The sequence below is a fragment of the Zophobas morio genome, unplaced genomic scaffold (assembly GCF_036711695.1).
Source record: "Zophobas morio isolate AGI-343-1 ecotype UQ-CSIRO unplaced genomic scaffold, CSIRO_AGI_Zmor_V1 ptg000008l, whole genome shotgun sequence".
In the NCBI taxonomy this organism is placed as follows: domain Eukaryota; kingdom Metazoa; phylum Arthropoda; class Insecta; order Coleoptera; family Tenebrionidae; genus Zophobas; species Zophobas morio.
Window position 1 is genome coordinate 6,962,054 of NW_026972113.1, and position 72,089 is coordinate 7,034,142.

Sequence of the window (72,089 nt, forward strand, 5' to 3'; positions counted from 1 at the left end):
ACGGTGTATGGCTTCGAAAAAGATATTTCTGATTTCTGATGTGTAACGTATTAAATTTGCCTTTTTACAGAAGAATAGCAGGAAACTGTTTCACTCCTGACTGTTTTGAATATAGGGTGAATTAATTTATTTTTATTTAACCTGTTTAGTGTGCAAAAAATAAGATAAATTTTAAAAGCAAACTTTACTTACATCCAAAAATAAACAAAATAAAATCAAAAATACTACAAATATACACAAAAATAGAAAAAGTAACGTAATAAAAAAACTAAAATGAGTTTTAGGCAACGAAAAATTCGGAAAATTATGAAAATTTTTGAAAATTATTATTATATCAAAAATTGTAGGTTGTGTAAGGGGAAATAATACAAATCACACACATAGTGTTCTAGAATAAGTATTTTTAATTCAACGTTGTGATTTTGAATTGTCTATGTAATACTTTGTATACTCACTAGTTTCATAGTTTGAAGTTATCATAAGAGATTATAGTGGATCTATACGTTTCAGGATACTAACATGCACAAAATTTCTCAAAAAAAAAAAAACACAGTCATTGGAAAATAATTTAAGACGAACATAAAATGTTCAAAATATATGATACTATTAAATGACCAAAAAAAAACAAAAGAATGAATACAACTAAAAGAACGAAAAAAGAAAAATTTATTATCAGGCTAATAATAATTATATGACTTGATACAAATAACTAGCAGGAAATAAAAATTAATAAAAGGAAACCAAAGAAGTGGCTCAAGAAAATCAGTAAAGGAAGACAGAATTAAATAATAAAATCTCATAGAGCCCTATTTAGACTGATTGTGGCAAATTACATACCCTCTAAGAAAAGAGAGGTGGGGAGTACTCTTACTGTTTGCTCTTAAAACTAGAAAAAAAGCTAAATTTGGCTTACTTTAACAAGAAATGATCAAAATTTGGAAACATTACGAGCTTACTTTATATATAAAAAGGAAAATTTAATATCAGGGCAATAAGTATATCACTTAATAAAAATAACAAAAAAACATATATAAATTTCTAAAAAAAAAAAAGTACCTCAAGAAAATCAGTAAAGGAAGACAGAATTAAATAATAAATTCTCATAGAGGCCTATTTAGTGTGCAAAGTATGAAATCAATTCAGTTATATATCAACAAATTTCTTTAATATACAGAGTGTCAGAGTCAGATTTCATGAGAAATGAGGAAGAAAATACACAAGACATTGTAAAAGCATATTTGATGTATATTTGCCAAAGTCAGTGTTGTCTTAGCAAGTACTGGCCCCGCCCACCCACCCTGTCTTTTCGTAGTGGGTATCTCGCCTGCCAAAATCAGTCTTACCGTAGCAACTACTAGCCTTGCCCACCCACCGACCCGCTCTTTTTTTGAGGGTATTTCATTTGCCAGAATCAGTTTTATCTTAGCTAGTACTTGCTAAGATAAGACTGATTGTGGCAAATCACATACCTTCTAAGAAAATAGAGGGCGGGTGGGCGGGGCTAAAACTTGCTAAGATAGAACTGAACAATATTAAGAGTCGTCACTGGAATGATGAAGGGGTGGGTGGGCGTTGTTACTCTTTGCTCATAAAACTAGAGAAACTAAATTTGGCTTAATTTTACAAAAAATGATCGAAATTTGGAAATATTACAAGCAATACAATTATATGCAAAAAAGAAAAATTTAATATCAGGCCAATAATTATATCACTTACTGAAAATAACTAACAATAAATATAAATTTCTAAAAAGAAATAAAAAAGTACTTCAAGAAAATCAGTATAGGAAGACACAATTAAATAATAAAATCTCATAGAGGTTTATTTAGTGTATGAAATGAATTCATTTATATATATAAAGAAATTTCTTTAATATACAGGATGTCAGAGTCAGATTTCATAAGAAATCAGGAATCAAATACACAGGACATATTGTAAAAGCAAATTTGTTGTACACTTGCCAAAGTCAGTGTTATCTTAGCAGGTACTGGCCTCGCCCACCCACCCTGTCTTTTCGGAAAGGGTATCTCATTTGCGAAAATCAGTCTTATCATAGCAGCTACTAGCCCCGCCCACCCACCCTATCTTTTTTTGAGGGTATCCCATTTACCAAAATGAATTTTATCTTAGCTAGTACTTGCTAACAATATTAAGAGTAGTTACTGTAATGAAGAAGGGGTGGGTGGGCGGGGTTACTGTTTGCTCATGAAACTAGAAAAAACGCTAAATTTGGCTTACTTTTCCAAAAAATGATCAAAATTTGGACAGAAAACAGAATTAAATAATAAAATCTCATAGAGGCCTATTTGGTGTGCGAAGTATAAGATCAATTCATTTATGTATGTATCAAGAAATTTCTTTAATATACAGGGTGTCAGAGTTAGATTTCATAAGAAATCAGGAATCAAATACACAACACATATTGTAAAAAGCAAATTTGTTGTGCATTTGCCAAAGTCGGTGTTGTCTTAGCAGGCACTGGCTCCACCCACCCGCCCTGTCTCTTCGGAAAAGGTATCTCATTTGCCATAATCAGTCTTATCATAGGAACTACTAGCCCCGCCCACCCACCCTCTCTTTTTTTGAGGGTATCTCATTTGCCAAAATCAATTTTATCTTAGTTAGTACTTGCTACGATAAGACTGATTGTGGCAAATTACATACCTTCTAAGAAAACAGAGGGTGGGTGGGCGGGACTGAAACTTGCTAAGATAGAACTGAACAATGTTAAGAGTCGTCTCTCGAATGATGAAGGGGGGGCGGGCGGGTTTACTGTTTCCTCATAAAACTAGAATAAAGTTAAATTTGGCATACTTTTACAAAAAATTACCAAAATTTGGAAACATTACAAGCTTACTTATATGCAAAAAAGAAAAATTTAATATCAGGGCAATAATTATATCACTTAATAAAAATAACTAAAAATATATATAAATTTTCTAAAAAGAAGAAAAAAAGTGCCTCAAGAAAATCAGTAAAGGAAGACAGAATTAAATAATAAAATTTCATAGGGGCCTATTTAGTGTGCGAAGTATAAGATGAATTCATTTATGTATGTATCAAGAAATTTCTTCAATATACAGGGTGTCAGAGTTAGATTTCATAAGAAATCAGGAATCAAATACACAAGACATATTGTAAAAGCAAATTTGTTGTGCATTTGCCAAAATCTGTGTTATCTTAGCAGGCACTGGCTCCGCCTACCCGCCCTGTCTATTCGCAAAAGATATCTCATTTGCCAAAATCAGTTTTATCTTAGCTAGTACTTGCTAAGATAAGACTGACTGTGGCAAATCACATACCTTCTAAGAAAATAGAGGGTGGGTGGGCGGGGCTAAAACTTGCTAAGATAGAACTGAACAATATTAAGAGTCGTCTCTGGAATGATGAAGGGGTGGGTGGGTGTGGTTATTGTTTCCTCATAAAACTAGAAAAAAGTTAAATTTGGCTTACTTTTACAAAAAATGATCAAAATTTGGACAGAAGACAGAATTAAATAATAAAATCTCATAGAGGCCTATTTAGTGTGCGAAGTATAAGATGAATTCACTTATGCATGTGTCAAGAAATTTCTTTAATATACAGGGTGTCAGAGTTAGATTTCATAAGAAATCAGGAATCAAATACACAAGACATATTGTAAAAGCAAATTTGTTGTGCATTTGCCAAAATCAGTCTTATCTTAGCAGGCACTGGCTCCCCCCACCCAACCTGTCTCTTCGCAAAAGATATCTCATTTGCCAAAATCAGTCTTATCATAGCAGCTACGAGCCCCGCCCACCCACCCTCTCTTTTTTGAAGGTATTTTATTTGCCAAAATCAGTTTTATCTTAGCTAGTACTTGCTAAGATAAGACTGACTGTGGCAAATCACATACCTTCTAAGAACATAGAGGGAGGGTGGGCGGGGCTAAAACTTGCTAAGATAGAACTGAACAATATTAAGAGTCGTCACTGAAATGATGAAGGGGTGGGTGGGCGGGGTTACTGTTTACTCATAAAACTAGAAAAAACGCTAAATTTGGCTTACTTTAACAAAAAATAATCAAAATTTGGACAGAAAACAGAATTAAATAATAAAATCTCATGGGGGCCTATTTAGTGTGCGAAGTATAAGGTGAATTCATTTATGTATGTATCAAGAAATTTCTTTAATATACAGGGTGTCAGAGTTAGATTTCATAAGAAATCAGGAATCAAATACACAAGACATATTACAAAAGCAAATTTGTTGCGCATTTACCAAAATCTGTGTTATGTTAGCAGGCACTGGCTCCGCCCATCCGCCCTGTCTCTTCGTAAAAGATATCTCATTTCCCAGAATCAGTCTTATCATAGCAGCTAGTAGCCCCGCCCACCCACCCTTTCTTTTTTTTTGAGGGTATTTCATTTACCAAAATGAATTTTATCTTAGCTAGTACTTGCTACGATAAGACTGATTGTGGCAAACTACATACCTTCTAAGAAAACAGAGGGTGGGTGGGCGGGGCTAAAACTTGCTAAGATAGAAGTGAACAATGATAAGAGTCGTCTTTCGAATGATGAAGGGGTGGGCGGGCGGGGTTACTGTTTCCTCATAAAACTAGAAAAAAGTTAAGTTTGGCTTACTTTTACAAAAAATGATCAAAATTTGGACAGAACACAGAATTAAATAATAAAATCTCATAGAGGCCTATTTAGTGTGCGAGGTATAAAATGAATTCACTTATGCATGTATCAAGAAATTTCTTTAATATACAGGGTGTCAGAGCATGGCCGACTAGTATAAAGATTATGGCCTGTCCAAGAGGTACGATACGTGTTGCCATCTATTAATAATTACACTTAATAATTTAGCAAAATTTTAATTTGACTTGACATTATGGGACTTCAAAACGTGTAATGGTGGTTTGTTTCGGTATGAATGCCTTTGTGCCTTTCAAAAAGTGTTAATAATTCTTTTGTCGTTTTTGAATTATTAATAGATGGCAGCACGTATGGTACCTTTGGCATTCCTTTGGACAGGCCATAATCTTTATACTAGTCGGCCATGGTCAGAGTTAGATTTCATAAGAAATCAGGAATCAGATACACAAGACATATTGTAAAAGCAAATTTGTTGCGCATTTGCCAAAATCTGTGTTATCTAAGCAGGCACTGGCTCCGCCCACCCACCCTGTCTCTTCGTAAAAGGTATCTCATTTGCCAGAATCAGTCTTATCATAGCAGCTAGTAGGCCCGCCCACCCACCCTCTCTTTTTTTTGAGGGTATTTCATTTGCCAAAATCAGTTTTATCTTAGCTGGTATTTGTTAAGGTAAGACTGATTGTGGTAAATCACATTCCTTCCAAGAAAATAGAGGGCGGGTGGGCGGGGCTAAAACTTGCTAAGATAGAACTGAACAATGTTAAGAGTCGTCTCTTGAATGATGAAGGGGTGGGCGGGCGGTATTACTGTTTACTCATAAAACTAGAAAAAACGCTAAATTTGGCTTACTTTTACAAAAAATGATCGAAATTTGGACTGAAAACAGAATTAAATAATAAAATCTCATAGAGGCCTATTTAGTGTGCGAAGTATAAGATAAATTCATTTATGTATGTATCAAGAAATTTATTTAATATACAGGGTGTCAGAGTTAGATTTGATAAGAAATCAGGAATCAAATACACAAGACATATTGTAAAAGCAAATTTGTTGTGCATTTGCCAAAATCTGTGTTATTTTAGCAGGCACTGGCTCCGCCCACCCGCCCTGTCTCTTCGCAAAAGGTATCTCATTTGCCAAAATCAGTCTTATCATAGCAGCTACTAGCCCCGCCCACTCACCCTCTCTTTTTTGAAGGTATTTCATTTGCCAAAATCAGTTTTATCTTAGCTAGTACTTGCTAAGACAAAACTGATTGTGGCAAATCACATACCTTCTAAGAAAATGGGGGGCGGGGCCAAAACTTGCTAAGATAGAACTGAACAATATTAAGAGTCGTCACTGGAATGATGAAGGGGCGGGTGGGCGTTGTTACTCTTTGCTCATAAAACTAGAAAAAAAGCCAAATTTGGTTTACTTTCACAAAAAATGATCAAAATTTGGAAACATTAAATAAATGCAGAAAAGAAAGATTTAATATCAGGGCAATAATTATATCATTTAATGAAAATAACTAAAAATATATATAAATTTCTAAAAAGAAAAAAAAGTACCTCAAGAAAATCAGTAAAGGAAGACAGAATTAAATAATAAAATTTCATAGAGGCCTATTTAGTGTGCAAAGTATGAAATGAATTCATTTATATATCAAGAAATTTCTTTAATATTCAGAGTGTCAGAGTCAGATTTTATAAAAAATCAGAAAGAAAATACACAAGACATATTGTAAAAGCAAATTTGGTGTATATTTGCCAAAGTCAGTGTTATCTTAGCAGGTACTGGCCCAGCCCAACCACCCTGTCTTTTCGTGTAGGGTATCTGGTCTGCCAAAATCAGTCTTATCATCGCAGATACTAGCCCCGCCCACCCACCCTCTCTTTTTTTGAGGATATCTCATTTGCCAAAATCAATTTTATCTTAGCTAGTACTTACTAAGATAGGACCGATTGTGGCAAACTACAGACTTTTTAAGAAAATAGAGGGTGGGTGGAAGGGTCTGAAACTTGCTAAGATAGAAGTGAACAATATTACGAGTCTTCACTGGAAAAATGAAGGGGTGGGTGGGCGGGGTTACTGTTTGCTCATAAAACTGGGGAAAATCTTACTTTTGCAAAAAATGATCGAAATTTGGAAACATTACAAGCAATGCAATTATACGCAAAAAAGAAAAATTTATTATCAGGTCAATAATTATATCACTTTGAAAATAACACTAACAATAAATATAAATTTCTAAGACGAAACAAAAAAAGTACCTCAAGAAAATCTGTAAAAGAAGACAGAGTTAAATAATAAAATCTCATAGAGGCCTATATAGTGTGTGAAGTATGAAATGAATTCATTTATATATCAAGGAATTTCTTTAATATACAGAGTGTCAGAGTCAGATTTCATAAGAAATCAGGAATAAAACACACAAGACATGTTGCATTTGCCAAAGTCACCGTTATCTTAGAAGGTGCTGGCCCCGCCCACCCACCTTCTCTTTTTTTAGGGTATCTCATTAGCCAAAATCAGTTTTATCTTAGCTAGTACTTGTTAACATAAGAGTGATTGTGGCAAATTACTTACCATCTAAGAAAATAGAGGGGGGGGGCAGTACTTGTTAACGTATATAACATACTCTTTAAAAAATTAAGAGTGGGTGGGTGGCGCTAATTTTTGCTAAAAGAAGACTGATTGTGGCAAAATACATACCTTCTAAGAAAATAGAGGGTGGGTGGGCGGGCCTAAAACTTGCTAAGATAGAACTGAACAATATTAAGAGCCTTCACTGAAATGATGAAGGGGTGGGTGGGTGGGGTAACTCATAAAACTAGAAAAACAAAATTTGGCTTATTTTTACAAAAAATGGTCAAAATTTGGAAACATTACGAGCTTACTTATATGCATAATGCAGGAATTTTAAACATCTTCTCTAGTGTTTACTTGGTTATGCTTTAATGCTAAAACAACTTTAATTCTAGTTTGCTCTTCTTTTAAATTCCACGGGCTTTTGATTGTTGACGTTTCGTTGAAATTTAAATAGATGCAAAAATATACAAAATAACACAGAAAATATACACAGAATTAGAGAAAGCAACATAAAATCTGAAAACGACTTTTACAAAAATATCGTATCATAAGTTGTGGGTTGTTTAAGAGAAGGTAAAACACATATATCTAGAGACTCAGAAAATTTATAGAAAAAAATCCTGATATTTATTTGTTTTTGTGCCGCTTTGTATAATTACATATAATTTGATAATGTGACGTCATAACTCTTGATGCAACACTGTTTTTTCAAAATAACGTAATTTATTTTTTGTTTGTTAGTCCGTTTGTCCAAATTAGTTTTACGGACTCACGTGTGTACCCACAACTATATCAAAATGTCTATTTTGCTGCGGCATTCGTCGAAATTTACGAGTAACATCAAATTAAATTAAGGTAACACTAACAGACTGTTGGAATTGCGTTATCCAAACATCTTTACCTGAGATTCTACAAATAATTTATAATAATGAAGTTTACTTACCTCAGCTTGGTTCTTATTTGAACGCTTTGTTTGGAGATTGTTGCAGAATTAAATCACTGAAATTAAACAGAGCAGACGTCTCGAGAAAACGAAAGCACACTTTAAAACGTCGAGAAAAAGAAATGTTAAACAAGTATTTAGTAAGAAAGCGAGAGGTTTCGTGTTTTTTATTTTTGCGCTCATATCTCTCGATATTAGCTACTTATGGACTTACCTTTTCCCGGCTCCAACTTCGCAAACGAACTTATTCTCGATAATCCGTCGTGGCGAGTTTTCTTAACCCAGCAAAGAAACTTGTGTTTCAGGTAAAAAGTGTATGTCATTGTTAAAAGGAAAGAGAAATTAGGACCAGCAACTCCATTATTGCCGGTCGAACCCTCGTCCTTTTGTTTCATTGAATAGTAATGGCGTTAATTGTGGTAGGAAAAGGATAATGGCTGTCGTAATCCGATTTCTAGTGAAATTTTCAAATAAACCGTTCAACCCTCAAGATGTCTAATGGACAGTAAAACAGAACGAAAGATAACCAAGTTTCATTTCCTGTGTCGAGGATGAGTGGAACCTATAAACATTGATATTGTGAAAACACATTTGTCTGTTTTTGTAGCTATCTAAAAATAAACCAACGATAAAATCGAAACGAAACGAAAATAAGGGGTGGATACCGGCCAGGGATAACAAGTGAAAGAGGTTGTGTAAACATAACGATTTTATTATATCATTATATCACAGATAACACTTTCCAATTGTCAACTGAAAACGGACGTACAGTGGGTACAGCGGAAATTCTTCACGAAGTGGATTGTCCGTTCCAAGTGTCTAGCATTTCGTGAAAATTTACAGATTTGGTTGTATAAAAGTACATAAAACTTACACTAGGGTTGTGTTGCTGGTGTCATAAATCCCACTGCTTTACAACAAAGGAGGTTTAAAGCCTCTGCACGGCAATCGACGGATGTGTTTGACATTCATTTATTGGAAAAAGCAACAGATATACATGTAGTGGTGCGATAATTACGACGACGGATAGAGATCGGATGTATTTTGGTTTGTCCGTTTAATGCCAAAATTTGGTTCGTTTTACGAGTAGTTGCGTCGTTCAAAAACAGTTTAAAGCGGTTACGTGAAAAGCTAGTTGAACCAAATCGCTGAGCATTCAAGTTTAATAGTAGATTAAAAAACCAGACAGGCTAATGCCTGATTGAAAAATAGTTACTAGAATAATAGTTGTCGTGTTGCAACATGATTGTGTCGTTGGACGAAAACAGACGGAAATTTATTATTTCATGAGATCAGTCTGACGCTCGTATTGTTATCAGCTTTATTTTAATCACAATGAATTTTGCAATATTTTGCCATGTAAAACAGAAACGAAAATTATGTACGCCCTTGAATAATTTAGCAAATTAAATTATAAACCCCGAAGTGACTTTCGTTGTTTTACCAGAAAACATTTTTAGTGATTCTTACGCAAAATATTTTCTTAAATTTGGTGTAGAGACGCTTGTTTGATCATTCGATTAACGTAACGTGAGTTTCCACAGTGTGATCATCCCTCATATCTGTTAACCGCAAGAACAACTTATGGACTACAAAAAGCTAATTTTTGCTCTTTTTGTTCTGAAAATGTAAATTCAAAACAAAAAGGAGACGTCTAATTTGACCTATCCACTTGGTGGCACTCTCTTCAATAAACCTACTTAATGGCGTTTTATTTTTAGTCAGTTTTATTTCGGACCGATTGCCAATTTGATCCCACCGCTGCCACCAGAATATGATGAACCTCGGCACAACTGAATAAAAGACGGCAACCCGTATTTGTCACCCTTGCCTGATTTCAAAATAAAAAAAAATAAATTTGGGTTGCTTGAGCATTTTTTGTGCGTGATACGTTATTTTTGTCGCGAAGAAGCTAAGAAAATTGTCCTAGGCCAAGAGTATATAATTTACATTATTTACAGTTTACAGTAAAAAATCATAAAACATACACATATCAAACTTGATTTGACTTGACTTGAACGACCTGAGTTGACCTGAGTTGACCTGACTTGACCTGATTTGACCTGACCTGACCTGACCTAACCTGTACTAACAGGATTTGCAGAACTGAGCTTTATACTTTACGAAAACCACCTCATTTTCAACCTGATCGAATCAGTAGCCGGAGAAGTTAATCTGCGTCGAATCGCGCTACTATTAAACGTAATGACGTAATTAACTAACTGACGTCATAATGTCACCAGGGAGCTACATCTATTTGATGGATAGATTTTAGTCCATAGTTATTCTCGCTAAATAATATGAGAGAAGAGATTAACAGTTAATTAAATCAATTTGAACTCCATTGAAGTCCGAAATTAATCTCGATAATATGAAATTATTTTAAAAATGTTTTAGAATTCAAATAGTGAATTAAAATAGAGTAATAAAATCTCTCCACACGAACTTTTACTCATCAAATAATTATTTGGGTATCTTTAACACAAACAAGACTCGGAGAAAAAAAGTAATAGCTTCGGAGATAACCGTCGAGATTTAACAGATCCTCAGAAACTCATTTGAGGATCTAGGAGAATAAAATACGATAGAGGTTTTGTTTAATTAAAAAACAAACAAGATTTATTTTCCTTCCATTCTGTCTCTCATGAACAAACAAGTGTCACCCTGCCTCACATTCCGTTAACGTCAAAGATGAAACCGCAGAAAATCAGAGCAAAATTTTCATCCCGAAGCAAGAAATTCCGCTCAAACCGACAAGGCACAGTATTAATTATTACATTAAAACCCCGAAAAATAATCCACTTCCCGTAATTGAGTTATTCTCAACTGAGACACCGGCCGACAGTGATTGACAAGCCAAATTTCAGCCCGATAACGTCAGAATCCCCCGGGTTCCACGACATGACACCAGCAACCACCAAAATTACGCTTTGCCTAAAACCGGCCGATAAAAAACAGCGCTCCGACCAGCAGGCCCGGCTGGCAGAATGTGGCTGGGGCAGAATCGAGGGCGCTCACTGGAACCGCGCAAATGAATGCACATTTGTGGAAAAAATCGGATGGACTGACCTTTTTCGGGGACGGGGTTGCGGGCGCTGGTTAGCTCGAGGACGGCCTCTTCGTGGTAAACGTCGAGGATCTGGGCCACACACCGCAGGACGAGCTTGCCACGGTTGAAGTGGTGTTCCTGCAAGAGAAGCTCGAGGGGGAGGTCGCTCCAGCGGGTCTCCTGGGACGAGCGGGGAGAGAAATCTTCGGAAAAGGCCACCTGCAGAGAACGGAGTGATGTGAGGAATTTGATTATTGGGCGATGGGTCTGGCTTGGTGAAGCGATTTTGTGGCAGCGTAATGTATTTACTGGTGGCCGACAGGGCCGGGCTTACGCGGTATGGGGCTTATTACAAGCATGTGTGGTATTAAAGGTTTTAACTGTTTATTATAACAACATCATCTGCTGTGAATATTTTTTAGGCGAGTTATACAAAAATATTTAAATGAATCATTAAATAATTACAGACCTTGATAGTTTATCATCACAGGTAAAAAAAAAAAATCGGGAAATTAAGGAATTTCAGTCGCATAAGATTAAATATTAAAATAATATTTAGATTACGAGCGCAGCGAGCATGTTCAGTTAATACTAAAAATGATTCCTTGGTGCCATCGAGAAGCTAAATTAAAAATATGATTGTAATTTATAAAAGTGAGTTTAAAAAACGTTTGTGAACACAAATGTCTGTGGAACTTAAACAAACTGAAGATGCTCGCTGCGCTCGCATTTTAGTGTTTGGTTTGTTTTTTTAAGTAATTTAGTGTTACAAGGCCATCTTGTGATTTATTACTGAAATAAAACCTCTAAAATGAGTATCAGTGACGATTAAATTGTAAACATTTTCATGAAACTAAATTATTTAAAATGGAAATAATCAGAATGCGAGCACAGCGAGTACGTTCAGGTGTTATTGAAAATTAGCCATCAGTGTCCCTAAGAAGTTGAATTATTATCTATACAAGAATTAAATCTGTTGGTTATTACTAGAGCTAACTATTAGTTCCTAGTGCCACTCTACAAAAGAACATATAATTAACCCCGCCCACCCACCCCGCCTTCATTTCAGTGACTCATTTCATTTAACCAGAATGAAAAGTCAATCTCATAGTCAAAGAAATAAAATCGTTAGGCGGAGCTAGTCTTGCTAAAATAAGACTGATTGTGGCAAATTACATACACTCTAATAAAAGACAGGGTGGGTGGGCGGGGCTAATATTTCTCAACATAAGTCTGATTTTGGTAAATGGCTAAGCAATATTAAGAGTAATCACTGGAATGAAGAGTGGGTGGATCGGCGGAGCTATTGCTTACCTACTTATAAAAAACTCTATAAGAAAAAGTTAAACTTAGCCCCACCCACCCACCCGTCTTCTGATTTTTTTTCTGAAATAAAAAATAAATCTTATAGCAAATAGAATAACAAAAAAAATTACGATTGCCGCTTCTTTTTAGCAGCCTACGTTCTATTAGCTTCCATTGCCATTCTATAAAAGAACATATAATTAACCCTGCCCACGCACCCAGCCTTTATTTCAATGATTCATTTCGTTTAACCAGAATGAAAAATGAATCTCATACTCAACAGAAATAAAATCGTTAGGCGGAGCTAATCTTACTACGATAAGACTGAGTGTGGCAAATCACATACACTTTAAGAAAAGGTTGGGCGGGTGGGCGGGGCTAGTATTTGTTAAGATAAAACTGATTTTGGTAAATGGCTGAGTAATGTTAAGAGTAATCACTGGAATGAAGAGTGGGTGGGTGGGCGGAGCTATTGCTTACCTACTTATAAAAAACTATATAAGAAAAAGTTAAACTTAGCCCCACCCACCCACCCGTCTTCTGATTTTTTTCTGAAATAAAAAATAAACTTTATAGCAAATAGCATAACAAAAAAAATTACAATTGCCGCTTCTTTTTATCAGCCTACGTTCTATTAGTTTCCATTGCCATTCTACAAAAGAACATAAAATTAACCCCGCCCATGCACCCAGCCTTTATTTCAATGATTCATTTTGTTTAACCACAATGAAAAATGAATCTCATACTCAACAGAAATAAAATCGTTAGGCGGAGATAATCTCCCTACGATAAGACTGACTGTGTCAAATCACATACACCTTAAGAAAAGATAGGGCGGGTGGGGGATGCTAGTATTTATTAAGATAAGACTGATTTTGGTAAATGGCTGAGTAATGTTAAGAGTAATCACTGGAATGAAGAGTGGGTGGATAGGCGGAGCTATTGCTTACCTACTTATAAAAAACTCTATAAGAAAAAGTTAAACTTAGCCCCACCCACCCAGCCGTCTTCTGATTTTTTTTCTGAAATAAAAAATAAATCTTATAGCAAACAGCATAACAAAAAAAAAATACGATTGCCGCTTCGTTTTAGCAGCCTACGTTCTATTAGTTTCCATTGCCATTCTACAAAGGAACATATAATTAACCCCGCGTACCCACCCAGCCTTTATTTCAATGATTCATTTTGTTTAACCAGAATGAAAAGTCAATCTCATACTCAACAGAAATAAAATCGTTAGGCAGAGCTAATGTTACTAAGATAAGACTGACTGTGGCAAATCACATACACTCTAAGAAAAGTTAGGGCGGGTGGGCGGGGCTAGTATTAGTTAAGATAAGAGTGATTTTGGTAAATGGCTGAGCAATATTAAGAGTAATCACTGGAATGAAGAGGGGGTGGATGGGCGGAGATAATGCTTGCTTATAAGACTGTAAGAAAAAGTAAACTTAGCCCCACCCACCCACCCGTTTTCTCTCATTTTTAGTGTTCTAAAATAAAAAATAAATCTTATAGCAAATATTATAACAAAAAATACGATTACCGCTATTTTTTCTTTTTTTAGCAGACTACGTTCTATTAGTTCCCATTGCCACTCTACAAAAGAACATATAATTGACCCCGCCCACCCACCCCGCCTTCATTTCAGTGATTCATTTTATCTAACCAGTATGAAAAATGAATCTCATACTCAACAGAAATAAAATCGTTAGGCGGAGCTAATCTTACTACGAAAAGACTGACTGTGGCAAATCACATACACTATAAGAAAAGGTAGGGCGGTTGGGCGGGGCTAGTATTTGTTAAGATAAGACTGATTTTGGTAAATGGCTGAGCAATATTAAGAATAATCACTGGAATGAAGAGGGGGTGGATGGGCGGAGATAATGCTTGCTTATAAGACTCCGTAAGAAAAAAGTAAACTTAGCCCCACCCACCCACCCGTTTTCTCATTTTTAGTTTTCTAAAATAAAAAATAAATTTTATAGTAAATAATAAAAAAAAATAACGATTACCGTTTTTTTAAGCACACTACGTTCTACTACACTCTACAAAAAAACATATAATTAACCCCGCCCACCCACCCCGCCTTCATTTCAGTGACTGATTTAATGTAGCCTGAATGAAAGGTGGACCTTACAAACTCAACAGAAATAAAATCGTCATATAAAAAACAGTGCGGGTTGGGCGGAGCTAGTACTTGGTAAGATAAGACTGTGGCAAATTACATACACTCTGTGAAAGAGAGGGCGGGTGGACGGGGCTAGTATTTGTTAAGGTAAGACTGATTTTGGTAAATGGCTGAGCAATATTAAGAGTAATCACTGGAAAGGAGAGGGGGTGGATGGGCGGAGCTATTGCTTATTTATAAAAGTCTCTGTAAGAAAAAGTTAAACTTAGCCCCACCCACCCACCCGTTTTCTGATTTTTTTTTTTGAAATAAAAAATAAATCTTATAGCAAATAGAATAACAAAAAAAAAAACGACTACCGCTTCTTTTTAGCAGCCTACGTTCTATTAGTTTCCACTGCCATTCTACAAAAGAACACATAATTAACCCCGCCCACCCACCCAGCTTTTATTTCAATGATTCATTTTGTTTAACCAGAATGAAAAATGAATCTCATACTCAACAGAAATAAAATCGTTAGGCAGAGCTAATGTTACTAAGATAAGACTGACTGTGGCAAATCACATACACTCTAAGAAAAGTTAGGGCGGGTGGGCGGGGCTAGTATTTGTTAAGATAAGACTGATTTTGGTAAATGGCTGAGTAATATTAAGAGTAATCACTGGAATGAAGAGGGGGTGGATGGACGGAGATAATGCTTGCTTATAAGACTCCGTAAGAAAAAAGTAAACTTAGCCCCACCCACCCACCCGTTTTCTCATTTTTAGTCTTCTAAAATAAAAAATAAATTTTATAGTAAATTAAAAAAAGAATACCGTTTTTTTAGCACACTATGTTCTACTACACTCTAGAAAAGAACATCTAATTAACCCCGCCCACCCACCCCGCCTTCATTTCAGTGATTCATTTCATTTAACCAGAATGAAAAGTCAATCTCATACTCAACAGAAATAAAATCGTTAGGCGGAGCTAATCTTACTACGAAAAGACTGACTGTGGCAAATCACATACACTATAAGAAAAGGTAGGGCGGGTGGGCGGAGCTAGTATTTGTTAAGATAAGACTGATTTTGGTAAATGGCTGAGCAATATGAAGAGTAATCACTGGAATGAAGAGGGGGTGGATGGGCGGAGCTATTGCTTACCTATTTATAAAAAACTCTATAAGAAAAAGTTAAACTTAGCCCCACCCACCCACCCGTCTTCTAATTTTTTTTCTGAAATAAAAAATAAATCTTATAGCAAATAGCGTAACAAAAAAAAAATACGATTGACGCTTATTTTTAGAAACCTACGTTCTATTAGTTCCCAATGCCATTCTACAAAAGAATATATAATTAACCCCGCCCACTCACCCCGCCTTCATTTGAGTGATTCATTTTATCTAGCCAGTATAAAAGGTGAATCTCATACTCAACAGAAATAAAGTCGTTAGGCAGAGCTAATCTTACTACGATAAGACTGACTGTGGCAAATCACATACACTATAAGAAACGATAGGGTGGGTGGGCGGGGCTAGTATTTGTTAAGATAAGACTGATTTTGGTAAATGGCTGAGCAATATTAAGAATAATCACTGGAATGAGGAGGGGGAGGATGGGCCGAGATAATGCTTGCTTATAAGACTCCGTAAAAAAAAACTAAACTTAGCCCCACCCACCCACCCGTTTTCTCATTTTTAGTCTTCTAAAATAAAAAATTAATTTTATAGTAAATAATAAAAAAAAAAACGATTACCGTTTTTTTAGCACACCACGTTCTACTACACTCTACAAAAGAACATATAATTAACAACGCCCACCAACCCCGCCTTCATTTCAGTGACTGATTTTATGTAGCCTGAATGAAAGGTGGACCTTGTACTGAACAGAAATAAAATCGTCAGAATGAAAACAGTGCGGGTTGGGCTGATTGTGGCAAATTACATACACTCTATGAAAGAGAGGGCGGGTGGGCGGGGCTACTATTTGTTAAGCTAAGACTGATTTTGGTAAATGGTTGAACTATATTGACAGCAATCATTGGAGCGAAGAGGGAATTGATGGGTGGAGCTATTGCTTCCTTATAAAAGACTGTAAGAAAAATTTAAACTTAGCTCGCTGCGCTCGCTAACATCGAGAGATTTCTAATTATAATAAAATCTAAAGCTTGATTGAGATTACTTCCTAAACACTTTGATGAGACTAAACACCAACAATAATATGGAATGCGAGCGCAGCGAGCACGTTCAGTTAGTATTAAAAATGTTTCATCGGTGCCACTGAGAAGCTAAATCAGCAACAAAAATTTGATTGTGTTTTATAAAAGTGAGTTTAAATAATATTTGTGATCACTAAAGTCTGTGGAACTCAAACAAACCAAACGTACTCGTTACGCTTGAGTTTTATTGGTTGTTTTATTTATTTATTTATTTATTTATTTTAATAATTTAGGTTCACAATGACATAGGGGAACTTATTGTTGATATGAAAATTGAAGACTTTGGATGTCGGTTGATTTCTAAATAATTTTGTAACACAAAATAAAAAAAAATCGCAAAATATTCTTCGTGTTCCTAAGAAGCTAAATTACTAATTAATTTTTTTTATGTTATTTTAAAAAGTAAACTTTAAACACGTTCGCTTAAATGTAAACGTGCTTCCTGCGCTCGCATTGTATATGTAGTAATATGGACGGTTAAATTCTCACAAATATAATTGGATAATGCAAACAAAAAGTTTCAAAATCGAAAACAGAATTCTGTAGGGAAATATCAGCAACTTTGTATAAAAATTGGTCTAAAATTATGTAGATAGAACTTCCCTCGCCCGTTATTGTAGGCGAACAAATACTTAGGAGTCATGAAACGTCGAGAAAACACCAAAATAGACACCAACTAAAAGTTAAATTTTGGTTGTGATCTGACCTGACTTGAGCTGACCTGACGATATTTCGAAATTTCTTTAAACATGAAAATTAATTCTATCTAAGCGTTAAAAAGATCTTTCTATCTAGTCACCACTTCTTTATATTAGTATTTTGAATATAGCGTTACATTACTCAAATTAGTACCATAATAACTGCATTACGCTACACAATTAAGGCAGATATTTACACTGTAAAGTTTACTTTAATACACGAGAAAATGAAAGCTGCTGATGCCAATATTTGAACTTCAAACCAGTAAATAAATTAGTGCAGATAATCAACTTCCCTGTAAATCGGATTTTTTGTTTTAATTAAAAATTTCGTTTGTTTGTTTGTTGTCAGTTTGCTTCCAAATAAAAAACGTTAACAATTTTTTTCTTGTTAATTACTTATTTCGCAGACAACACTAACAATGTTGGAAAATCACTTCAAACAAACGAAATTAGAGCTGGATTTCGTATTAAAATTCTATTTCATACACATTTTCCACATCAGACTTTTCAAAAAAATTGCTTTGGTTATAAATGTTCGCATGAATTTTTAAGGGCTGAATTGATTGTTTGGGTTAATTTTCTCCCAAAACTGCTATCTCTTGAATTATTGAGTGCCGAAAATCGAGTTTGCGTCCAAATTGATCTATTTTAGCGGCTACTTTTCAACATTTGTTTATATAAATTTTGTTTCTAGAACAAGAAATATAATATAAGTATCTCTACTTAATAAAGTAATTACTAAAATATTGTTTAAATAATTTAAAACTTTGTTTATTTTGTTCCATCTTTAAAATTCCATTTACATTAGTACATTAATAGTCAAGGAGTTAATTTTCTCATCAATGTTGTAGTTAAATTTTAAATTTGCAAACGAAACGAAGTTATTACTTTAAAACTTCATGACCTGACGAATATTTAATTCAAATGCAAATCTCTTCAACCGACTCCTCCCAAAATCACTTGATTACTTTCAAACGAAGTTTATGAGCGAATTGTTCCCTTAATCGTTAATTGTTCTTTTTTCACATGCTCGCTTTCGCCGAAAGTTCCAATTAATGAAGAGAATTTAATTCTGTACTACTTTTCCAGTTTAGTTAAAACATAACGACCTAAGTTTTTTGTTACATTTAAAAACATATAAAGGATTGGCTTAATATTTATTTGAAAGCGTTATTCTGTTACTTTTTTTGTAAAGAAATACATAAAAATATTCTTTAATATGAATTTTTTGTGCACGCTTTTAGCTTGAAATTGAAGCTCACATGTCCAAGATAAAAAACTGCTTTAAATACAAAATTCTTACGCAGTCGGTTTTATATTTTCAGGTGTTTATTTATACATCCGTTTAGAGAGACTTTGACTTGTAACAAGTTTATCTTCAATTTAAAGTCACTTTTGAATCTTAAATTAGTACATGCAGAGCAAACTTCAAACCTGAAAATATTTACCGAACTATTTCATCCAGCTGAAATGAAAATCACATTCAAAATATTCCTACCAGATGAATATTTTTGTTAATGAACCGCTGAAAATGCAAATTTGGAATAGTGTTTGTAGGTAATAACAATGAAACATGAATAAAACTTGCACAATAGTCCTGATTTAAACACTTTATTTTTTAATAGTTATCCGGACAAATGCAGCGGTATTTATGACCGAAAAATAGCTATTTTGCATCACAAAGCCGAATATAATTCTTTATTTTAGACAATTTAAAAAAATGATGACGTCAAACATTTCGGGGAAACCCCAGTACATCTATTCGATAAATTTCCACCGCGAAAGTGGATTTGCGTCAAGGTGAAAAGGCGCTAAAGAAAAAAATAATTGAAATATTTATTCGTACCGGTAACTCGTTTAGGATAAACTTGAGCCTGGCGGCAGGTCGTGAGGGCGGCGAGGAGCAATTTGCACGCAGGGTGTCTCCGTAGTCTAGGGGTTCACGCCCTACGCTTATTGTCGGGGGAGATTCGGGCAGCTCTGTATTCAAAATAAAGATTTATGACATGGGGTGCTTACACGATGTGGACATGGAAGAATTCATTCGACTGTTTTAAAAGCTTCCTAGCTTTTGCTTTTAATTAAATAGCACTTTAAATGGAGACAAAATTAGATTTGATTGGACTGTGCTTTGTAATGTGACTCGAATTTTACAACAAAATTAGCTTCCGCATTAAAAATAAAACGAACAGGCGTTTAGCTTTTGTCCGTAATCGAATTAAAGCTTGTTTCAGGTCAAATATTTCGTTAATTTGATTGTGATCACATTCGAACCACTGCTGTTGCGCATGCGCTGGCGAGCGTCGTGCGGGAGCCGCGGGTAAAGTGCAGTTAGTGATTAATCAAAACAGCAAAATGTTGTGAGTCAGCTCTTTAATGAAGCCAAAAGTCAGCGAATAAACAAAGTTCGCCGATAAAAAATTTTAATAACGTCGTTTAAGCGTAACACGGAAACTCTTTTTAAGAGAATGATTGATGGTGTTGCAGATTTCCAACAACCTCGAAAGTTTATCTTTCCATCTTGTAAAACTGACACAAAAATTGTAAAAATAGACCAATGATGCGCTTAAGTGGTTATCGATAGGAGATGTCACATCTGGCGGCAACTTTCAAGGACCTCTAGAGCTTTTTCATGTCGCGGAATCAATGAATTAAAAAATTTAGCGCCCGGATTTTTACCGGATTGGGTTTCTGGGGAGTATTTCCCGACCGGATCGACTCCGGGTGTCGATACATGTACTACGTAATCATGTTTGGATGCAGCTTGCATGGATAAGTCGCTTGGAACAAGACACTCGAGACTTGAAAGTACGTCCGTATGAAAGTAATCATGATTTTCACGTTCGGAAAGTCTGTTTCAATTGATATTGAAAAGGAAGCAGCGTAGAAAAAGTACATCGATAGTGCGAGATTTCTCGTCTATTTTTGTTCTTTCTTTGACATATTTCGGCTAGAAATTGAAATCGAACGGTGCAATCCATCTTTCGGATTGTCTAGACTAAGCAAATTCGGAAAGCGTTGTAGTGGGTGTTCGCAAGGCCCCGTACTGCTGCTTTTCGCCAATTACGTGAATGATCTCCGACGATGAAATCCACTATAGCCAGTGTCACAAAATTTTAATCACCAGTTAGTGACTCGAACTGCACTTAAGACAAATTAAATTAGTGCCCGAAGTTCCTCTATCGATTTCTTCCGGTTAAATATAGCCACGAATTTCTCGTATTTGCCTAAACATTCCATTCGAGCTACTGTGATTATTTTCGGCCAGCATCCGACCTCTTCCAATTTGTTTATTCCGTGAAGAAGTCTGTTAATTTATGCTCCGTTTTGTCGAAGTTGACTCCAACTTAAACTGCTTGTTTAGCATTCAAACGATCTCTCGTCGACTTAGTGTCCTCAATTTAGATTGATATAAAGTGCATGTCGTTTAAACACAGCAAAATTTAAATCCTTCACGTCAAACACGATGCTTTAGAAGTATCGATTCACACTGACAGAAGTTTTCATGTTCGAGTGAACTGTTTATTGCTTGTTATGTGAGTATTCGAGTCCGGGCTTGTTATTACGGGCTACAAGATGTTTCAATTCTTGATAATAAAGCACATATGTAAGGGTAGCTTGATACACAATTGCTTTTGACATATGTTTCAAACATTTCTATGTCACTTTCGCCGATTTATTGAAACCGATAAGAAAAAATTTCGATGTGTTGAAAACTGAACCGTATCGCTAAATATTTACGGTGCATTCAAACGAAAATAAATTTCATGTTGCGAAGTTATTCAACCTCGGATAACAATTTTCCATTATTCCAAAGCTGGTTGTTACAAAATTAACCAATATCGCGAACATTATGAAAACAACCGAATAAAAATCAAAAACAACAACTTAATTGCGAGTTAACTGCGAAATCTAGCAAGTTTAATTGAATATTGTATCACATAACTCGCAACTTTATTTAATCCAATTTTCGATTTATCAAATTATTCCATGTCCACTCTAATTAATCGTAGATAGTAAAATAGCAATTTAAAAAAGCACTCACGTACGACTACCATGTTCTGTACAGCCGTTTCAGTGGAAACTGGTTCGTCTGCAGTCGTTACTTCACAACTGAAGTTTCCTGAAAGTTGGAACTCTATATCGGTAAGAACAACTTGAGTGCTGTTGGAGCGGTCCACCTGAAAAACAGTTTAGAACTTCTTGACAATACAATTGATCATTTGATAAAATCTTTTAAAAGTGTTTTTATTTATTTATTTCGTTTTTATCGCCGTGCCATTACTTACTTTGTAAGCAAGGCCGAGAAATCCGATTTGTTGCGTTGCTGGGTATCTAAGCGATTTGTTTGTAAGATAATGAATACTGATTTTGGAAACACAAGGGTGGAAAGTGGCGTGATTGCCGATATTTTGGTGCTTATATGTGTCTTCGCGAACGACTGTCATACGTAAATTTAATCTGTGTTGGAAAATCGGGTCATAGAGTGAAAATTAGTACCCGAAATGGCAGCGTTTACGCGCGTTCTTACGGACAAATTGTGTTTAAGCACGCACGATATACAAAGGTTAGGTTTATAGGATACTGGGTTTTGAGGTAAGTGTTGCCGTTTTTAGTTCTAATGGTAAGTTAAGATCAAGTCAAGTCAGGTCAAAGTGGGCTAGAATCCCCATGATATAACTAGTCGTGTGACAAAAACATTATCAATTGTCTTCAGGACGCGTTACCCGCTTTAGTTTACTTTCTGCCGACACTAGGGGTCTGGTGGCTTGGCCTATAACTATCCATCCGAGAAAAGTAATGCCGATTCTAGACCGGGTCAACTGAGATCAAAGTGGACAAAAACCCCATCATATAACTACAAGTGTGAAAGTTAGAAATTACCATGTAAAACATATTTTTGAACATGGCGTTGTATCTTTTGGTTTTCTTTTTTACTTAAAACATATAGTTGGCTTTAAACAACACGATTACGCACAAACATAATTCATACAGCAATTTCTCGTCGAAATATAAGGATTTTGTAATTAAGCTCCGCCCCTTTGACTCAAAACGAATACAAAAATCGTAACATTTGAGATAGGGCGGGTGGGCGGGGCTTATATATTTTGCTATTTTTCCTTAAAATACGTAGTCTTGTGTTCACAACAAGAAACTTAAAACATGTTTGAAAAGGTAAATTTTTGTAGGGAAATATGGATTTTGTAATATGTAATTACGCTCCGCCCCTCGGTTTGACAACGAATGACAACTTCATCACTATTGAGGTTCGGGAAGGTATGGGTAGGGCGTAATCTGGTGATGAATTTGTCATTCGTCGCCAGACCAAGGAGCGAAGCGTAGTTGCAAAATTCGTATTTACCTACAAATTTTACCATTTTAAACATATTTTGAGTCCTTGATGATTGTGTGTATTAAAAAAAAAGGCAAAATATAAGCCCCGCCCACCCACCCTATCTCAATTGTGATGATTTTTTTTATTCATCGTGAGCCAAGAGAGCGGAGCTTAATTGGAAAATCCTTATTTCTCTACAAAAAATTACCATGCAAGACACGTTTTTAAGTATCGTGTTGTTCAAAGAATACTATGTATACTAAGTAAAAATTAAAGCCAGGTTAAGATCGGGACGGATAGGAGGAGCTTATCTTTCGTTTTTTTTTTTACTTAAAATATACAGTTGTTTTGAATAACACGACTGCTGAAGAACATGTTTCACATAGCAATTTCTCGTAGAAAAATAAGGATTTTGCAAGTAAGCTCAGCCCCTCGGCTTACAACGGATAAAAATAGTCATAACGATTGAGATAGGGGGGTGGGCGGGGCTTATATTTTGCTATTTTTCTTAAAATATTTAGTCATCTTTCCATAACAGGAAACTTTAAACATGTTTAAAATGGTAAATTTTTGTAGAGAGATACGGATTTTATATACACGCTCCGCCCCTCGGTTTGACAACGAATGAAAACTTCATCACCATTAAGGTCAGGACAGGTATCGGTGGGCTTAATTTCGTGATGAATTTTTCATTCGTTTTCAGACGGAGGGGCAAGGCATAACTGCAAAATTCGTATTTCCCTACAAAAATTTTCCAATTTAAACATGTTTTAAGTTTTTGACGATGACTACATATATTAACAATAAAAGGCAAAATATAAGCCCCGCCCACCCACCCTGTCTCAATTGTGATGATTTTACTTTATTCATCGTCAGCCAAGAGGGCGGAGCTTAACTGCAAAATCCTTATTTCTCTACAAGGTATTACCATGTAGGATATGTTTTTGAAAATTGTATTGTTCAAAGAATACAATGTATATTATGTAAAATTTAGAGCCAGATTGAGGTCGAGATTGAGATCGAGATGGATGGGTGGGGCTTATCTTTTGGCTGCCTTTCTTACTTAAAACATAGTTTTCTTCGAACAACACAATTGCTCAAGAACATGTTTCAGATACCAATTTCTCCCAGAAAAATTAGGATTTTACAAGTAAGCTCCGCCCTCTTGGCGCAAGACGAATAAAAAAAATCATCACCTTTGGGATAGGGCGGGTGGGCGGAGTTTATATTTTGCCGCCTTTTCTTAATCTACGTAGTCATCTTTTCAGAACAAGAAGCTTAAAACATGTTTGCAATGGTAAATTTTTGTAGGGAAATATAGATTTTGCAATTACGCTCCGCCCCTTGATCTGACAACGACTGACAACTTCATCACCATGAAGGTCAGGGCAGGTATCGGTGGGCTTAATTTCGTAATGAATTTTTCATTGGTTTTCCTACCGAAGGGGAAGGGCGCAACTGCAAAATTCGTATTTCCCTAGAAAGATTTTCCAATTTAAACATGTTTTAAGTTTTTGATGATGACTACATATATTAAGAAGGAAAAGCAAAATATAAGCCCCGCCCACCCACCCTGTCTCAACTGTGATGATTTTATTTTTTTCGTCGTCAGCCAAGAGGGCGGAGCTTAACTGCAAAATCCTTAGTTCTCTACAAGGGATTGCCATGTAGGATATGTTTTTGAGTATTGTATTGTTCAAAGAATACAATGTATATTATGTAAAATTTAGAGTCAGATTGAAATCGAGATTGAGATCGAGATGGATGGCTGGGACTTATCTTTTGGTTTCCTTTCTTACTTAAAACATATAGTTCTCTTCGAACAACACAATTACGCAAGAACATGTTTCACATAGCAATTTCTCGCAAAGAAATAAGGATTTTGCAATTAAGCTCCGCCCTCTTGGCTCAAGACGAATAAAAAAAATCATCACGTTTGGGATAGGGCGGGTGGGCAGGGATTATATTTTGCCGCCTTTTCTTAATCTACGTAGTCATCTTTTCAGAACAAGAAGCTTAAAACATGTTTGCAATGGTAAATTTTTGTAGGGAAATATAGATTTTGCAATTACGCTCCACCCCTTGATCTGACAACGAATGAAAACTTCATCACCATCAAGGTCAGGGCAGGTATCGGTGGGCTTAATTTCGTAATGAATTTTTCATTGGTTTTCCGACCGGAGGGGAAGGGCGCAACTGCAAAATTCGTAGTTCCCTAGAAAGATTTTCCAATTTAAACATGTTTTTAAGTTTTTAATGATGACTACGTGTATTAAGAAAGAAAGGCTGAATATAAGCCCCGCCCACCCTCCCTGTCTCAATTGTAATGATTTTATTTTATTCGTCGTCAGACAAGAGGGCGGAGCTTAACTGCAAAATCCCTGTTTCTCTACAAGGTATTACCATGTAGGATATGTTTTTGAAAATTGTATTATTCAAAGAATACAATGTATATTATGTAAAATTTAGAGCCACACTGAGATCGAGATTGAGATCGAGATGAATGGGTGGGGCTTATCTTTTGGCTTCCTTTCTTACTTAAAACATATAGTTTTCTTCGAACAGCACAATAACGCAAGACCATGTTTCACATAGCAATTTCTCGCAGAGAAATAAGGATTTTGCAATTAAGCTCCGCCCTCTTGGCTTAAGACAAATAAAAAAAATCATCACGTTTAGGTTAGGGCGGGTGGGCGGGGTTTATATTTTGCCGCCTTTTCTTAATCTACGTAGTCATCTTCTCAAACAAGAAATTTAAAACATGTTTACAACGATAAATTTCTGCAGGGAAATATAGATTTTGCAATTACGCTCCGCCCTTTGATCTGACAACGAATGAAAACTTCATCACCATTAAGGTCAGGGCAGGTATCGGTGAGCTTAATCTCGCGATGAATTTTTCATTCGTTTTCCGACCGAGGGGCAAGGGCGCAACTGCAAAATTCGTATTTCCCTAGAAAAAATTTCCAATTTAAACATGTTTTTAAGTTTTTAATGATGACTACGTATATTAAGAAGGAAAGGCTGAATATAAGCCCCGCCCACCCTCCCTGTCTCAATTGCAATGATTTTATTTTATTCGTCGTCAGACAAGAGGGCGGAGCTTAACTGCAAAATCCCTGTTTCTCTACAAGATATTACCATGTAGGATATGTTTTTGAAAATTGTATTATTCAAAGAATACATTGTAAAATTTAGACCCAGATTGAGATCGAGATGGATAGGTGGGGCTTATCTCTTGGCTTCCTTTCTTACTTTAAACATTTTGGTTACTCAAGAACATGTTTCACATCAATTTCTGATAGAAAAATAAGGATTTTGCAATTAATCTCCGCCCTCTTGGCTCAAGACGAATAAAAAAATCATCACATTTGAGACAGGGCGGGTGGGCGGGGCTTATATTTTGCCTCCTTTTCTTAAAATATGTAGTCATCTTTTCACAAGAAACTTACAACATGGTAAATTTTTGTAGACAAAGATAGATTTTGCAATTACGTATAATTAAAAGAAGAAAAAATCGAGGATAGGTAGAAAGCGTATTATTTTACACATTTTGAATTTAAATTACACACCAAAAGCACAAATAACGTTATCAAATTTTGGCAGAGAAAACAGAAAAAATTACAAAAAAATGGATCTATGGACTTACTGATACTATTGTGGGAGAAAATGAGGGTATTGTAAAATTATAAAATCCCAATTCCCTGAAAGCTTTTTTTTATAGAGAAATTTGTTACTCTGAGTGTACAAGATTTTTTCAACTAGCACTATATTTAGATTAATCCTTGTTTGTGGTCACCAAATGCACTAGCAAAACATTTGGAAAACGTATGAGTAGTTAGATGATGGGGGTTCTAGCTCATTTTAGTTTTTATCGACACTTGGGGTCTGGTGACTTGGTCTACAACCGGCGCTTAGCCATCGGGGAAAAGTGATGCCGATTCTGGTCCAGATCAAATGAGATCAAAGTGAGCTAGAGCGGGCATCGCGGTTATAAACCAGGTCAATTGAAGTTAAAATGGACTAGAACCTCCATCATATAACTATTCGTTTGAAAACTAGAAATCGTACAATTGTGACTAAAATTTTCCATTTTTGCTAATCTTAGAATTCTTCTAAATATTTGGCCATAAGGTGGCGCTACCAATGTCTGGAAGGGCTTAGCTTGTGTTTTAGATGTAACTAACTTGATCTGACCTGACCTTATAAGGAAATAGTAGCGAAAATATCCAGACGCGAGTCCGCGTTTCTATACCAAAAATCTTAGTTGCTTCTGTGGCCTTTTTATGTTTCAAATAATGTAACTAGGGGAGAACAAATTTTGAGATATTTAATGTAATATATAGTAACGGTTATAATTTGCTATTAGGAAAATTGCCTTAACCTAAAATTCTCCTGCGCCTCATATATGTATCTACAGAGTGTTCAGAGTTATTCATGCTATTACTTACATTAACATTGATCCCTCCCAGCGGGAAGAGCTTCGTCTTTGTCTTCTCGCTCGGCGTGTATCTATAAAATTCGTATTTCCCCCTGTACCACTTGACGTAGTACAAGCTCGCCCCTTCCAGATCGTAGGAGCACATCAGGGTGGCATAACCCGACCTCTCCACTATCTGTGGCCTGATAGTTAAAACGACGTCCTTCAGAGCGAAGACATCTGCAACAGTGTCCAAATTGGGGTGATCTGAGTAGCTGATTACGACGTCAATGACCACCAACAATAGCAAGAGTAAAAACGGGGTTAGAAGGACAAGATAAGTCGAAGGGTGTAACAACAAGTGCTTTGTGTGTTCTCGAGTGAGCTTGGTAATGATGTAAAAACTCTTGTAGTTTCATCAGCAAGAATGCGAAACAGTTTTATGCCTCCGGGAGCGCGATCCTGCTCTGAATGGGGTTGTTAGTGGACACGTACTTTAGTAAGACGTTCGAGGGGTAATAAAGAATACAACGCGACACTTTCATTCATTAGGGGCGAATTCGGCGAACCTGGTTGCAGGAAGGGGTTGCTGCTTATTACAAGGAATAAAATGACGAATTTCCGCTCGGCGTTTTCGGGATCGGGGATCCTCATCGGTTTGTACAAATTTAATCGATTGAAAAGTGCGCCTGCAACGGTTCATTGTGGAAACTTCCTGTTCGCCGAAATTAACACATCGACGACAATACGTATTGTAACATGTCGACAAAATTCGTAATACGTTTAATTGAACAAGTTTGGATCGGCAGTTGCAGGATGGGAATTATCCTAGTTGTAAAGTCAGGCTTTACAACACCAACTTTATCGAGTTGTTGTACCATTAAACCTTTATAGGGTTACCTAATTTTATATATTAAAGTTTGGTATTGCGAGGATGTAACGAAGTTATTACTTGTTATTGTGTTAAGTGCAAAATTCCATAGTGTAGTTCCGCAGAGAGGTGTCGGAAAGTGAGAAGTGCTGGGATAATTGCATTATTTTTTACGAAAAGTTGAGGGCGATGTGCAGCTGATTTAATTGTTTCGTTTCGTTAGAAAATTTTGTATAGACGCTTTCAGAGTAAAGTCAAGTTCTCGACATGGTAATCGACACATCTTCACGTATGTGCAGTTTTAGCTATTTATCCATTGTTAGGCCTGAATGCGTGTTTCTGCATCATGAACGCAGAATAAATGACAATGTTTCCATTTGATTAGTTTTAAGTGAGAGCAATTGAGCGATTGTGCCAACAGGAAGTGATAAATTACAAAAAATTGGAACAAAATTATGTATTCGACTAGATAGGATAAGAGCATATTCTTTACAAAATGCACTGCGGTTTATCATTTTAAAGTGTTGGGTGCTAAATTCAAGGCAAATATTGCTTGCACTTGCACTTTACACTTTGGAAACACTTCGAAAAAATATTATCTAGCAACGAAAACTTCGATTTTTAAGAAATATAAAAAGCTGTAAAGTTAGAAAGATCCTAGATTAAGCAAACTAAAGAGAATATCAGCGAACTAAGTTCACAAATTTTCGAAAATAAGAATCTGTGTAATTTTGATAATGTGGAGTAACTATTAGACAAATATGACTCTAAAAATTTTCCAAGAAATTCTAGAGCTTTTAAACAACTTGATGCTTGAGAAGAATTCTAAGTTCTACGAGAAGTCTATTTGGAAAAAGAAGAAAAAAATTCCTAGAAAGGATATCAGCGAAATATCCAGATTTTTTCGAAAAGAAATCCGCTCTAGGAAATTTCTAGAGCATTTAAACAAATTGGTATTTCAGAAGAATTTTTAGTTTAAGATGGAATCTGTTTGCCTTGGGAAATTTTGAAACTATAGAAAAGATTCACGATCATACTAAATGCTCTAGAATTTTTTCGAAAGTTTTTCTAGTCATTATCGAAAAGATTCGCGCAAAAATATATTTAATCAAGATCATCGAATTTTTGGGAAATCCATTTTTTGTTCTTTTGAAAAACGTTTGTCTTATGGAATTTTGATAGTACAGAGAAGATTCATTATTATTGTAAATGTCTAGAATTTTTTTGAAAATCTTTATGATCATCACTTTTGATCTTTTTGAGAATATCCACTATAAAAAATAATTACAACGCTTTTCAAAAAAATTCTAGAGCGTTTACAAAATCAGTATGTGAGAAAAATTTTAAGCTCCACTAGAAATCTACTTGAAAACGAAAAAGAAAATTCCGCTCCAGAAAATTTGGTGGTGTCGAGCAACCACTAGGTAAACCTGATCTTAAAGATTATTCTAGAAATTCTAGAGCATTTGATCAAATTGGTAATTGAGAAGAATTCTGAGTTTTGGAAGAAATATATTTGGAAACAAATAGGAAAATCATTTTTTGAAAGAAGATCATCGAATTATTTGTAGGTCTATTATTTTTTTAATTTGAAGGACATTCGTCTTAGGAAATTTTGATAGTATAGAGAAGTTCCACTATCATTGTAAATGCTCTAGAATTCCTTAAAAAATATTCGTGGTCGTCTATGTCGATATTTTAGAGAATATCCACTATAACAAAAATGATTACAGAGATTTTGGAAAAAATGCTAGAGCATTTATTTACACGATCAGTAATTGGGAACAATTTTTATTTATACCTTAAATTCACTTGAAAACGAAAAAAAAACATTTCTAAATTGAATATGAGTGAAATACCTTGAAGTTCATCCAAGAGTTCCTTCGAAAATAAGTCCGCTCTATGATCCTAAAAAATATCCAAAAAATTCGAGAGCATTTAATAAAATTGTAATTTTTTTGATAGTACATATAGAGAAGATTCACTAACGTTAAAAATGCTCTAAATTTTTTTGAAAATGTTCATGATTACAATTTAAAAAAAAATCTAGAGCATTTACAAAATCATGATTTGAGAAAAAATTAAGCTCTATTAGACATGTACTTGGAGGAGAAAAAGAAAGGTCTACTCTAGGAAATTTTGCTCGCAACTACTAGGCAAACCTGATCCTAAAGATTTCTAGAGAATTCTAGAGCATTTGATCAAATTGGTAATTGAGAAGAGTTCTGAGTTGTGGAAGAAATCTATTTGGAAACAAATGAGAAAATCATTTCTTAAAAGATCAGCGAATCATTTGCAGGTATATTATTTTTTTTAATTTGAAGGACATTTGTCTTAGGAAATTTTGATAGTATAGAGAAGATCCACTATCATTGTAAATGCTCTAGAATTTCTTAAAAAATCTTTGTGGTCGTCTATTTCGATATTTTAGAGAAGATTCACTATAAAAAAATGATTACAAAGATTTCCGAAAAAATTCTAGAGCATTTATTTACACGATCAGTATTTGAGAACATTTTTTATTTATACTAAAAATCTACTTGAAAACGAAAAAGAAAACATTTCTAAATTGAATAGCAGTGAAATATCTTGAAGTTCAATCAGGATTTCCTTCAAAAAGAAGTGCGCTCTATGATCCTAAAAAATATCCAAAAAATTCCAGAGCATTAAATCAAATTGTTATTTTTTTGATAGTACATATGTATAGAGAAGATTCACTGTCGTAAATGTTCTAATTTTTTTTTAATGTTCGTGATTACAATTAAAAAAAAATTCTAGAGCATTTACACAATCAGTATTTGAGAAAAAATTAAGCTCTACTAGACATCTATTTGAAGGAGAAAAAGAAAAGTCTACTCTAGGAAATTTTGATAGTGTCGAGCAACTACTAGGCAAACCTGATCCTAATGATTATCGAAGAAATTCTAGAGCATTTGATCTACTTGGTAATTGAGAAGAATTCTGAGTTTTGGAAGAAGTCTATTTGGAGACAAATAGGAAACAAATAGGAAAATCATTTCTTGAAACAAGATCATCGAATTATAGAGAAGATCCACTATCATTGTAAATGCTCTAGAATTACTTAAATAATCTTTGTGGTCATCTATGTCGATATTTTAGAGAAGATCCACTATAAAACAAATGGTTACAAAGATTTTGGAAACAATTCTAGAGCATTTATTTACACTATCAGTATTTGAGAAAAATTTGTATTTATACCAAAAATTAACTTGAAAACGAAAAAAAAACATTTCTAAACAGAATATCAGTGAAATATCTTGAAGTTCATCCAAGACTTCTTTCGAAAAGAAGTCCGCTCTATGATCCTAAAAAATATCCAAAAAATTCCAGAGCATTTAATGAAATTGTTATTTTTTTGATAGTACATATAGAGAAGATTTACTATCGTTGTAAATGCTCTAGAATTTTTTTGAAAATCTTCATGATTACCATTTAAAAAGAATTCTAGAACATTTATACAGTCAGTATTTCAGAGAAAAAAAAAGCTATACTAGACATCTACTTGCAAACGAAAAAGAAAAGTCCGCTCTAGGAAATTTTGATAGTGCCGAGAAACTACTAGGCAAACCTGATTCTAAAGATTATCGAAGAAATTCTAGAGTATTTGATCAAATTGGTAATTGACAAGAATTCTGAGTTTTGGAAGAAGTCTATTTGGAAACAAATAGGAAAGTTATTTCTTTAAACAAGATCCTCGAATTATAGATAAGTTTCACTATCATTGTAAATGCTCTAGAATTTCTTAAAAAATCTTTGCGGTCGTCGATGTCGATATTTTAGAGAAGATCCACTATAAAACAAATGGTTACAAAGATTTTGGAAAAAATTCTAGAGCATTTATTTACACGATCAGTATTTGAGAAAAATTTTTATTGATACCAAAAATCCACTTCAAAACGAAAAAAAACATTTCTAAACAGAATATCAGTGAAATATCTTGAAGTTCATCCAAGATTTCTTTCGAAAAGAGGTCCGCTCTATGACCCTAAAATATATCCAAAAAATTTCAGAGCATTTAATCAAATTGTTATTTTTTTGATAATACATATAGAGAAGATTTACTATCGTTGTAAATGCTCTAGAATTTTTTTGAAAATCTTCATGATTACCATTTAAAAAGAATTCTAGAGCATTTATACAGTCAGTATTTAAGAAAAAAAAAAGCTATATTAGACATCTACTTGGAAACGAAAAAGAAAATTCCGCTCTAGGAAATTTTGATAGTGTCGAGCAACCACTAGGCAAACTTGATCCTAAAGATTATCCAAGAAATTATAGAGCATTTAATCAACTTGGTAATTGAGAAGAATTCTGAGTTTTGGAAGAAATCTATTTGGAAACAAATAGGAAAATCATTTCTTGAAAAATCATCGAATTGTTTGCAGGTATATTATTTTTTTTAATTTGAAGGACATTTGTCTTAGGAAATTTTGATAGTATAGAGAAGATCCACTATCATTGTAAATGCTCTAGAATTCCTTAAAAAATCTTTGTGGTCGTCTATTTCGATATTTTAGAGAAGATCCACTATAAAAAAATAATTACAAAGATTTTGGAAAAAATTTTAGAGTATTTATTTACACGATCAGTATTTCAGAAAAATTTTTATTTATACTAATAATCTACCTGGAAACGAAAAAGAAAACATTTCTAAAGAGAATATCAATTAAATATGTTGAAGTTCATCCAAGATTTCTTTGAAAAGAGGTTCGCTCCATGATCTTAAAGATTATCCAAAAAATTCTAGAGCATTTAATCAAATTAAATTTTTTTGATAGAAGATCCACTATCATTGTAAAATGCTCTAGAATTTCTTAAAAATCTTTGTGGTTGTCTATTTCGATATTTTAGAAAATATCCTCTATAAAAAAAAGGTAAAGCGAACATTAGGCCGATGTTATTAGTAGAATGTGTTAAGGATTAGATTTATATTTTAATTTTAACCGATAAACTAAATAATATGTTCTAAAAATTTGTTATTGTAACTAAAACCCAATAATAAATGTTTAAATGCATTTGTATGTTTTTAGTCGCCTTAGTAATCATTGATTCTCTTGACTACATTTAAAGATGGAGATTATGTCAACATTTACAGAAGCCTCGTTTCTGATTGATCAGTTCAAAGCCAACTTTGAGCTCACGCTGGTCACAATATGTTGCGGTCTGCAGAAACAACGCTGCATCCGTGAAATTTAGTACTTTTCACGCAAGATATAGGAATTCCACAAATTCAAAGTTACATAAAATAATTTCCACTAAAATCCCGAACTTTCATGCATAACAAAATCCGGCCGTGTTTACTTAGCGTCCATAGCCACATATTGATCAAAATCGACGCACATATTCTAGGAAATCGCGCGCCAACCGCGGCTCGAACGTTTTTCTTTCATCCGGCCCTTTGTTCTTGGAAATCGGTAGGCTCTATCTCGCAGCTTTCACTGCAAGAAATTAATTTCCATCGCAGCTATCTTCCGTAATTGGCGTTAGCGTGGATAGGTGCGAAATTTGATTTCAGCCATATCGGAACGAATATCGAGCTAATTGCTTTCGATGTACGTAACGAAGCGCCCCGAAATTTATCGCAGCCACTTACATAGAAGCCGATACGAAATTTCTGCCATAATTTATGACGCGAGCAATTTTGCCCCACAACAAAAACCGAAAAAGGCCCTTTAACTGCAAATCACGCTCGTAATTCGGGAAACCGGAATTATGTCTTTGCGCTAAATAAGGGCTTCATCTTGGATTTAATGTACACTTGACCCAATCTTGCTCAATGAAAACGGAGCGAGGGATTGTATTGCTTCCATTATTAGGTTTATTTCTTCTCCAGATCGTCAGCTAATAGGGATTTATTCAAGGTTTATTGTTGTTGCCTAAACCCAGCAGCATTACAGATTTAAAAGCGAATTACAATGTGTGTATTGTTTGGCGCGTAATTAGTTTAATTGGAGGCAAATTCGAAACGGCTCGTATCTCCAGCAGTAAAAATTATGTTTTAATTAAAGTATCATCCTACATAGGCCACACTGTCTTAAAGACAAAATTACGGGAGGGCCATAAAAGATAACTTTATTAAGCCGAAGAGAACACTTCACCTAACTTTAACACGTATCCTGCTGGAATCATGGGAGCTCCGCTAATCTCACAAACTTTGTTTGAGGAATTCTTACACAAATAATTGTTTTAAATTGAGTGGTATGCTCGGTGTAAATACTTTCGAATAAATACGCTCTGGTGAACGGGTGAGAGGATTTATAGACCGATGTCTGGAAAACGTGGATTTAAATAATCAACTTAAGCAAAAACAGTCTTGAATCTTTTGATAACGACTAAATAAATAAAGTCAAACAGTGTAGCCTCGTTAAATTCCTGCGCCCTGACCAATCAGCCAGCGCTTTCACTCAAATCTCATTTAGAGCTTCGGTTTTACAAGGGTGATTTCAAACAACGCACTTTTTTCACACAATTTTACACTGCATTAGCAAAACATTCCAAAAAATACATCTTCATTTTAAATATAAAGAACATATTATAATAAAACAGCAACTTCTTAATAGAAAAAAACTCTAGACAATTTAACATAAATTTTACACTCGTGTGCCTTGTTCTGTTGCATTTGTAAACTACTAATGAGTTGCTCGATAATGTATAATAACAGAGTTGGACAAAATGTAAAATAGGGAGATATCGCAAACAGCCAATCAGATTTAGGAATTTAATTCGTTATTATGGAAATTAGCCATTTTACACCTATTAAAATTAATAAATTTGAACAAAACTAATAGAGACAAAATCAGTCTTATCTTAGCAAGCACTAGCCCCGCCCACCCACCCTCTCTTTTCTTTGAGGATATGTTATTTGCCAAAATAAGTCTTATCTTAGCAAGTACTAACCCCGCCCACCCGCCCCCTATTTTCTCAAAGGATGTCATTTGCCAAAATTAGTTTCATCTTAGCAAGTACTAGCCCCGCCCACCCACCCCCTCTTTTCTTTGAAGATATGTCATTTGCCAAAATAAGTCTTATCTAAGCAAGTACTAAAGCCGCCCACCCGCCCCCTATTTTTTCAGAGGGTATGTTATTTGCCAAAATCAGTCTCATCTTAGCAAGTACTAGTACTGCCAACCCGCCCTTTATTTGCTTAGAGGGTATGTCATTTGCCAAAAATCAGTCTTCTCTTAATTAGCCCAGTCCATTCGCCCCTATTTTCTCATAGGATATGTCATTTGTCAAAATAAGTCTTATCTTAATAAGTAATAGAATCCAACCAAATTCCGAGAGAATCGGATAGAATCCGGAAGAACCCTAAATAACCCGAAAATTCGGGCAAACTCCGAGAGGGTAGGCGAAACTACGGAATAATCTAAAAAAGTCCCCGGACTTTACGTAAGAATCCGGCTCAATTTCAAGAGAATACGAAAGGATCTGAGTGAATTCCGAGAGATTCAAAGAGGATCAGGAAAAAACCGAAAAACTCGAGAGGATAGGACAGAATCCGGAAGAATCTGAAGGAAACCGAGTAAATCCGAATCATAAAGAGTAAGCAAAAAGTCCAAAAGAATACCACATAATCCGAAAAAAATCTAAATCCGAAAATCTCGGAAAGAATACGTAAAGAATCCCAAAGGAATACGAGAGAATATGAGAGAATCCAACCAAATTCGTAGAAAATCTGGAAGAATCCGAAATAATCCGAGATAATACGCGAGAAACTGGGCAAATTCCGGGAGAATAGGAGATAATCCGGGAGAATGCGAGAGAGTCTGAGAGAATCCGAGAGAATTCGGCCAAATATCTAGAGAATAGGAGAATACCGAAGAATCCGGACGAATTCATGTATAATGCGAGACAGCCCGAGAGAATCCAACAAAAACAAAAGAGATAGCAAAGATTCCGAAAGAATACAATTCCGAAAAAACAGGAAAGAATCGGGAAGAATACAAAAGAAATCTAGACAATCCGAGAGAATTTGGAAGAATCCAGGAGAACGTGAAAGAACTCCGGGAGGATAGGAGAGACCACGGTAGGATCTGAAAAAATCCCACAGAATACGAAAGAATCCGAGTGACTTCTAAAAGAATCGCATAGAGAGAATCTGAAAAAATCCGGGGGAATTCAAGAGAATCCAGTCAAATCCCTACAGGATAGGAGAGAATCCGGAAGAATCTGAAAGAAACGGGGGGAATCCGAAAATAATTCCGGAGGGTCATATAGAATCGAAATAATACGCAAGGAACCGAATATATTTCGAAAGAAACTGAGAAAACTCGAGAAAATTCAAGAGAAATCGAGACGGTCAGTGAGAATCCGAAAGAATACGTAAGGATATGGGAGAACCCTACGAAATTTCAGGAGAAACGCAGAGAATTTGGAAGAATACGAGAGAATACGAGATAATCCGAGAGAATGTGGTAGTATCCAAAAGAATCCTAGAGAATTTGGGAGAATTCGGACTTTTTTACACTTTTGAACTTTACGCAAACTCAACAAGAAACTAATTGACATAGGAAATGATCAAGAAAGAAATTTGTAGGACAGAAAACAATCGGAAAGAATCCAAATCTAAATTACCATAGTTCAGCACCCTGGAGAATTCAAACTAATTCAAGAGAATCCAACAGAATCATAAAGAATAAGCATAAAGTCCAAAAGGATACCACATAATCTGAAAATATCTAAATCCGAAAATCTCGGAAAGAATACGTAAAGAATCCCAAAAGAATACGAGAGAATATAAGAGAATCCAATCAAATTCGTAGAAAATCTGGAAGAATCCGAAATAATCCGAGATAATACGCGAGAATCTGGGTAAATTCCGGGAGAATAGGAGATAATACCGAAGAATCCGGACGAATTCATGTATAATGCTAGACAGCCCGAGAGAATCCAAAAACTAAATCGCTATATTCAATTCAAAGACAATTCTAGGGAATCCAACAAAATCCTAAAAATAAGCAAAGATTCCGAAATAATACAATTCCGACAAAACAGGAAAGAATCTGGAAGAATGCAAAAGAAATCTAGACAACCCGAGAGAATTTGGAAAAATCCAGGAGGACGTGAAAGAATCAGAAAGAATACGAGGGACTATTACAGAATTTAACCAAATTGCGAGAGGAGAATACGGGAGATTCTGACCAAACTCCGGGGGGATAGGAGAGACCACGGTAGAATCTGAAAAAATCCCACAGAATGCGAAAGGATCCGGCTAAATTCTCGAGGATACGAAAGAATCCGAATGACTTCCGAAAGAATCCGAATGACTTCCGAAAGAATCGCATAGAGAATCTGAAAAAATCCGGGGGAATTCAAGAGAATCCAGTCAAATCCCTACAGGATAGGAGAAATTCCGGAAAAATCTGAAAGAAACGGGGGGAATCCGGAAATAATTCCGGAGATCGAGAGGGTCAGTGTGAATCCGAAAGAATACGAGAAGATATGGGAGAACCTTAAGAAACTCCAGAAGGAAGGCAGAGAATTTGAGGGAATCCGGATGAATTTGAAAGAATCCATGAAAGTCGAAAAGAATCCGAAAATATTAGAGAAAATTTCACACAATTTAAAAGAATCCGAGGGAATCCGAAATTTGTTTTAAACTTTTTTACACTTTTCAAATTTATTTCACGAAAACTCAACACGAACTAATTGACATAGAAAATGATCTCGAAAGAAATTTGTAGGAGTTGGTGTATTTAACAACAATCAAATATCATAGTTCAGCACCCTGGAGAATTCGAACTAATTCAAAAGAATCCAACAGAATCATAAAGAATCAGCAAAAAGTCCAAAAGAATACCACATAATCCGAAAAAAGTCTAAATCCGAAAATCTCAGAAAGAATACGTAAAGAATCCCAAAGAAATCCGAAATAATCCGAGATAATACGCGAGAATCTGGGCAAATTCCGGGAGAATAGGAGATAATCCGGGAGAATACGAAAGAGTCCGAGAGAATAGGAGAGAATACCGAAGAATCCGGACGAATTCATGTATAATGCGAGACAGCCCGAGAGAATCCAACAAAAACCTAACATTAAGCAAAGATTCCGAAAGAATACAATTCCGACAAAACAGGAAAGAATCGGGAAGAATACAAAAGAAAAATAGACAATCCGAGCGAATTTGGAAGAATCCAGGAGAACGAGAAAAAATCAGAAAGAATACGAGGGATTATTACAGAATCTAACCAAACTGCAAGAGGAGAATACGAGAGAATCTGACCAAACTCCGGGAGGATAGGAGAGACCACGGTAGGATCTGAAAAAAATCCCACAGAATACGAAAGAATCCGGCTAAATTCTCGAGGATACGAAAGAATCCGAGTGACTTCCGAAAGAATCGCATAGAGAATCTGAAAAAATCCGGGAGAATTCAAGAGAATCAAGTCAAATCCCTATAGGATAGGAGAGATTCCGGAAAAATCTTAAAGAAACGAGAGGAATCCAAAAGGATTCTAGAGAATTAGGGAGAATTCCGATGAATTTGAAACAATTTTTAAAACATTTTACACTTTTTACCTTAATTAATTGATTCAGGAAAAGAGCTCGAAAAGAAAGTTCAGATTTTAGACAACAAAATAGACAGAAAAAGAGTAAAAGAGGTCGAAAGAATGCAAAAAAGGCATTCATGATAAACAAATAGGCAAAAACAAGTAGGGCTCAAATAAAAGCATTGTTTCAGAAACGCATTTATATACAACTTTCATGTAGAATCCGCTTTTTAATTATCACAGGCGAGCGAAGCGAGCCCCTAGACCACTCTCACCGGTAAACTAATCCCTCATCAGCGCCGAAACACCCGTAACAAATAAATAACCACCAGAAAGCATGAACTTTACCCCTGCACTTTTAACAAAACTCGTCCGAGAATTATCTCATTTCTCTCAACCTCGCAAAAACCGTGGAACGGAAGAGCAAAATCGTAAACACGGCGATCACAACTCGGAATCCGGGAACTCGGAAGGCAAAGGAAACTACTTTGAGTAGACTTTCGAAGCGTAGAAGAGAGACAAAGGATGAAAATAGTTAAGGACAAAAATTTTCTTGTTAATCCTTTGTTTAAAGGAAAGCTCGCCGGAAAAATTTCATCTGATTGAATTGTAAATTTTTAACGTGTGCCGGCAACCTTGCCCTCGTCCACGATGATAACAAGCACGTGGGCTAAATTTAGAGAATAATCTGGTGTGTTTTTCCGCTTGCAACATTTCTGATAGAGCAACTAAGTTACAACTAATTCTCTCCGTCAATAGAAATCGACCCCGCCGCTTCATATACGAAAAGGTTACAGTTTATTACAAATAAAACCAGTCTGTGCAGACATTCTATTGCATTCTGTTGCATTCGTCTGAAAATATCTTCGCATGAATTTCGCCCGAAACACAAAAGTCTGTAGTAATCTCTTAACGGGTGATTCCACCCAAATCGTGTGGACATATGTTTGCATCCTGCTACTTTTACATTGTTTACGTTAATTTATGTAAGAGCGAGTCAAAACAAACTGTAAAAATAAGCAATAAAAGACGGATTGTAGGTAAATTAATTACAGCTACAAATTTAATGGCACTAGAACGAATGGCTGGAATTAATTAATCGTTATCGTGGTTGCTGCAGGTAAATGTAGTTGGTTACTGACCCGTAGACATCAATAGTTATTTTGTTTAAACCAAAATCAATCTTTTTAATGTTTTATTTTTGTACTACAAACTAATAATTCGCAGCTCTTTAATCTTGATCCTTGTCGATGTTAAAGAGCTGTGATAAAAAATTCTGTAAACTTATCCAGCGAATTGTTGACTAACGAGCAAAGTTTCAGAGCTGCAAAATAATAAGAAAATGACTACAATCTAAGCACAAGTTCGATTATTTTAAAAATTTTTAGTTATATTGGAGACTTGGAGTGGTTTATGAACCCGTTATAGACAATAATAAACAATACAGGATCTATGTTGCGGAAAACCTATCCACAACTAACTAAAAACCCGCCGGTCTGAAAAATTCGCCCCAAAGCACTAATCTGAAAATATGGCAGCAGAAAAACCTTTATGGCACCTGTTTGTCAAACCTGCACATAATGTTCCCTTCCCACCTAAAATAGATTTACTCCTCGCATTTTTCTTTAATTCCTGCAGAACCTCCTCTAAAGCGCGCCATATTTTCCGCAATAAACGTTATGAAAATCGCGGCTAGGCCATTAAAGTTGTTTCGTTTTAGTGCCGAGAAGGCGTTTTATTAAACGTTATATCCAAAAGTCAGTGTGTATTTATAGAGCGTGAAAAGAATTAATGTACCGAAGTGCGTACAATATTTTTAGAGCCAGCGTTGTCTCGTGTGAACATCTGGAAAGATATAAATTACTTTCGAGTACTCTCTGGAAATACACGAGGAATTGCATTAACACCTGCAACTTGAGACGTGCTTGAAAATTTTCAACAGACGCAGCTGCGACTACTTTTTTTGGTTTTGGCGCGAAAATCACAAAACGCAGCTAAGACTTCTATAAATGTAGACCGCATAAAAAATAATACGTCAAATTTTGTCCGAACAAAAATTCTCTCGTATCGGGCTGCAAATTGGGCCACTTCTCCCAATCCGCACCCAATTAACAATAAAATAAAATTTTTACTCAGCTACTTAACGATAATTTTGTCGAAATGAGCCAAAAGGAAGCTGCGATAATGCCGCAATTTAAAAATGTTGATTATAATTGGTGGTCTAACCTGGGCCCGACCTAAATAATTTTGTTTCATGCTCGAAAAAACAGAAGTGTTATATCCGTGCCTATTCTCGCTTTATGGTCACGAATTTTTCGATGAGAATAACTTCATTTGGAGCTGTCCGGGGGCGGAGAGCCGAGGCCATTTGATGAAAATTTTCGAATTATGGCGGTGTGTTGGAATGGATTGAAATGAGAGTTATTCGAAACGGATTAATTTTTACTGTTACACTTGATGAATGAAACCGTCGTCTAAAATCAAATTTGATATAAAAGCCACGTTTAAATACATATTGATAAATAATTTTTGCAGATAAACATAGCCCGAAATGCACGTATGCGGTAGTGTCGTTATTTCTAATCCAACAAAAGCATATATACATCACATTAGTAATCCAAACCAGCAACGATTCATCCAACACGCTGCAATTTGAATATAAATTACACCAAATTACACAAATAATACCTAATCAATAAAAAATATACGCCAAAGTACATATCATTTAAACCGAATTAAAACAATTAATTGACAATTATCTTTTGTTTTGTACTGAAATATTTATGACGCTGCGCACACGTGACCCATGACGTAGGTACTGTTATTAGTATTACTATTATTATTATTATTATTATTATTTTATTGGAAATAATTCAATTCAGCCAACTTGATTTTTTTTTTGTAAATGATGACCAATAAAATTAAATGAACTGTGAATGTATACAAATTAGATATTAAAAATTTTAAGGAAAATTCACCCATAGCTCGCGATCTCGTCCTTCCGCCTCCGCGTCGAACTAAACCTACCCACTGTACCTTTAAGCAGCAGCCCGAATAAAACCAGCCACTGGTAAACAGTCATCTTGCACATCTCTTCACATCACTAATCACCAACGAAAAATTTTGCCAGACCGTGCGAAGTCATGTGCTGCGTACGTTTATAGGTTAAATCTCGCGATGCGACACGCTGATGGGTTTTGAGTGCGCGTTCCACAGACCGTGAATCAGAAATAAAAGAACATCCCTCCGGCTGTAGACGGCTCCAGGGTGCGCAAGCGTTACTCAACATGCTGTCGGAGTTATGTTTATTCGAAGGAAAATCGGTGAAAATTTTCATTTACATATTTTAACTGCAGGCCTGATGCCAAGTCGGCGGCGCGGAGATACTTTCGGGGAGAGTGCGCGAAGTGAAAGATTGGGGGTGGGTTTATTAGGGGTTGTTTTGAGTTCGGCTGTAAAAGAGATGATTGTGATTTAGATAAAATTGGTTTTTGGAGCGATGCGAGCGGACGGGGCGGGCTGCGGTTCGGTTTGTATTAATGGCTAGATTTGCGTGTTAATTGCTTGGTTTGGATTGGGTTGGGTTAAGTTGGGAAGTTTTCTAATACTTATTGGGCTGGGGATGGATGGAGGTAATTTTGGAGTTTAGGTGCGCATAAAGATTGTGACAGCGTTGACGGTGGCTGAAACGGCTGGAACGAAATTACCGCATTCGGCTATAAATTTTTTAATTTTAAATAATAATAACTATGAATTTTTCAGTTGATTTTGTCATTTTTAGTTTTTATAATTTTTAAAATATCTAATTAGACGTTTTAGAGGGGTAGTATAAATTTTGCCTTTTCCTGAAAATTCTACATGTCTAAAATAAAAAATAACAATTTGTTAAACAAACAAATTCGGCTGAGTCAGCTCAATTTTTTTTTGTGATACCTAATTTAACTTATTGGTGTTCATAAGTAGCTAAATTATTAAAAACAATTTTGTTGTTATTTAAAAACGCGAGTTCAAAGACTGAAAACTTGAATAAATCGCATGGTGAAAATCCAAATTTTCAACAAGTAGTGCCAGACGCGGACTCAGGGGGTAAAGTTGGCCTAGAAGCCGAATTTCAAACAAATTGAAAAATGCTTATTTTTTGACAAAACTTTTCTATAGTCAATCTGTGGCCAAAATATTCGGATTTAGGTCATATCAAGCTATCTGGTCCAAACGTATCCCTAATTGTCTGAAAATTCTCCCTTTTCTAATTCGAACCTCTTAAACTAGAATATCGTCTAAAAAAAATGCAGGACGGCTTCTGATTTTTTTTTAATTTTTTAATATTCGAGTCTTCAGAACATGTAGGGTGTCATTTTTTAATTTAATTAAATTAAATAAAAAAATTATCGTGGGTTGTCATTTTTTAATTTAATTAAATTAAATAAAAAAATTACACCCTACGATAAATATGAGCGTCGATTCTAAATGGAGATGAAGCCCGAGTTGAAAGTTCACCCAGTTATCTAGAAAACTTGAAGAAATCGACTAGTGCAAACCCAAATATGCGATATTTGTCCGTTCAGAAGTTATGGACCTGAAAACTGAAAATTTGGTTTTTGAGTTTTGGGTTAAAGAAAAGTTTCATTTAAAACGGTAAAAATTTTCAACAACTAATGCCAGGAACGGACTTAACGGGGCAAAATTAGTCTAGAAACCAATTTGTAGATCTTTAATAATTACAGATTTTTACTTAACAAAGTACAAGGTATTAAAGGAGATGTTTTTAAAATTTTTAGATTAAATGAATAAAATTGATCAAGATATCGAAAACTATGTAGACAAGTACGGAATTTGCAGTTCGCTCCGCCCTCTTGGCTCACGACGAATAAAAAAAATCATCAGAAGCGAGACAGGGTGGGTGGGCGGGGCTTATATTTTGATTTTTTTTTTTTCTTAATATGCGTAGCCATCTTTTCACAAGAAACTTAAATCATGGTTAAATGGTACATTTTTGCAAGGAAATACGGATTTTACAATTATGGGGCAGAGCCTAATGGCAAAATCGATATTTCCTGATACAAATTTTTTATTTCAAACATGTTTTAAGTTTAATGTTGTGAAAAGTAGTTGACACATATTAAAACAAAAAGGCAAAAAGTAAGCCCGCCCACCCGCCCTATCTCGATTCTGATGATTTATTCTTTTATAATATAAGATTTTCTAGAATAAAAAGGAAAAAAAATCGACGTTGTTTTGCTTTGAACTTCTTCTAAGATCAAATATGAATAGATCTTGAACAGGTGAAAAATTATCCGTAGGAAGGAATTTCAGCATATTTTTGAATTTACAAGTAAAAAGATCAAAAGAATTAAAAAAGAATACTAAACGTTTAAAAATTGCGAACTTTCTAACAACTCATCAAATTCTGAACCAAGATAGATAAAACTGGCTCAAATGTGAAAATTACCTAAATATCGGTAAGACTGACTTTATGCAACAGTTTACAAACAACAAAAATTTTCAAAATCGTACCTCAAATGTTTCTTTTTTTAACTTTTACATTCTGCAAGTTCTAAAATTGCCAAAACTTGCAAAAACTAAAAACTATGACGTATTTTGAGTACTTGAGATTTAATTATTTATCTATTATTTACACAAACAATTTGTAGATCTTTAATAATTATAAATTTTTACTTAACAAGATAGAGGGAATTAAAGGAGATATCTAAGTAATAAAAATTTTTAAATTAGCTAGAAATTTTGAAAATATGATACAAAATCAATAAAACTGATCAAGATATCGAAAACTATGTAGAGAAATGAGGAATTTGCAGTTGAGCTCCACCCTCTTGGCTGACGACGAATAAAAAAAATCATCAGAATCGAGACAGGGTGGGTGGGCGGGGCTTATATTTTGACTCGTTTTTCTTAATATGCGTAGCCATCTTTTCACAAGAAACTTAAATCATGGTTAAATGGAAAATTTTGCAAGGAAATATGGATTTTGAAATTATGGGGCAACATTATTTTCGGATTTAGATCAAATCAATCTATCTCATTTAAACGCACACCGATTTGTCCGAAAATTGCTCCCTTCCCTAATTCAAAGTTTTTGAACAAGAATTTCGTTGTTATAAAAATTGCAGAGCACCGCCGGATTTTTTTTTATTTTTTTTAATTCGAGTTTTTGGAAAATGACACCGTCCGATAAATGTATTCGTAGATTCTAAACTGAGATGGACACCAAGTTCAAAGTTCATTCAGATGATTATAAAACTCAAAGAAATCGAGTGGTGGAAACCCAAATACGCTGTCTTTGTCAGTTTACTAGTTATGGACAGTCAAACTCAAAATTTGGGTTTTGAGAATGGATTAAAGAAGGATCTTGTTTAAAATGGTGATAATTTTCAACAACTGATGCCAGAAGTGGATTTAGCGGGACAAAATTTGTCTAGAAACGGAATTTCAAGCCGACGAAAAATGCTTATTTGTTAACCTAATTTTTCTGAAGTAACTCTATGGCCAAAATTTTTGAATTTATCGCAATGAAGCTATCTCGCTTAAACAAACTCCGTTTTGTCTGAAAATTGCTCCCTTCCCTAATTGGAACCTCTTCAACAAGAGTTTGTTGTCAAAAAAATTGCTGAAGAGAGCCTGATTTTTTTTTAATTTTTTCATATTCGAGTCTACGAAAAATTACACCGCCCGATGTATCTGCTTGTAGATTCTGAACACAGCTATGCACTGAGTTGAAAGTTCAGTCATATACCTAGACGACTTGAAGAAATCGACTGGCGAAAACCCCAACAAGCGATATTTCTCCGTTCAAAAGTTATGAACCTGTGAACTCAAAATTTGGTTTTTGAGTTTTGGGTTAAAGAAAGGTCTCGTTTAAAACGGTAAAAATGTTCAACAGCTAATGCCAGGAACGGACTTAACGCGTCAAAATTAGTCTAGAAACCAAATTTCAGGCAAATTGGAAGAAGTTAATTTTCGACAAAATTTTTCCTCAATGGCAATTTTTTTGGATTTAGACCAAATTAAATTTATGTCGTTTAGACGGGTCTGGATTTGCCTCAAAATTGCTCTGTTCTCTGATTCAAACTTCCTGAACCAAAATTTCGTTTTAAAAAAATTCCAGATGGCCGCTCGAGTTTTTTTTTTATTTATATAGTTCGAGTCTTCAGAAAATGACTGTCCGATAAATTTCTGCATAGACTGTAAATACAGCTATACACCAAGTTGAAAGTTCACCCTGATGGCTATAAGACTTGAAGAAATCGATTGGTGCAAACCCAAATATGTGATATTTGTCCGTCCAAAAGTTGTGGAAATTCAAAATTTGGTTTTTGAGTTTAGGGTTAACGCAAAATTTTGTTTAAAATTGTAAAAGTTTTCAGCAACTGACGACACCGAGTTGAAAGTTCACCCAAATATCTAGAAAACTTGACGAAATCGAATGGTAAAAACCCAAATACGCGATCTTTGTTCGTTCAGGAGTTATGGACCGTCAAAGTCAAAATTTGGGTTTTGAGTATGGGTTTGGAGGAGAATTTCGCCTAAAATAGTGACAATTTTCAACAATTGATGCCAGAAACTGGTTAAATGGGTCAAAATTAGTCTAGAAACCGAATTTCGGACTGATTGGAAAATGAGTACTTGAGATTTAATTATTTATCTATTATTAATATAAAAAAATTGTAGATCTTTAATAATAATTATAGAATTTTACTTAACAAGATGCAAGGAATTAAAGGAGATGTCTAAGTTTTTAAAATTTTTAGATTAGCTAGGAATTTTGAAATTATGATACAAAATCAATAAAATTCATCAAGATATCGCTCCGCCCTCTAATAATAATCAGTATTGAGACAGGGTGGGTGGGCGGGGCTTATATTTTGCCTCTTTTTTCTTAACATGCGTAGCCATCTTTTCACAAGAAACCTAAATCATGGTTAAAATGGTACATTTTTGCAAGTACATATGGATTTTGCAATTATGGGACAGAGCCTAATGGCAAAATCGATATTTCCTGATACAATTTTTTTATTTCAAACATGTTTTAAGTTTAGTGTTGTGAAAAGAAGTTTACACTTATTAAAACAAAAAGGCAAAAAGTAAGCCCGCCCACCCGCCCTATCTCGATTCTTATGATTTATTCTTATATAATATAAGATCTTCTAGAATAAAAAGGAAAAAAATTGGACGTTGTTTTGCTTTGAACTTCTTCCAAGAAGACAAAAATATGAATAGATCTTCAACAGGTGAAAAATTATCTATAGGAAGGAATTCCAGCAAAATTTTGAATTTGCAAGTAAAAAGATCAAAAGAATTAAAAAAGAACGCTAAACGTTTAAAAATTGCAAACTTTCTAACAACTCATCAAATTTTGAACCAAGATAGATAAAACTGGCTCAAATGTGAAAATTACCTAAATATCGGTAAGACTGACTTTTCTGCAACAGTTTACAAACAATAAAAATTTTCAAAATCCTACCTCAAATGTTCCTTTTTTTAACTTTTACATTCAGCTAGTTCTAAAATTGACAAAACTTGCAAAAAACTAAAACTTATGACGTATTTTGAATACTTGAGATTTAATTATTTATCTATTTTATTAATATAAAAAATTTGTAGATCTTTAATAATTATAGATTTTTACTTAACAAGATACAGGGAATTAAAGGAGATGTCTAAGTTTTCAAAATTTTTAGATTAGCTAGAAATTTTGAAATTATGACACAAAATCAATAAAATTGATCAAGATATCGAAAACTATGTAGAGAAATAAGGAATTTGCAGTTCGCTCCGCCCTCTTGGCTCACGACGAATAAAAAAATCATCAGAATTGAGACAGGGTGGGTGGGCGGGGCTTATATTTTGCCTCTTTTTTCGTAACATTCGTAGCCATCTTTTCGCAAGAAACTTAAATCATGGTTAAATGGTACATTTTTGAAAGGAAATATGGATTTTGTAATTATGGGGCAGAGCATAATGGCAAAATCGATATTTCCTGATACAATTTTTTTATTTCAAACATGTTTTAAGTATAATGTTTTGAAAAGAACTTTACACATATTAAAACAAAAAGGCAAAAAATAAGCCCGCCCACCCGCCCTATCTCGATTCTGATGATTTGTTCTTTTATAATATATGATCTTCTAGAATAAAAAGAAAAAAAAATCGACGTTGTTTTGCTTTGAATTTCTTCCAAGAAGACAAAAATATGAATATATCTTGAACAGGCGAAAAATTATCTATAGGAAGGAATTCCAGCATAATTTTGAGTTTGCAAGTAAAAAGATCAAAAGAATTAAAAAAGAACACTAAACGTTTAAAAATTGCGAACTTTCTAACAACTCACCAAATTCTGAACCAAGATAGATAAAACTGGCTCAAATGTGAAAATTACCTAAATATCGGTAAGACTGACTTTTCTGCAACAGTTCTGAAACAGTAAAAAATTTCAAAATCCTACCTCAAATGTTCCTTTTTTTAACTTTTACATTCAGCTAGTTCTAAAATTGACAAAACTTGCAAAAAACTAAAACCTATGACGTATTTTGAGTACTTGAGATTTAATTATTTATCTATTATTTACATAAACAATTTGTAGATATTTAATAATTATAGATTTTTACTTAACAAGATATAGGGAATTAAAGGAGATGTCTAAGTAATCAAAATTTTTAGATTAGCTAGAAATTTTGAAATCATGATACAGAATCAATAAAAGTGATCAAGATATCGAAAACTATGTAGAGAAATAAGGAATTTGCAGTTGAGCTCCGCCCTCTTGGCTCACGACGAATAACAAAATCATCAGAATCGAGAGAGGGTGGGTGGGCGGGGCTTATATTTTGATTCCTTTTTCTTAATATGCGTAGCCATCTTTTCACAAGAAACTTAAATCATGGTTAAATGGAAAATTTTGCAAGGAAATATGGATTTTGCATTTACGGGGCAACATTATTTTCGGATTTCAAGCTATCTCATTTAAACGGACACCGATTTGTCCGAAATTTGCTCCTAATTCGAAGCTCTTGAACAAGAATTTCGTTGTTATAAAAATTGCAGAACACCGCCGAATTTTTTTTATTTTTTTTAATTCGAGTCTTTGGAAAATGACACCGTCCGATAAGTGTATTTGTAGATTCTAAACTGAGTTGGACATCAAGTTCAAAGTTGATTCAGATGATTATAAAACTTAAAGAAATGGAGTGGTGGAAACCCAAATGCGCTGTCTTTGTCAGTTCACGAGTTATGGACAGTCAAACTCAAATTTGGGTTTTGAGAATGGATTAAAGAAGGATTTTTTTTTAAATGTTGAAAATTTTCAACAACTGATGCCAGAAGTGGATTTAGCGGGACAAAATTTGTCTGGAAATCGAATTTCAAGCAAATCGAAAAATGCTAATTTTTTGACCAAATTTTTCTGTATGGCCAAAATTTTTGGATTTAGTCCAAATGAAGCTATTTCGCTTAAATAAATCCCGCTTTGTCTGAAAATTGCTCGTTTCCTTAATTCGAACCTCCTTCCGAGTGTTCGGAAAATGACACCGTTCTATAAATATGTGCATGGTTTCTAGACAGACATGGACACCGACTTGAAAGTTCACCCAAATGCTTAGAAGACTTGAATAAATCGAATTATGAAAACCCAAATACGCGATCGTTGTCGATTCGGGCGTTATGGACAGTCAAACTCAAAATTTGGTTTTTTCGACAACTGGCGCAAAATTAATCTAGAAACCACAAAATTATGTCATATAGTTTTAATATATTTTTTTAAACATCTAGATGTCTGAGTAAAAACTCAATACGGATTCATAAACTACACGTAGGGGTACGTTATTTCATAAAATTTAAAACACACATAAATATACAGGCAAATTTTTCTTCTTTCAGAATTGTATAAAATACAAAAATAACCACAAATTTCACTTAAATTTATTTTCCTGTTGACGCTTGCAGGAAAACGGTGTAAAATTAGAGACTGCAATAAATAACTTATTATCAATTGGAGCCATTATCCATTGTGAACATGTCGAAGGTCGGCTTTTGTCAAGTTATTTTCTCGAAAGTCTGACGTCTCTTACCGTTTTAGACGTATTCAAAGCATTTGAATGAATACATTCAAGACCCACATTTTATATTAGGAAAAGTGTAAGCGGCCATAAATTTAACATTCTTTGGTTGTTTCCAGGGTAGTCTCGACTTAAAGGATGTTCTTTCTGACCCCTTAGTTTATTTTTAAGAAATATCTTTCATGCGGTCTTGACTTTTTGTGGCTATTTAGTCGCTTTAAATTCTGTTAAAACATTCAGAGACGGCTCAAGGGCAGAATTCATTCATGCACACCTTTCATACTCCCGATTACAGTGAACTGAATAATATATTCTCTAATTGCGATTTTTCCTGTGGGCGGATTTGAAAAGGTATTAAACCGGCTTTGTATTTTATTACAACGTGCTAAAACAGCCGAAACGGATAACCTTTCTTTGAACATCGAGAAGTGGGAGCGAATTTAAATTTTCTAACGCGTGCTTGCCAAAAATCCAACACTTTATTTTTCGTAAACACTTAATTTCGTTACAGTTTAGCAATATCAGCAATGCGGGTTAAAAGTCGTGATAAACTTAGCACAATGAGCTCCTCATGAAATTATTAGCACTTGTGAGTCTCGCAGCAGCAACTTGTTTCCACCAAAGAGCCTAAAATAACAAACGTTTAAAATACACGAAAACGCATTCATAAAATATACAAGTGTCTCCTTTCGCAAAAGCGATGTGACTGCCGCTGCTTTTCCCTAAATTACAACATTAGAGGAAATATTTTTCCACTACAAATACTCACGTCTGTCGCCGCGACATTTACATTTAACTTTGGGTTTACTACCTACGAAACGAAAAAATAAACAGCATCAAAACACGCACGATCTTACATAAACACTCTTGTTGGGTCTTGTCGATGCGATAAAGCACAGGAGCGGAGCATTCGTAGCACCGACACAACTTTAATTTGGTTGGAGCTTCAGAGTTAGCTTTAAGGCACTCTGGAGGAGGGGGTTTGGGTTTGGAGCAACAGGTTCCGGGTTTGTTCAAGGAGTAGCACTTGGAGCATATCCAGACTTTGGTTTCAGGCTGACTTGGAGGTTCGTCTAGGCTGGAGACGCTTTCACTCTCGGGGAAAGTACACTTGCAACACACACACATTTTTTGTGGTGGTTCTTCCGCTGAAACAGATTCTTCCTTTGATTCTTCCGTTACACTTTCTGATTGTGTGGTTTGTGAAGTCTGGACTTCAACTGAAGTCATCTAAAAGAAAAATGTTACAAGATTTCAAACAAGGAGGGATGATTACGCTGGGTGGTGGGGTTGTTTGTGCTTCACCAGAATAGAGCTGAAACAAATTTCATCAGTTTGTACTTTCTACAGCAACTGAAACATACACTAGGTTTGAGCGATTCGAACGATATTGTCTGTATGATTTGTGAAACTAGCTGAAACAATTGTTACTTTAGATGAAACGACGAAAGCTGAAAAAGTACCTCAGGTTCCAAACCTATCGTCTGCAGAATTCTGGACACCATCTGAAAACGTCTATGTAGACAGAAAAATTTAGTTTCATACTTACTTCAGGGGTCGAAGTTTGCAAAATTTTGCTGGCAAGCTGAAACACTTTTTGTTGTCAGATATAGTTTTAGGATGTACTCACCTCCGGTTTTTCCTCTTGTAGCTGTTAAACAAGAGGTTAATTTTTATATTAGTTGCGAAAAATACTCACTGCGGCGAAAGATGTTTGCACAATTTCATTAACCACCTGAAATTTTTTTCACTTATTACGTGGTTGTTATTTTATGGTAGCTTACCTCAGGCGGAATCCCTATAGATGCCAATACTTCCGATATCACCTGTGGGACTGATTTAGCAGATGACGGTGGCTGAAAATTGTCAAGTGAACATTCTCAATTAGTTAATAGACGTTCCAGGTACTTGCCTGAACCTGTATCTCCTATAAATATTTAGGTACTAATAATTAATTGTGGATCTTCCAACACTTACCGGCTCCTTGTGGCAGTACATGAACTTACTGCAAACATCGAAAATTGTCTGTAACCCTTGAAGAAAAGCCTCGTCTGCTGTCGGCCCCAACACCCTATTGTAAAAATCGGGAGTACAGTCACAGTTTAAATCTAAAAATATCACGATTTAAGACAACGACTTCACGAAAGTTGTACTTGCAAGTGAAATATTCTTCGGTTTGCTTCACCAAAGCGCTTTTTACTTTGGCCACGGATCTCCTGCTTTGATCCTCAAACTAAAAACTGTTTATTAAGGTTTGGTGACACTTTGGCTTACATTTTCAGCTAGTTGTTGGACGCTTTGAGACTCTTTTTTGTAATCTGGGTACATGATTGTTTTGCTCTGAGGATCAAACGCTGTGCTTTTTTGTTTCTTCATTGTGGGGTTTGAAACACTTTGAATTTGAGGTGCACGAATGTTAATTGTGACTTTTAATTGACAAGTTTAGTTTGACAGTGGTTACTCTGATTGTAGATGATTTTTCATTTTTGTTTATCGTCGTTTCATTTTGTGGTAAATCGAAAATCCGAACTACATATTTTCTTGAAATTCTGGATCATAGGTATAAACCACGAATAAAACGGATTCTGAAACTGATCAGATTCCTACGTGATATTCGTTCGATGTATAAATATAAACACTTGAAATTAAGCATGTTATTATTGCTGAGACAACATTTTCTCCCGTTGGTTATCTGCTTTAAATATATTTTCCAAAGGACCGCGTCCCCTTAGAATTTGCGTTCACACGGGCTGCTTTTATAAGTTTTTAAAGAAGGAGGATTTGTCGGATTATACCTCAAGGGCAAGGTAAGTGGTGTCTGAAGAATGGCGAAGTTCATGTGTCCTTAACTTGTTATAACCTATAGAATACGAAAAAGTAGGTATCCCGGTTCCGTCTCTTTCTCTGTCGGTCTGTCCACCGCCTGTACCGACATTTGTTAGGCAGGTAATCCCCGCAACTGCTAGGAAAAGACTGTCCCAAAATTGTAAATCCAGAAGCACTAGAAGAAGAACTGATCAAAGAAATCCCAGCATGTGATTTCTGTTCATTAAATAATGCTAAAGATATTTACAACTGACTGTATTCCATATTTCGTCAATAAATAACATAACATTAAAATGTGTTTTATTTAAACGCAAAAAAACTTGCTGATTTGCATTTGTCTAACGGAAATACAGTATTGCGAAACCCATAATTTGAATTATTCGTGCTGATCTGAGCAAAACGCAGGCAAAAAAAACTGTCAGGTGTGGGATTCGAACCCACGTTTCCTTTAGAGGGTCAGATTTTGACGCTGACGCCTTAGACAGCTCGGCCAACCTGACTAGAGATGGATAATTTTAAGTTCAACATGGTGAGTCATCAGAATCTGACAACGGACGGTCAATCAATAGCGTAACATTCACACTTCAGAATGGGGTGGCTTTTTAAATTATTTTTTTTTAATCGCAAACAATAACAGAGGGAAATATAAGCTTAAATGAACTGGTCAACACGCTAGCACGAATGCCATTGAATCTGTTTTATTTAGTATATAATTTATAAATCGATAAAAACAATAACTATCAGGTGTGGGATTCTAACCCACGCTTTATTTAGACAATCATATATTATTGAAGCTGATGCCTTAGACCGCTCGGTCAACCTGACTATACTTAACTGTTTTATTTAGTATAATTGATAAAAACAAAAACTGGCAAGTGAGGGATTCGAACCCACGCTCTCTTTCGAGCATCAGAGCTTAAATCTGACGCCATAGACCGCTCGGTCAACCTGACTACAGTAAATCCTCTTATTTATAAAAGTGTGCTTTCCTATTACTCTATATGATGAGATGATGCTTTTTTTTTCAAATTTGGACGTCATTCGCTATTTTTTCTCAAAAGAGTACAGCAATACTTCAAACACGTTTCACTCCATATTTTCTTGTACAGAAATATAGACTTTGCAGTTAGACTCCGCCCACCCGGTGTCACAACGAATAAAAAATTTATCACAATTGAGATCGGGCGGGTGGGTGGGGCATAATTTTCCGTTGCGTTTTCTAAATAGATATCTATAATTTTCTTTCAACACGATAGTTAAAACATCTTTTACTTGGTAATTTTTTGGAGGGAAATGTATACTTTGCAGCTAAGCTCCACCTCCGTCTCACAGCGAATAAAAAAATTAATCACAGTTTAAATGGGGTGGGTGAGTGGGGTTTATCCATTGACTTTTTTTTCGTAATATACGTAGTTTTCTGTTAGCAATAAAATACTTAAAATGGCAGGAGGTTAGAATTATGTTTAAGTATCGTGTTATTGATGGAAACCTATATTGATAAAGAAAATGCAGCCAATGATTAAAAAATTGGACGAAAGCACCATCTTATGTAGAAATTTAATGATGTTTTCAAGGATCTATAAAAGAAATTTTGATTGAATAGCGTGGAGTGGAAGTAAAAAAATTGTCAGGTGTGGGATTTGAACTCACGCTCCGTTTAGAGGATCAGAGCTGAAATCTAACGCATTAAACCGCTCGGCCAACATGACTACACTAACTAAATTGTCTAGGATTTGATAAGACAAGACTAATCTTGGCAAATGAGATGTTCTGTAAAAAAATAAAGGGTGGGTGTATGGGGCTAGTACTTGCTAAGATAAAACTGTTTTTGGCAAATCACAAAGCCTCTAGAAAAATAGAGGGCGGGTGGGGGGGCCTAGTATTTGATAAGACAAGACTAATCTTGGCAAAAAATTCTGTAAGAAAATAGAGGGTGGGTGGGCGGGGCTAGTACTTGCTAAGATAAGACTGAACAATGTTATGAGTAGTCATTGAAATGAAGAAGGGGTAGATGGGCGGGGCTACTGCTTGCTTATAAGACTCCTTAGAAAAAAACTAATTTCAGCCCCCCCCACCTCTTTTCTCTATTTCACTGACTTATTTTGACAAGTTTTAGGATCCAAGATTTAAAACAAAGTAAAAAGTGGGATCCAATTGTCTTTTTTTCAAGAATGTGGAAGACTCATAGGAACTTTCGATGCCTTATTTTTTAAAGAATTAAAAAAAAAAAAATCAAGGAGCCCTGAGGTTTTATTTTTTACATAATTTAAAAGAATCTCGACACCCCCGTTTTTAAAAATGTAGAAGAACCTTGGCGTTATGAATGTGTATCTTAGAAGCTATTAGGATCTTAAGCTCTTGGTGCTTTATTTTTTTTTTAAATATGAAAAAATCTCGGGGACTCCTAATGTTTTACTTGCAATTTGAAAGAATCTCGGCGTTATGTTTTTGAAAGAATTTTGAACACACCTTAGAGAGCCTTCTATTTTTTTTAATTTAGAGTGTCAAGGTAGAGGGCAAGTGTTTTTTTTCCAAGAATATAAAAGAATCTTTGAAGCACTTATGGTTTCATTTTAAAGAATGTAAAAGGATCTTGAAATTAAGTTTTTGAAATCATTCGGCCAACCTGCCTACACTTAACTGTTTGATTTAATATATAATTTATAAATCGATGAAAACAAGAACTGTCAGGTGTGGGATTCGAACCCACGCTCTCTTTCGAGCATCAGAGCTTAAATTTGACGCATTAAACCGCTCGGCCAACATGACTACACTAACTAAATTGTCTTATATATATAATTGTACTTTCTTATTACTATACAGGATGAGATGATGGTAGGTATAGAACTCGAGTCTGGGGAAAACATGATCGTGTCCGACGTCGGGGTTAAGTCGACTGAGCACAAGGTGATGACAAACGTTGGATAAAATGTAGTGGGGTTAGTTGGATCTCATTTGACCTGGCCTAGGAGCCCCACTACATAACTACTTATTCCTACAATTGTACTTTATGAATAAAAAATTAAAATTGTGTGTATTTTGCAATTTTACTTTGAAAATGTTTGAGATTTAATTCTCGATACATAAGATAATGTCCTCTGTGACATTGAATTATTTTTAAAATTGGTTGCTTTTGTACTTTCCAAACAGAAAAAACAAAATAGAGTGTGCTATTCTTAACAAAAATGTTTTTGTGCGTCGCGCCTGAATTGCTCCTTCTAACCATTCCTCGGTCAGACATGCAACAAAAACTATCGCCTTTACTTACAGTTTCCCTCTGTCCAGTCCTGTTTTGTCGATTTCACGGTTGTGTACTTATATTTTTTGTATCCGCTCTTGTACATTTTCCCGTCGCTATCGAATTAAATTTAAAACTCGCAGAAAAAGCCCACATTGCGAAAATCCACTTAATCGAAGCACCGCCGCCGCCGCCGTGTTTATATTAATTTATGAGGCGAAAAAATCGGAATCTCCTTAATTTAAACTCCCGAAGTTGCTCGCCTCTCTCGAATCAACATTTTTAAAAAAAACCTCTCCATTTCTCTTAGAATAATTAAACACAAACATCCAACACTTGAGTATTTTGTCAGGACGCGTTAGCCCAGCCCTCTTCTCTAAAATGGAACGGATACAATAAAAGCCTGTTACTCTGGATTAGTGTTTGATATTTCCTGTCTTCTATATTTTCGGCTTTTATAACCCCGTATCACACATACGCGCACCCGGAACAACAGCCTCCGGAGAATGGAACAAGCTACGTGTCCGGAATCGGCAGCAAACTTCGGACTGAGGAGTGTACGAGCTTTGATCTATCAATATCCAGCACATCATCATTCATACTTGGGGCTTCACAGAACGTATTTGCAACTAAAGTACAAGGCTACCTCTATTGGGCGAGACGTGGTGTCACGTACAGGAAGCAGTTTTATAAGAGGGTTGGTTGGATCGACGATTTTTATTTGGAATTTGCAAGGAGCTCGCAAATACTACAACTACTTACTTTTTATGAAAGGTAAACTGAATGGAATGGAACGGTTCAGATGAAAAATATATTTGCGAGGAGGTTTAAAAATGATGGAAGGATCGGAATGGTAAACTTGGAGAAGTGATCAAATAAAAAAGACACGAGAGGAAATGTAAATAAGTGTCTTTGTTTGAAAAGGGAGCAGCGTGTTTCCGAAAAGGTATGGAAATATTAGGGAAGGAACACTTACGGAAATTATTAACTGCCTATAGGTTAACAATCGGGGCTTCCTGGACCGGTTAGAGATGTAGTTTTTACTTTTGTGTGGGGAGTATTGTGTCGGACAGTAGTTTTAAATAATCCATAAGCGTCAATTACTGACAAATATACAAAAAATGCAAACAACACGAAATGTAATATAGTGCTATTGTGTTATGTGTTCCAGCCGTCACTGCATTATAGATGTAAACTTTATTTGCAGATGCAAACGACTATGTTTCCACGGTTTTCATTAAAGTACGTGATGTAGCTGTCAGTTTGTTTAACAAGAATTCGTGTTTTTAATTGGCAAATTGGAGTATATGAAGCGGCGTTTAAAATTTTATATAAACTGCAACAACACAAATTATTATTATTATTATTATATATACGTAAGTCAACGGATGCAAGACCCAATTACAGACTTACAAAAGAAATGCGAATAAATGTATAATAGGTAATCAGTAGCTAAAATTACTACTTTATCCCATAGGGAACATTAACAAAAATATCAAAATCATTTTGACTCAGATTACAATTATTGGTCATTTGATAAATAGGCGAGTACTTTTCGACATCTATACGCGGTGTAGGCAGATAGAAACAACGGTGGTCACGAGAAGAAAGTCTTGGACAATAGATATAGAGCTTGCTGAGAAGATTGGAACAGTCAACTTGCACACTAAAAAATAAATGGTTACAAGAACTTTAAAATATTGTAAATCTGTTAACCAGAAAACTGTGGTTATAAAAGCCAAAAATGTACTTGTTGAAACCATATTCTACGGTCTTATTAAACAAAATTTAATAATTGTCGTAACAAAAAATTATGTATTTCAACTGTAATAAATGATATCATGAACGATATTTTATGGTTGTTACTGCAGCACCATTAAGTAATTAATTAATTAATTGATTAGCACTTTTGGAAGGAATTACAAAAACTCGTATTTTATTGAAAGCATAGGTATATTGAATATAAAATGAAAATATAAACATAAACATATAAAGAAAATTAAACAATACTTCTTAACATTATAGAAACATATTTATTAGCCTATTACATAATATATATATATGATGAATATATGCATTTCAGTTGTTATGTCTGTTTAGACCGAACTATTTATATTAATTAAACTATTTCCATCGTGTGACATATGGTATAAACAATTGACGTGTAACTTATCAATCTCCTGAAGTTCCTCTGTTTTAATGTCATTTTGTAATTTAACATAATATGCATGTAAATGCTGATCATAACCTAAAGTTTCAAATAACTGGAACGTCATCTTTATAATACCAACTTCAGTTTCAGCAATAGAGCATACACTGCCAAAAACTGGATGTGATTCTGTGAGATACACTATTAAAATAGTCCCGTGTTTTATTAGTTTGTCATAAACTTTTATCCATTTATAAATAAGTCCTTTTTTTGTTATATTCTGTAATTGTAGATTTTTCAATAAATCGGGAAAATCCATCCTTAGATATCAATTTGTTACATAGTTTTAGTTGGTGTCGGATTGCAATTGTTAAGCAAATATTTTTTTTGAGTAAGAAATATTAGATATATTTTTTAGAGTTCTATGCTTTGATTCGAATCTCATTGACCAAAGATTTATTAAGGGACCAGACATTTGCGTAATTAAAGGATAGTGAATCATGTTGTGATGCTTTGGTTTTAAACTGTACCCTAATGAACATAAGATTTGGTGATGTTCTGAAATAAGGTTGTTTAATAAAAGTGTGAAATTTTGAAGATAAAACAATATCTAAAATACTCCGAAGAGATAAATATAATCGCCAATAAATATTATTAGAAGGGACCAAATGACCAACCATGATTCCAAAGAGAGTCACGAAATATAAGGTTTCCGAAGCTGATAATCTTATGTTGCCATTCTTTAAATGCTCCTCCTTAATAATAGGTAAATTGCAATGAGCTTTATGATTAAATGCCAAAATCATTTGATTTAAGGCTTCAAGAGAAAATAATTTTACTTCATATATATAATTTTTCAAAATTATTTTTAGGTCATATTTACAAACCCCTTCTAGGAGATCATGCATTATATATACTGAAAAATTCCTCATTGCGTGAAAATTTCGCAACTGGTTCCAAACGGATGGACTTTTAATGCCAGATGAGCTACTGTCGCAACTGGATGTATCAGCAGAATAATTTTTAATATTACGAAATAAGTTCGAATCTTCGGTCAGCTGAGATTTCATCTTAGCTCTATCTACTTTACAAATTCGACAACAACGATTAGCTGTAAAACTTTCAACGAAACCTAATATTGAATTTAATCCAAGGTTGTCGCCAATTATTAATCCCAAAGAAAACTATAAATGGTAATTGATACCGTCTACATTAATTGCAATTCCTACGCTTTCTAAATATTTCAATTCATCTATCACAACCTGAAATATGTTATTTCCTATGTCTTTACGAGCACTAGATCGAAACAACTGAACAAAAAATATGTTTTCCAAAAGAGACTGAAATTGTTTTGGAAAGCATGGCACCGAGATGTAAACTACACCTAATTTGTTCACACCAGAATGTGATCCTAAAACATTTCCTGATTCAAAATCGTCAAAATATCAAAATAAGGGAATAACTAATTTCCCAGAGAATGATTTACGGATGTCTTGCCATAAATTACACTGAACAAAATTCTCAAAGAGACTCGTAGAATCCAGAGATTTTATATAATCTAAAGTTGCACTTAAAACATTAGCAAGTTCAAACACGCGTTTTAAAACCTTCCGTAAAGGAATGAAAACAGTTGTCTCCTTAATGCTAACATGTTTGGGACACAAATTTTCTGAGTTTTTTAGTGATTCAGAAAGAACAATTTCTACAGGTTTAATATATAAGTCGTGTTTTTCTAAATATTTAAATATCATATGTTCTGATCTGAACAACTTAAATTTACTTTGAACATACGAAAAACTTGAGGAAATGTATTCTAATTCATTATTTTTGATATTGCATGGATCAAAAGTTGCTTTTAAAATATGTTCTATCTCTGAAAGTAAATCTCTAACACTAGAGATTATATTTTGCACTTCTGAACGGGGCACTGAGTTACTTTTATATAAGTGAGAAATAAAAAGCGCAATACTACTCTCAATTTGATTTTCCTTATTTGCAATTATGTCATTATATAATATGTTACTAAAAGGTTCACAATTATCAGAAACTGTGTTGTTTTTGAAACAACACTATTGGGAGCTGTATGGAATAAAGGTAGTGTAAAATTTGTATCTTGACTACTACACTGACCTGTAACGTTGTTAGACAGCCACTGAGTATTCAGAAAGTTTTTTCTGTGAAAATTCGAAAGATGTTTGTAAAAAGAGTTGTATGAACTAAATTCTCTTTAACACGAATACGAAATGTAGCGAATATATTTACCATCATAGGAATGTCTATATTTCATATGCAATAATAAATTTTTTTTTGAACTTGAAAATTTGTGACAACAATTAATTATTTTTAAATATTACTTCTCACTCTCAGATTCATTACACAAATCAGAAATCGGAGCAGAAACAATTGAAGACTTTTTGTCCCACTCTGTCTTTAAATCATAGAGGTAAATTTGTATTAACTGCCAAACATGAGAACATTGAGGTGGATATTCTGCAACAATTGCATGAATTATTTTAAAACAAGTGTTTACACTTTTCAAGGCCGATTCAAAAGGATATGTACAGTTATCGATGGAAATATAGTCCTTGAGGTTGTTCAAATCTGGTCCAACAATTTTTATTAGAGGTTGACATAATTGTTTGGTTTCCGCATATTTTCGCTGTCTTCGTTCCAACATCAATTGCATCTCTTCACTGGTTTTCACGTAAATAATGAAACGGTTCGCTATTTCAACTTTAGACGGTTTCCATTTCTTTTTATTTGTCGTAACAATCACTACTGGCATTAGACACGGTAGTGTTAATAAACTTAGAACAGCAGTGGCGTCTAAGCAGAAAATTATTATTAACTGAAATTACAAAGAAATAAATCAATTGGTTTTACCATTCAAAATATTTATGTTTTGATCCGGAAAATGTTGAGTCAGTACGCCTCGGTATTGGGCCAATCGTAATATAATATATTTTTTTTTATGTATTTCGGCAAAAAATATTTCTGATTTTTTGGGATAAAGATAATTGAAATCAATTTCCAGCTAAAAAAAAATACCACCTATAAAAATGTGAACTTACATAATATATTGTTATATTACTTACTAATTGATAACCTAAGGACTTTTCTAAAATTTTATATTCTTGAAAATATTCTTGGATGGTTGTGGTTGTATTCTGGTTATAGCGGGGAATTCTTACACATGTAGTGGTCTTCCATTTAGCCAAAACTTCTGGCCAAGGTTCTATATTATACCTTAACCAACAACAAAAGTCTTCCACGTCATCCTCGTAATCTTGACTACCCATTAAAAAAAAAGCGTAGGAATTATATCTTCAAAAATTAATTACATACGTATTCGCTATTTCTACAGTTTCATGAACTTCAAGGATTGATGATAAATTATTCTAACGCTTCGGAAAAAATAGTGCCCATATCTTCCCAATATAATGAGCAAGAAGTAGGAAATAAGACCTCAGAAAAAATTACCACGATTCATGATTCGAGTACATCATTTCCAACTTCATTTTCGTTGGTGTTAAACAAAGAAAAACAGACATCCAAAAGAGAAGAGCATATACCCAAACCCACTAAAAAAGATGATCCAGGTAAAACATATTCGTTATCTTCATTAAACGAAAAGCCACAGGATGACTTTCAAACTGTAATTTCCAAGAAAAACAAACGGAAATTTATTCGGGGAAAAGCGGAGGCAACCCCAAACTCAGGCTTGAGAGGTGTTCAGCGGAAAGTTTACGTTTACGTAGGAAATTTAATGCTTGACACTGAAGAAAAAGATTTTACCAATTTTCTAAAATCAAAGTTTCCAAATAGAGAATTTTTAATTGAAGCGTTATCCAAACGAGATAATGCCAAAAGTATCTCATTTAAGGTGACATTGGACCAAGAAATTTTTAATGAGTGTCTCAAAGAAGATCTATGGTCAAGTGGAATAATCGTCAAAAAGTTTTATTTTTTAAAGAAGGAGACAGCTACTGCTCACCAAACTTCAAGCGCAACAATGAGTATAACGTAAATTCAAATATTCAGATATCATTTGCCAATAGTGTTTAGGTCTCTGAAATCAGGTTAACTAAGCCATTAAATTTAGAAAAGAGGAAAAATAATTTTACATTGTCTAATTCAAATGATTCTGTTATAAATCTTTTTCAGCTAAACATTCAAAGCCTTAGCAACAAAATTCTTCAAACGAATACATTTCTACAGACTGATCAACCGCTTGATATTCTGTGCATCAATGAGCACTGGTTACAAGAGGATCAGTTAGGTGTCCGTTTATTTGAAAACTATACGTTATTGTCACATTATTGTCGACGCGAACATATACATGGTGGGGTAAGTATATTTGTCCATAACTCTGTTTTACCTTTATGTAAAACTTTAAAAGTCGAAAGATATTGCAAAGAAATTCATGCTGAATTTGCAGCTATTAAATTTAGAAATTTTAACATAATTTCTCTCTACAGATCCACTAAGGGTAGTTTCGACATATTCTTCCTACAATTAGAATTATTATTAACTGAAATGTGTAAAAAAAATGAACTAATTATTATTTCTGGTGACTTTAATACTTACTTTAAGGTCGTTTGATTTAAAAGAACTTATTACTTCCCCAACTAGAGGCAAAAACTGTCTGGACAATATCTTCACAAACTTGTCCGCAGATAAATATTTAGCAACCGCTTACAACCCTGGACTATCTGATCATGCTGGTGTTTGTATTAGTTTTATGACTTCCAAAATAAATACAGTAAAAAGGGAAATAACACATCGTCCTGTAACACAATTAGGTTTATTTAAATTTTATAATCATATGGAACAAGTAAATTGGGACTTTGTAGATAATAATACTTTAAATTGCCAAGAGAAGTCTGACTTTTTACAAAAAAATTGTAAATGCCGTAGAAATTTGTTTCCCTTTAAAAACATTTAGAACCACGAACATAACAAAAATAAAAGGGAGTTGGTTTACGGAACGATTTAGGGTGATGAGCGAAAAGGTTAAATTTTATTGTGAACTTGCTAACCAAAATCAAATCAGTGCAGCTTATCTTAAACATCATAAAAAAGTATACGCAAAAGAATGGGCTAAAGCAAAAAAATCTTACAATGACAATTGTATTAATAATTCTTTGAATAAGCAAAAAGCAATGTGGCAGATTATAGATTCTGAAAGCAAAATAAAGAGTATTGAAAGTACAAACATTATCTCATGTGAAGATTTTAACAATTACTTCATAAATTTGAGTTCAAATTTGCAGAGAATTAAACGCTTGGACAAGATTTCCGATCGTACTTAACTTCAGATTACGATGTAAGTTTCACTTTTAAGGATGTCACTTTTAATGAAGTCCGTGATATAGTTTCAAAAATGAAAAATTCTAAAAGTAAAGATACTGATAATATATGCATTTTAATGTTAAAAACAATTTTAAATCTAATTGTTATTCCAATGCCAAAGGTAAGAAACCATTGTATACAAGAGCATACATTCCCAATACAACTAAACGTAACTAAAGTAGTACCGATTATTAAAAAACAAGGGGATATTAATTCCACAAAAAATTATCTCATTGGTTCCAATATTTGGTAAAATATTTGAAACGATATTGAAAAATCAGTTAAGCGAATTCTTTGAAAGTTTATCACTCTTCAATTATTCACAATTTGGTTTCCGTAATAAGAGATCAACAACTCTAGCTACAAATTCGTTATGCTCGGAGATACTAAGGGCTTTTGAACAAAAACAAAATTCTTTATTAAGTGTATTTGATTTGCAAAAAGCATTTGACACTGTTTGTCATGATATATTATTATACAAGTTAAAATATTATCTTCGTTTTGAAAACAGCTTAAAATTGATCAAATCTTATTTGACTGATAGACAACAATATGTATATTTCAATAATTCAGCATCATCTAAGCAAAAATTAGTTGCAGGAGTGCCGCAGGGGTCAGTGCTTGGGCCATTTTTATTTTTGGTTTACATTAATGATATATCAAATCTAACTTTAGACGGTAAATTTGTTTTATTTGCAGATGATGCTTCAGTTTTAATTTCTGGGAAAGATATTAACAGATTAAATGAAATGTCAAGTGAAGCCGAAACACAAATAAGTAATTGGTTCTCAGCGAACAAATTGTTAGCCAATAAAGACAAAACGCAACATTTACTTTTTTTACTTTCAAGTGAGATTAATAAAAATGACTACTTATTCACTAAAATAAATTGACTGATCCAAATATTTTTTTGAGTCACTGTAAAAGCAAATCCAAAAAATATGAATGCAATGATAAATTACGAAAATATACTGATGATATTTTCCACATTTTAGATAGGATTTATTCGGCAACATCTTGAGATGACGTCTTCGAGTTTTTGGGCTTGATAAACAGATATATTTTGATTGAAAACCTACCATGTCAAACAGTAACTTCAAAACCTCTGCAATATTTCAAAATTCAGTTTTGCAATTCTTAATTCAATCAATAAAATAAACTGACTCAGTGATTAATTTTTTTGAGACACTCCCTATAAGCAAAACTAAAAAATATGAATGGAATGATGCTATGGCCAAAAAATTTGTGATTAATCTTTTATTCAATTCAGTTCGTACTAGGTAAAACCCATAATACTGTTTTATGATACATTTGATACATTTCCTGGCACAAACGGACTGATTTCTGAAAAAGTTATAAAATCAAATTTGGTCTTAGTTTTTTTAACGGTATTATACGGTGTCTGAGCCATATATTGCCATATCCTCATATTGTCAGGCCTAAAAATCGCCTAAATTCTAAACAATTGAATCATATACGGCTTTAAGTTATCTTTATAATGGGCAACTCGTATTCACGTAACAATCGTTTATATATAGCTTTCAGGTTTCAAAATTTAATTTGCCAACAAATTTTAAACCTTAAGATGGCAATATTTGGCTTAGGTACCTTACATAGCCACACACTTTTGATACTAACACTGTATTTTTTTGTGATCTTCACCAACCTTTTTCTTTAAAATTTTGGAGAATTAAAGCAAAATCGGGTAGTATCTTTTCCTTTTAAAAGTAATTTAAAATGTGGTTTGCCAAAATGCATACATAAGTATGTACAATATAAATTGTTCGTTTCCATAACTGTAACAACGAATAAATAACTGTAAATTGTATTAACATCATTTTTAAATGTTGTAATATTATTTTTCAGAAGAAGCGATAGATGATGATACATTCTCAAAAATTAACACAGATTCACAAGATTTCAAAGAACTGATTGGAAAATATGGGGACAGAATTAAATTTAAAGAAGGTTTTAGACAGTTGTACAATAGAATTGACGAAGAAAATGTAATAACAGATAATAACTGCTTAGAAACAATAGTAGTTAAGACAAATGATGCTCCTAGTGATACTTCAGGTAATGTATGGTTTTAAGTGAAAACATGTTTTTATGTACATAATTTTAGTTTACAAAGAGACACAAGAACCCATTCCCAGCACTGATTTCTGATTTGTGTAATGAATCTGAGAGTGAGAAGTAATATTTAAAAATAATGAATTGTTGTCACAAATTTTCAAGTTCAAAAAAAAATTTATTATTGCATATGAAATATAGACATTCCTATATATTCGCTGCATTTCGTATTCGTGTCAAAGAGAATTTAGTTCATACAACTCTTTTTACAAACATCTTTCGAATTTTCACAGAAAAAACTTTCTGAATACTCAGTGGTTGTCTAACAACGTTACAGGTCAGTGTAGTAGTCAAGATACAAATTTTACACTACCTTTATTCCATACAGCTCCCAATAGTGTTGTTTCAAAAACAACAATTTCTGATAATTGTGAACCTTTTAGTAACAGATTATATAATGACAGAATTGCAAATAAGGAAAATCAAATTGAGAGTAGTATTGCGCTTTTTATTTCTCACTTATATAAAAGTAACACAGTGCCCCGTTCAGAAGTGCAAAATATAATCTCTAGTGTTAGAGATTTACTTTCAGAGATAGAACATATTTTAAAAGCAAATTTTGATCCATGCAATATCAAAAATAATGAATCAGAATACATCTCTTCAAGTTTTTCGTATGTTCAAAGTAAATTTAAGTTGTTCAGATCAGAACATATGATATTTAAATATTTAGAAAAACACGACTTATATATTAAACCTGTAGAAATTGTTCTTTCTGAATCACTACAAACTTACTCAGAAAATTTGTGTCCCAAACATGTTAGCATTAAGGAGACAACTGTTTTCATTCCTTTACGGAAGGTTTTAAAACGCGTGTTTGAACTTCCTAATGTTCTAAGTGCAACTTTAGATTATATAAAATCTCTGGATTCTACGAGTCTCTTTGAGAATTTTGTTCAGTGTAATTTATGGCAAGACATCCGTAAATCATTCTCTGGGAAATTAGTTATTCCCTTATTTTTATATTTTGACGATTTTGAATCAGGAAATGTTTTAGGATCACATTCTGGTGTGAACAAATTAGGTGTAGTTTACATCTCGGTGCCATGCTTTCCAAAACAATTTCAGTCTCTTTTGGAAAACATATTTTTTGTTCAGTTGCTTCGATCTAGTGCTCGTCAAGATATAGGAAATAACATATTTCAGGTTGTGATAGATGAATTGAAATATTTAGAAAGCGTAGGAATTGCAATTAATGTAGACGGTATCAATTACCATTTATATTTTTCTCTGGGCTTAATAATTGGCGACAACTTTGGATTAAATTCAATATTAGGTTTCGTTGAAAGTTTTACAGCTAATCGTTGTTGTCGAATCTGTAAAGTAGATAGAGGTAAGATGAAATCTCAGCTGACCGAAGATTCGAACTTATTTCGTAATATTGAAAATTATTCCGCTGATACATCCAGTTGCGACAGTAGCTCATTTGGCATTAAAAGTCCATCCGTTTGGAATCAGTTACGAAATTTTCACGTAATTAGGAATTTTTCAGTAGATATAATGCATGATCTCCTAGAAGGGGTTTGTAAATATGACCTAGAGATAATTTTGAAAAATTATATATATGAAGCAAAATTATTTTCTCTTGAAGCCTTAAATCAAATGATTTTGGCATTTAATCATAAAGCTCGTTGCAATTTACCTATTATTAAGGAGGAGCATTTAAAGAATGGCAACATAAGATTATCAGCTTCGGAAACCTTATATTTCGTGACTCTCTTTGGAATCATGATTGGTCATTTGGTCCCTTCTAATAATATTTATTGGCGATTATATTTATCTCTTCGGAGTATTTTAGATATTGTTTTATCTTCAAAATTTCACACTTTTATTAAACAACCTAATTTCAGAACATCACCAAATCTTATGTTCATTAGGGTACAGTTTAAAACAAAAGCATCACAACATGATTCACTATCCTTTAATTATGCGAATGTCTGGTCCCTTAATAAATCTTTGGTCAAGGAGATTCGAATCAAAGCATAGAACTCTAAAAAATATATCTAATATTTCTTACTCAAAAAAAAATATTTGCTTAACAATTGCAATCCGACACCAACTAAAACTATGCAACAAATTGATATCTAAGGATGGATTTTCCCGATTTATTGAAAAATCTACAATCACAGAATATAACAAAAAAAAAGGATTTATTTATAAATGGACAAAAGTTTATGACAAACTAATAAAACACGGGACTACTTTAATAGTGTATCTCACAGAATCACATCCAGTTTTTGGCAGTGCATGTTCTATTGCTGAAACTGAAGTTGGTATTATAAAGATGACGTTCCAGTTATTTGAAACTTTAGGTTATGATCAGCATTGCATATTATGTTAAATTACAAAATGACATTAAAACAGAGGAACTTCAGGAGATTGATAAGTTACACGTCAATTGTTTATACCATATGTCATACGATGGAAATAGTTTAATTAATATAAATAGTTCTGTCTAAACAGACATAACAACTGAAGTACATATATTCATCATATATATATTATGTAATAGGCTAATAAATATGTTTCTATAATGTTAAGAAGTATTGTTTAATTTTCTTTATATGTTTATGTTTATATTTTCATTTTATATTCAATATACCTATGCTTTCAATAAAATACGAGTTTTTGTTTAATTCGTTCCAAAAGTGCTAATCAATTAATTAATTAATTAATTAATGGTGCAGCAGTAACAACCATAAAATATCGTTCATGATATCATTTATTACAGTTAAAATACATAATTTTTTGTTACGATAATTATTAAATTTTTTTAATAAGACCGTAGAATATGGTTCCAGCAAGTACAACATTTTTGGCTTTTATAACCACAGTTTTGTGGTTAACAGATTTACAATATTTTAAAGTTCTTGTAACCATAAAAATTAACAATAAATTCATGATGTTTGTAACTAAAATAATCATTGTCCTATATATGACCACATTGTAGGAATTGCCGATATTATAATTCGGGGAACCATTTATTTTTTAGTGTGATATAATGTAGCCAACAATAAATAGGGATATAACAACCAAATTCATTTTAACAATCAGGTATGGTTGCAACATTTTTTAGTCTGTAGTACTAAGCCAACCCGAATAATTATAAACCGCGCAAGTAAAGGCGAGTTCAGCGCGTAAAATCCAGCTTTCTCGGCTACACCTCGTACCAAATTAAAGCTCTCTCCCTAAAACAAGCTTCCCTTTAATTTTAACAAAACCTCGCACAAAACCGGCTTTGCCTCCTCTTAAGCGCCCGTGCTATCAATTTCTATAATTTCGTTTTATGTGTGTGGGTTGTCAAGATAAAAAAGCATTTATGAGAATCGCAAGAGCAAGTTTCTTTCTAAAAACTTCCTTTGTTTCCTTAACGGCTCTCTTTCACCTATCGCGAAATATACGTACAAAAGAAGCAGTTTCGTAGTAAACATGTTTTCCCTCGTTTAATTGTGAGTCGGATTATCGCCCCGAACTTTTTCAGTCAGGTACAAAACGAGAGCTTTATGAAAAGCCGGCGATATTGGGCAAAGTCGCCGCACGGTTTTATAAAAGCTGCTACTATATTACTAGCTGTGTCAAAGCTAAATTGCCAGTGAGTTCTCGGATATATGCAGCATTTGTGGCCACCTGGCGGCAGTAAACACCCGCTGCATGTAAACTAGAGGGGCTGAGGCGCGACATGCAGGCGCAATGCGGTATATAAAGTGAGAACGTGTCGATTTGCTAAACGGAGTTTAGCTGATAATCGTGGGAATTGAAGTAAACACTAGGAGTATTTACGAAGTTGGGGCGGAGCGAGAAATCGCAACTGGGTAATTTTTACCGCTCAGTTATATATGACGTAGGTGACCGTTTCCTCCAGGAATTCTTCGATTCGTAAGACCGCAATTGTTGATGTATTATTTTCCAACGGCAGTCAGTAAATTATTTTCCGTTTTCTAGCCTATCCTCACGCAACCCGATCGGAAGCAACAGTTTTACAACCGATAAAATCTCGAATAAATTATTCCCGGTTTATTATCTCCTCTCCCGCAATGTTTGTTTCTCTCCTATTTTCTTTATGTCTAGTCGATTTGCTTCCATCATCTTTCTTCGGGTCGTCGATACGATAGTTACGAGTATAACAGCATCAGAATCAGAATTCGAACCGTCAGCACTAAGAGGATTTCACTTGGCGCCTGAAGTATCATAAAGCTCAAAAGCCAATGAGCAGTCTGCCATTTTAATAAATCCCATTTGAAAATAGTTCCTTTCGGAAAAAATTAATAGTGATAACTCAGTTCGCGTTTCCATAACAGAACAAACTCGTGAATTGTGTGTTTACCATTCTCTCCCAGAACATATCTTGCGAGCTGGCTAATTCCATTAAACCGACACGCAAATATCTTTTATCTCGTCTGGAACATGCAATTAAGCATAGAAAACGAACCATCCTCGTTCCGTGCCCTAGAGACAAAGATTAATCTCCTTTTTAACAAACCTAACATAATGTTTAATTAAAATAAATAGGTAGAGCCTCACGCGAGCTAAAAATGCAACTCACTGTTTTTTCTAGTAAAAGCAAAATTTAATTACACCGTAATGTGTGGAAGGAAAGGTCATGTTCAAATAAACGTGGAGGAGTGTTGTGTGGTTAAATTTCATCTCAGCAGTTGCATTAATTAAACCACAATTTGTACTACGGTACCGGAATTCGTAATTTTTGGTTGGTTTGCGTTTATAGACTGGACATTTTCATAAATAAATATGATTTTATCGGGCAAACGGCCTTTTTTAATTAATTAGAGAAGGCTGAGGGAGGAAAGTGCGCGAAATAATGAAGTCTTTGGAGATTTAAATGGAAATGTACGGACCCGGCGCGAATTTCACTACGCTCAAAGAAATATGATCCGATGTAGCTACCACTAGTACCGGACGTCGCCCACTACACTCCCAATTCGTCACGTGAGAACTTGTTTGATCTACAGACCAGAGCGCGTTGAAGCGAATGTCGACTCTAAGCGTTTAGAAGCGATTTGGTTGGAGGCAATAGATTTTTTTCGGGAAAATGTATTATTGTGTTCTGAATTTTTAAATGTTTTTAGTGACATTTTTATGGTTATTTTCTATATATTTTATGATATTAACACTGAGAAAAAAATGAAATTAATCGAAAATTTGAAAAATCGAAAACCCGAAAAATCGAGAAATCGAAAATCCTGAATTTAAAGAATCGCAAATTGGAAAATCGAAACATCGAAAAATCAAAAATTTAAAAGTCGAAAAATTGGGAAATCGAAAATTTTAAAAGCGGAAAAATAAAAAACCGGTAAAATGGAAAAACTGGGAAACCGAAATAGACCAAAATAACAAATCGAAAAGTCATCAATTGAAAAATTTATAAATCGAAACATTGAAAAATCAAAAAATTTAAAAAATTAAAAAATTGAAAATTTGAAAAAACGGAAAATTGAAAAACAGAAAACCGGGAAGTCGAAAAATCGGAAGGTTTGGAAAATTCGAAAACTCGAAAAATTGAAATTTCGAAGAACTGAAATGAAAAATCGAGAAATCGAAAACTCTGAAACTTTAAAAATTGAAAATGTGAAAAATTGAAAAAGCAAAAAAATCAACACATCGAAAAATTCAGAAGTCAAAAATCGAGGAATCGAAATACTGAAAAATTCCAACACTGAAATATCGAAAAACTGAAAAATGTAAGAAAAACTGCAGAATGGAAAAACTGAAATGTCCAAAAAATAAGAGTAAATTGGGAAATCGAAAAATCAAAAAAGTGAAGTCGAAAAATCGAAAATCTGAAAAATTGAGAAATTTTAAAATCGAAAAATTGAATAATAAAAAATCTGAAAAATCCCAAAGTTGATATTTCGAAAAAATTAAAAATGAAAGAAAAACTGGAGAATGGATAAACAGAAAAATCTCAAAATTGAAATATCCAAAAACAGAAAAATTAAAAAATTGAGAAATCAAAAATTTGAAAAATCGAAGAATTTTAAAAATTCATAATTTGAAAAGACTAAAAATTGAAAAACAGAAAATCTGAAACCGAAAATTCGAAATATTCGAAAAATTGGAAAACTTGAAAAACTGAAATATCGAAGAACTGAAATAAACAATCGAGAAATCGAAAAATCTAAAATTTTAAAATATGAAAAAATTGAAAAATATAAAATTTAAAAATCCAAAAAGTAAAAAATCGACACAACGAAAAATCCAGAAGTCAAAAATCGAAGAGTCGAAAATCGAAATACTGAAAAGTCCCAAAACTGAAATATCGAAAAACTGAAAAATGGAAGAAAAAGTGAAGAATGGAAGAATTGAAAAAGTCCAGAACTGAAATGTCCAAAAACTAATCTAAAAAATTGAAAAATTGGGAAACCGAAAAATCAAAAAAGTGAAGTCGAAAAATCTAAACCTAAAAAAGGATCAAAAAATTGAAAAATCAAAAACTGAGAATTTGGAAGTAAAAATCGAAAAATTGAAAATTGAGAAATTGAAAAATTGAGAAATTGTAAAATCGAAAAATTGAATAATAAAAAATTTGAAAAACCCAAAGCTGAGATTTCGAAAAAATGAAAAAATTAAAGAAAAACTGAAGAATGGATAAACTGAAAAATCTCTAAATTGAATTCTCCAAAAGCTGAGAATTTAAAAAAT

The 72,089-nt window shown here is 34.2% G+C and overlaps 2 protein-coding genes and 1 long non-coding RNA gene across 4 annotated transcripts; all 3 read right to left on the minus strand.

Annotated features, from left to right (window-relative positions):
* Window positions 1-8,839: 8,839 nt before the first annotated feature.
* On the minus strand, window positions 8,840-41,877 carry LOC135125187 (uncharacterized). Of its 2 annotated transcripts, none has more exons than XM_064050575.1 (6): window positions 41,702-41,877; window positions 27,314-27,522; window positions 21,573-21,708; window positions 19,374-19,507; window positions 11,212-11,410; window positions 8,840-11,159 (listed from the first exon to the last, which is right to left on the minus strand). In XM_064050575.1, the coding sequence occupies exons 1-6, from the start codon at window positions 41,754-41,756 to the stop codon at window positions 11,077-11,079; spliced, it is 816 nt and encodes a 271-aa protein (XP_063906645.1). In that variant the 5' UTR covers window positions 41,757-41,877; the 3' UTR covers window positions 8,840-11,076. The 2 variants fall into 2 exon arrangements, with proteins under 2 accessions (XP_063906645.1, XP_063906644.1); XM_064050574.1 differs by having other exon boundaries at window positions 41,693-41,877.
* Window positions 41,878-50,194: 8,317 nt separating this feature from the next.
* LOC135124778 (uncharacterized) lies at window positions 50,195-52,174 on the minus strand. The gene is made up of 15 exons (XM_064049994.1): window positions 52,009-52,174; window positions 51,892-51,967; window positions 51,712-51,842; window positions 51,647-51,661; window positions 51,519-51,590; window positions 51,434-51,469; window positions 51,365-51,385; window positions 51,284-51,319; window positions 51,198-51,239; window positions 51,099-51,149; window positions 51,011-51,049; window positions 50,592-50,964; window positions 50,504-50,545; window positions 50,412-50,456; window positions 50,195-50,361 (listed from the first exon to the last, which is right to left on the minus strand). Exons 1-15 carry the CDS (start codon window positions 52,108-52,110, stop codon window positions 50,315-50,317), a joined length of 1,128 nt encoding a protein of 375 aa, XP_063906064.1. The 5' UTR covers window positions 52,111-52,174; the 3' UTR covers window positions 50,195-50,314.
* Window positions 52,175-60,434: 8,260 nt separating this feature from the next.
* Window positions 60,435-61,205, minus strand: LOC135124779 (uncharacterized). Its single transcript, XR_010279834.1, has 3 exons — window positions 61,043-61,205; window positions 60,831-60,981; window positions 60,435-60,773 (listed from the first exon to the last, which is right to left on the minus strand). It is a non-coding gene; the product is annotated as an uncharacterized LOC135124779 (long non-coding RNA).
* Between the last annotated feature and the right edge of the window lie 10,884 nt (window positions 61,206-72,089).

Coding starts and splice junctions, on each gene's coding strand:
- LOC135125187 (XM_064050574.1), bottom strand. CDS start 41,756: ATGTGCAAGATGACTGTTTACCAGTGGCTGGTTTTATTCGGGCTGCTG. Junction 19,508..21,572: donor ACAGAACATGGTAGTCGTAC/GTGAGTGCTTTT, acceptor TTTTGAATACAG/AGCTGCCCGAATCTCCCCCG. Junction 11,411..19,373: donor TTATCCTAAACGAGTTACCG/GTACGAATAAAT, acceptor CGTTCTCTGCAG/GTGGCCTTTTCCGAAGATTT.
- LOC135124778 (XM_064049994.1), bottom strand. CDS start 52,110: ATGAAGAAACAAAAAAGCACAGCGTTTGATCCTCAGAGCAAAACAATC. Junction 51,470..51,518: donor CTATAGGGATTCCGCCTGAG/GTAAGCTACCAT, acceptor AAAAAATTTCAG/GTGGTTAATGAAATTGTGCA. Junction 51,050..51,098: donor TCGAATCGCTCAAACCTAGT/GTATGTTTCAGT, acceptor AATTTGTTTCAG/CTCTATTCTGGTGAAGCACA.